Source organism: Aedes aegypti, chromosome 3 (genome assembly GCF_002204515.2).
Source record: "Aedes aegypti strain LVP_AGWG chromosome 3, AaegL5.0 Primary Assembly, whole genome shotgun sequence".
In the NCBI taxonomy this organism is placed as follows: domain Eukaryota; kingdom Metazoa; phylum Arthropoda; class Insecta; order Diptera; family Culicidae; genus Aedes; species Aedes aegypti.
In genome coordinates, this window is record NC_035109.1 from 189730765 (window position 1) to 189802853 (window position 72089).

Consider the following 72089-nt stretch of genomic DNA (forward strand, 5'->3'; position numbering starts at 1 on the left):
AAATTTCTTCAATTTAATGCATTTGGAAAGTGAAGTATAAGGAAAATAGCTATCGTAAGTAGTATCTCTCCAAATATAGCTAGTTTTGCTGAACAATTGTGTACTTAGCAGGTATATTACACCGGAGCAAAGTCTGTGCGTCGACGGAAAATTATTATTAAAACTAACCTGAAACTAAGCTGAATTTCGGCACAATTAGTACAGAGGTTGTCGGGAAAAGGTGAGCACACGCAAGGATTGCAAGGAAACTGTTCATGTAAGCACTGTTATACTTTACCGATGTACAAAACTATGACCTGATACTAAATTCTAATAAAATTTCAGTTTTAAGCTGCCCAAAACAGCTGCTTTAAAAAGGTATCGTTCATTACTTGCGAGGAGTTCGAACACCCCCATTTCAATAATTATTAGCACATTGTCTATTCTAATCGCAAGTTGCCTCATATTGCGAAAAATAGGCGGAGTTTATTTGTTGAAATATTTTGTGTTTTTCATATCATGCTTTATGAAATTTGAAGTTTTAGCATCTTGTATACGGGTTTAAACAGCTTTCAAATGCAGAAACTTTGCTTTCTTTGGATTCGTTTTCGTCCTTTGAAGAATACGGTTTTCGATAGAAAATTTTAAGCTCGAATGAATACTCCACATTGAAAAATGTCTTGAGCTCTTGAGTTCCACAATACAGCGAAAACTTACAACTCATCATAGCTTTAGGATTCTAAATTTTTTTATATTATCTTATTGAGATGAATGTGTTCACAGTAAATGACTGTGTAGTATTTAGAAATTTATATCTGTTTACTGATGTTATGCACAATATTCAAACGACCACGAAATAAGCGACCAAAATATATACAAAAAACACTCTTACTAGTAGCATCTGGTAAAAGCGGTTTGGAGGACAGTCGTGCGTGCGGTAACGACTTAACGTCTCAATTTCAGCGTCCGTTCGTGCCTACCGTGCTGAGGTCTCTCTCTTAGTATTGAACGTTGTTATCATCTGGCGGGTGCTCTAATTCATTCACATTTCAAAATCGCCCAAAACCGAGTTCGTCAGATTTCTGTTTACAATTAACACAGAAATGCAGAGCGATATTTGAATAAAAATCGCATTAACACACATAAGACGTTATTTCCGGTGAAGCATTTTTGATTAATAATTGCTCTCAATCAATTTTTATAGTAGTCATCTTCCCATAGATGAAATGAGAGAAAAACCTCTAACTCACCGTGCCGAAGTCAGCAGTGGAAACTTTAAGATTTCATCTAACATTAGCTACTCTCATCCGTAGATATATTAATTATAAAAGGTACCATGCAAGGGCCCTGGCATTGGTGTATACATTTTCAACATGACACGAACGGTGCAATATCAGCCCTGCCCCTTTAAAGAAATCTTCTCCCAGTTCCGATTTCGGATGATGATAGTCGAATTTGTACCAGGTGGTAGCCGATATGATGCTGTTTTTTCTTTCTTTCTGCTTCTTGTTTTCCCCCACAATCATCGTGACCTCTTTCGATTCTCCCTAGGATCGACCAAACGGTTGCTTCTGTTTCTGGTCGGTCTTCCACTGCTATATCATATAAGTGATTATTATCAAGCGCACGAAAAATAAGGAAGAGAAATTTAGTGCGAACCCTTTTTCCTATTACCAGACAAACACAAATAATTCCTCCTTTCGCACTTCTTGGTCCTGCGTCGCCTGATGCCGTTGGGATTTTTGTTGTGGCATTCGCAAGCCGATGAGGGGCAAGATTTTGCTCTCCTTCGAAGGAATCTTTAAACCGTGCAGCAAAACACTTCTCGAGATTTGAACTGGTTATTCGGAGAGACACAGCACCTTATGGCTTTGCCCTGTCTACTCGATAAGGCTTGTAGTTCCAGCACTTTTCAACGGATTCTGCGTAAATGTGAAGGTATACCAAAGCAATTGCAATTGCAGAATATAAATAAAAATGTATTAAGTAATTTGAAGAGTAAGTTTTTATTTCATTTTTATATTATCGATGGCACCAAGTCAAACTAAAAGCGTATTGTTTTGCTTGAATTGTCTTTTGAAATTTGACATTAATTTTTTCGTAGCTTCAAATTGACATGTAAACAAGGCGGTGGAAGAAACTAAGTTTTGAGCAAAGTAATTAATCCACAGATTTTTTTAAGCTATTATGAATTAGGTGGAGCTTTCCTATATATCAGAATGATTGACAGTCAGTAACAATTACTAAATTCACGAAATAGTTTATATTGCCCCGAAACTTTTTTACCAGCCATGTTTTCAACCCTGTTTCCTATCTCGTCCGTCTGACACTTTATTTCTATCACCATGATTGAATGTAGCACGTCGTACTTATATCAAACTTGAAAACAAGCCGAGGGTAACTAAAATATGTTGCCATTTTATGGTCTTAAAATAAGTATTCGCTTAGTGTGTCCATAATGTCTTTATTCTCCCTAATTACAATAAAACCAGGAGGTGGCCCATTCCGCATAAGGACTACCTGTTCTTGTATGAAACTTATATATGCGAAACGTTTTAAAGAATACATCTAATTCTCTATAAGCCAAATGTCCATATTGCCAAACGTCCTTATGCGTAATGTTCTACCCCCATATTTTCGCGACAACAATTTCACGCCATACTACTCTGTTTTCAGCAGCCTCCCTCCATTCTCGGCTGCGGCCCACACTCGCCAAATCTTGCAATACTCACTGTGCTCCACGCCTTCTTGTTCCTGGCGGATCTAAGCACCCAACGTTCAAAGATTCCAAGTTCTTGCAGGTCCTCCACGAGTATGGTCCACGTATCAGACGAATCTTTTTTGATCACAGGTTTATATTGAACCTATAGACCTGTGCATGAGTTCACGAATTTGACGTTTGAGCGGTGCCGAATTCATTAGTCTCCATGGTGACATAAATAACACGGCACCGCTCAAACTTCAAATAGTGAACCCGTGCATTGGTCCATAGTAGGCAAGACATCCATAGATGATACTAGGGTTTTCGGAGTCAAATTCGGGGGTCCTTCAATATGGACCAATGCACGAGTTCATCATTTGACGTTTGGGCGGTGCCGTGTTATTTACGTGACCATGGCAACTAGTGAATTTGGCACCGCTCAAACGTCAGATTAGTGAACTCGTGCATCGGTCCATAGGGGTGTGTGCCAATTGACCAGTCAATTAATCAAAATACTAATTTACTTTCAATCAACATGAAGATTTGTGGTTAAAAATAATGGACCTTGAGTTCATCCATTGTTGAAGTCTTTTTTTAACTTTTTATCTAGTAATCTGAATGTCAATTAATGAACAATGTCAATGAATATGCCGATACGACCACTTCAGGACTGATAGCGGCTAAGTCTCACGCCTGAAAAAATGAGACGAAAAAGAGATTGAACGCTTCAATAAGGATTCCTCAAGTAATCCGACCAGACATCGTTCAAGGCGTGTTTCTAAAAGTTTATGTGAGATTTAAAGGTCCGCCGTATTTACCAGACCAAAATTTTCCAGAAAATGCATGAAAAATTTTCCTGTGGAACTCTTGGAGCAACTACATGAATAATTGATGCGGCGTTTTGTGGTTCTTAACACTAACTGTACTTCAAAAATAATTATTAAAATCTTTGAAAGAACTCCAAATATCTTGAGAAATATATGAGGAAACCCTGATTGAATTAATTGTGACTTTTCTGAGAAAAAATCGAATAGTTTTTATTGAATAATCTTTGGAAAAACTTATGAAGCAATTCCTGGGATAATCTGTGAGATAATGCTGCGGATCACATTTTAACCTCAAGCATTTACTTAATTTTGGATTGCCGTTTTCAAAAATATTATATCACGTCTAGGCTGTTAAAATGCAGAATTTAACGATTTCAGCAACTTGTATGCAAGTTTACCAGCTTGCAGGGTAATTTATTTGCAAAAATTGCAACAGAATTCAAACTTAACGGATTAAATAAAACTTATGAATAATGCTTTCGATAATCAGAAGTTATTTTTAGATTATTTAGAAAAGTATTGTGTTATGCCTTGTAAGAGACACGAATAATTTTGTATGGATACTGCAAGCATGTTGAAAAGTCGATGTATTCCTAATTTTAATCATGAAATTTCAATTTAATTATATCTAAAATGAAAGCTGAAGTCTTATTTTGCAAGCTTGTAGGATTAGATCACTAAACAGTTTGCTAAATAATCGTTTAAAATTCATGTAAGCTTTAATAAAACCAGTGCTTTTTACAACTTTGGCGACCTGTAGCATAAAATTGTGACGTGCTGTAACATTTCTGAAGACGGCAACAGATTCAGCAACCCCAGGTTTCGTAGTTTTCGTGAATAAAGTTCTAAATGAATCTCTGGAAGAACTCCTTAAGAGGAAAATCTATGAACTTATGAATTAATCGCGTAGTTATCTCTGGAGGCACAAGAATTTACATTAAAATAAATTGCAATGCAAAAAAAAAGGGACTTTTGATACCGATCGATCGAAATATATTTTGATTTCTTTCAAGAATGTATAAAATATTGTGTTCAAATATTCATTTTAGCTTTTTGACTCGGTTCAGCATATGGCTCATAATAAAATGTTAGCTAACTAGTTTCTGGTTTCCTCAAACTCAAGTTATACAGGGTCCCTGGATATTGGATGATTAATAAAACAATGTATTTTTGAATCCAAAACCACGAAGTTCTGTAAAAAGATTTCTCATCATATATGAAAGAGGTTTTCGATACATATCTTGTAAACTAAGTAAAACTTAAATTCTTCTTGTATATGTTGCAAATACATAAATTGGCTATTTAATACTATTCCTGAAATAAATACATTCGATGAAGTATAAATTTACAGAAATCGAGCCATTTCCAGGTTGTGTCCGGTATTGGGAACCACCTTTTATGATTGATTAATTTGGTACCAGAATACATCATCAAAATTTTATTGCATTTATATTTATATCTTCAAATTTATATTCAAACATGATAATTTTTATCGTAAATGGGTAGCAAGATAACATTAAACCAATATTTTTTTTTAATTATGAATTTGGTGGCTTAAGTGTCCGGTAATGGAGCATCATCCCCTATCTTCTTCTTCTTGGCATTAATGTCCCCACTGGGACAGAGCTGGCGATTCAGCGTACTGTTCTAAGAGCACTTCCACAGTTATTAACTGAGAGCATTCTTTGCCCTAATTTCCAATGATTGACAATGATACTTTATGCCCAGAGAAGTTAAGGAAATTTACATTACAAATAGATCCTGGACCGATTGGGAATCGAACACAGACACCTTCAGCAAAGCTTTTCTTTATAGCCACGGACGCTAACCACTCGGCTATGGAAGGCCCCTATATGCTACCCTTATCAAAATACTGGATGATATAGTGGACACTACCCATAACCAATACAGGTTCCCTTCAAAACTTGATATGCCTTACCTCTGTACATTTTAGTTTGTTAAAAACTCATTTTTAATGTTATGAGAAATTTTAATCATGATTTCAGGGCTCCTTTAAACCCGGGGCTCAGTGTGGACCATAACCACCGCACCCCCTAGCTACGCTACTGCCTCGAAAATATCCCCGTCAGTCATTACGCTGGTTCCTAGATGAACCATTTGGCGCTCGGCCCACTTATCTTCATGTATACTGCTCACACTATTATAGGTCAACTGGGGCGCCGTTTACAAATTACTTAACGCTCTAGAGGCAGGGGGAGTATTGTCAAGTGTTACGGCACATACACAAGTTTTATTTTATTTTTCATACAAAAGCGTCATAAAGGGGGGAGCGGGGGTCGACAATTGTCAGTTTTAGCGTTACGTAATAAATGAAAGCTGCCCAAATATTAGTCACTCTATTCTACATTTGGTCGGCGTTAAGTCAGAGGGAACCAAGTACAAAACATGGGAAAATTTGATTATTCTCTAATTAGATGCAAAATTACATTACCTCCGTTTCACTTTGACCAGATTTGATGAATTCTGTAAACTGCAAGAGATGTGTGACAAATTTACTTTGAATGATCAAAAAAAATCGATAAAAGTGTGCAGTCAGAGTGGACCTAGTGCTTATTACTAGAATAGCGAAAATGATCAGCGCACTGAGGAATGCGAGGAAATGAAAAACATTTCAAGAATTTTGTCAGATTTTTCGACATCGAATGGTTCTTCTAGTTATCCATCAATAGAATTCTGAATATTACCCAATAGATTTATGAATATTACCCAATTCGATGCATATGATTTTGATTTTCGATCATTTACCATATTTGGATGGGTGGTCAAAAATTGCAACAATTTCTGTGCAGACAGAGCGGACCAAGTGTTGAAAACCAATAAACAGATTGATTATTGCATTTTTTGAGTCAATTTCAGTGTCCGATAGAAGCTTATGGTAGTTCTGTGGTGTATGTATGGAATGTGCTAGAACCCGCTTATTGGACCAGTATATTTTGGTCAGTACTCAAGATTTTCACTTGGTCCACTCTGACTGAACACATATTTGAAAATTTCTGGTCTTCAATGCCCTGACCCTGCAAAACCTTAATTTTCAAGCTATCGTAATGCCACTGATCTCGGTATTGATGAATGGAATATAACATAATTTACGATACTGGTATCGAAGGGCCTTGATGATCTACTTATCTTTGAGATATGCACCCAGTTTGACCATGCAAGCATTAAATGATTGTTATTTTCCTAGAAATTGTGCAGTCAGAGTGAACCAACTCACTGAACGGTGGTCTTTAGTTCAATCAGAGTGAACCAAGTGCACATAGTCCATCAAAAAATCGGTCTATCAGAGATTTGGATTATGATTTTTCATGATGTTCACTTCACATTATATTGTTTAGAAATAATACAAAGACGTGTAGAAATATTGAACCTAAAATTACAGAGCGTTAGACTTCAAACCCATTTTTCTCAAAATATGAAAAATGTCACTTGGTCCACTCTGACTTAACGCCGACCATTTAATGCAAATGCTAGTAACCTATAATAGTGAGATACCCATAATATTACATCCTAACTGGGATAGAACCTGCTTCCCAGCTTAGTGTTCATATGAGCATTAGAGTGATGCAAATATTGAAAGTTTTGCTCCCCTATGCTTAAACGGTGTCAATTAAGATTTGTTTATTTGTTTAGGGACCGTCCATAAATGACGTAGCATTTTGTCACTGATTTTTTACACCCCCTCCCCCCTCGTAGCATTTTGTCACAAATGCTGGTACTCCCTCCCCGAAAATACGTAGCATAGCAGGCAACCCCTCCTCCTCTTTATTTTTTTCTATTTTTTTTCCTTAGTGACTGAGTTGAAACAAAAAATAGGAATTCTGAAGTTCAATACAAAGTTTGATATTAATTACTGACTAAAACGTAAGGATAATTTAATCAAACAGTTTGATATACAGAAGCGTTTTGAATAGTTTAAAATAAACATTTTTCTGTTTAAGTTACATAATTTTGGTTTCCAGTTTCATATTTTGCTGATGTTATCATGAAAAACAATTTTTACATAGAAAATGTGTGATTGGATTGATTAAACTAGTTACTGTCTGTGCAATATATTTTATAACGTATTGAACAAAATTTCGTTATATTACAGGATTTATTTTCTATAATTATTCGTTTTTAGAAATAGATTTCATTGGAAATGATCAACGAAGTATATTAATTTGAAATGAATTATCGTCATTATTATCCAAATTAAAATCCATTTAGCAATCAGTGGCCAGATATATAAAAGATTACACTTGAAGTATTTGGAATGTATAGAAATTTTAGCGATTATTATACAAATTACTCATATCCATTAATATTTCAGTTGAACTTCATTATCGTTTTCATACTGAAATAATTTTACACAACCTATAATGAAACAGTTAAATAATAAAAATTCTTCAAATTACCGAGTTATTAAGAATATTGAATGATAGGGCAATTTCGATAACACTCGAATCTGTTGTTCTCATTAATATTCAGGCTGTTTCATCAAGAGATATCAATACTCAAATCAAATTGATGAGTTGATCGGGAGGAGATCTCCTGCAACATCGAATGCATAATTCACGGAATAAATATCTAGTTTTAATGCAAAAAGAGCATATTTTATTCTTTTGAAGAAATAAAGCCCCAACAAAAAATACGAATAAAACAAAAACGGCTGACTTTATGTCTTGTTCACAAAAGGTAAAACAATGTACTCCAAGTAGTTAAAGCATTGATTTTCAATTAATTTATCAAACTTTTATTTTGTTTATTTATAAATTTATTAATTAGGAAACGAATATAATATAATATTAACATAATTATTTAAAGCTTCAAAACATCTTGTTTGATTGCAGAAGATCTAAAATTTCATAGATATTTTTTTTATTCTTGTCATATGAGTGAATGCTCATTGTATAACCCAAGTTTATACGTAAAAAAATAGAAGTTTGAAAAAATAATTGCATGCCATTTTTTCCAGCGCCTCTCTTTTTACTGACTGGATTCAAAATGCTACGTCCACTTGTTAGGACCCCTCCCTCCCCCTCGTCACACTTCGTCACAAATTTGTGAAGCCCCCCTCCCCCTTAAAAAGCTACGTCATTTATGGACGACCCCTTATTTGGTTTCTAGCTTCATCTGCTATTGCTTAATGAAGCGTTTGATGAGGAAAAGCCGATTTGAGTAGACCAACAACACGCGACTTGCTCAAAAAGGCGTAAAAACCTCATTTCTTTTTTTAAGATAAAAATCATTATCCCAAAATTTGAAGTGATTTGGAAGAAATTTAGTTTGGCACACGCCCTTTGAAGTTTATATGGAAATTACTATGAAAAAGGTAAAGCTTTTGTGTTCAGTTCTCTAACTGCTCGAAATAATAATCTATGGAAAAGTGAACAAACTCTTCTCATGTGAAATCTTCTCAGCTACAACTTTGCCGAAGACTACATTTGGATGGGATGTAAGGATAATTTGTTATTATTGATAATAAAGTCTAAACCATGTTGAGCTGCTCATTCACTTACTTTCAGAGCAACACTGTTTTATTGCTAACATTGTATCCTGGATTATTTTGATCTATTCTTCCCACCAGGAGCACCACTGTTGCCTGCCGGGCAGTTGGTTGAGCATGCAAAATGCGTACCCAGTTTATGATTATGAATAGCAATTTATCCTGACGTCCAATCAAAATGTGGTCTTCGGCAAAGTTGTAGCTGAAAGGATTTCACATAAGAAGATTGTGTTCACTTTTCCATAAAACATTATGACGAAGAGATAGAGGGCTGAATACACAAGGATGGCATTTCCCATAGTAATCTCCATATAAACTTCAAATGGCCTGTGCACAGTCAAATTTCTTATTTATTTCAAGCTTTGGGAGGATGCTATTTACTATAATATAAGTCGTTTAAGTATAGGGGAGCAAACATTTCAAAATTTGCCACAGTAACAGCTTTGAACAACAGTGAACAACACAACTATAAATCCAGACATATGAATTGTAAGACAATCCCCAGAAACCCATTCCCCAGAATGACGATCCCCAGAACGCCATTCTCCAGAATAAGACATTCCCCAGAAATCCATTCCCCAAAATAGGACATTTTCCGTACGGAACATTCCCCTGAAAAAAAAAAAAGATTCTAGGACTGCTAAAATCTAGGTATAACTGGACACCGAGAGTATAGGAGAAGAGCACCAATTTTCGACCTAGCATCAGTTTTAGATCCATCCAAACGATTTTGGCCTACTTTGTTTAAAAATCCGAAAATGTGTACAATAATTCTAGGTCGAAAGTTAGATTATTTCCCCTATAACATCAATGAGCTGGACTTATTTTGAAATGATAATAATGTTCCTATTGGAATGGTCCTTTCCTATATGGAAATCTCAGGTTCGTCACACTCCAAATTGGTTTATTTGGATCCCCCAAAGCCACTCTGAAAATTAGAGGGGAATCCGTCAACTGCATCTCGTTTAACCCCTCCTTAGAGTTGCTGGATCCCGTTATTTTTTTTGTACTTCTTGGACCCCCTAAAGCCATACAAAATTGGAGGATGTAGCTTTAGATTTTTGTAGTCTGATCAACCACCCTAGTGTTCACAAGCTTTGATATTTTGTAGCCTTTACGCTTTGTAGCAAATCTTCATATTATTTTTATAAAAGTGGAGCAAACTTCTCTTATGTAGTTCGGTCTCATTTCATTATTCTTAATAAAACGAAAATAATAAACCTAGGAAGAACTGTCAATGTTCGAAAGAAGGGAGAATGGTGTGGTCTATTTAGAGTTGGAATTCAACAAAAAAAAATTTGTTAATAACTCAAATGTAGCATTACTTGTGAGCTTCGAAGGAAAAATAAAAAAATATATTCATCCCCTTTTACAGGAAATTGTGAGAGTTTACCCGGAATACGGTTCAATAATTGGCGCACACTATTTTCATCCATATTTTTGACAAATTCATCCCATTTAGTTAACAGATCGTCGATGTTTTGGCGATACATCCATTCGCTTTTTGCTTCCGCCTCATAATAGTCTAAAATCTCTAAATTAGGCTGAATTGTGTTTTTTCTGGATTTCTAAGGCACCATACTCTTTCCCGGGGAAAGTATTTTTTTTTTTTGGATTGTACGACATTTCCCAGAATGACGTTCCCCAGAATGGGACATTCCCCAGAATGGAACATTCCCCAGAAGAAAAAGTGCATAAGATTTTTGCACTGTTGAAATCCAGGTAAATGGTAAATAGTAAAAAGTGAGCACATTTAACTGAAAAATTAGAGAAAACCCAAATTATAGTTTTCATAGGTTTTTAGTTTTGTTTTTTTTTTTCAACGACAGCACTTTTGATTTGTTGCAGTTTTAGAAATCTTCAAATCAAAAAGTCAATAAATTTATCAAATACAGCGCCACCTATGGTCGGAAATGTAATTCGAACCGTTCGGACGATTTTTATATATTTTGACGATTTTCTCCTTACAAACTTCAAGTTCGTTTAGCCCCTCCATAGAGTTGATGGATTCTGTTCTAATGTTTACAGTATTTTATTGTAGTCTGATCAATATGGGCAACCCTAGTGCACACAGACTACAATATTTTGTAGCCATTAAGTTTTTCTGTAAAAAAAATCAAATACAAGGATAATTTTTCAGTGTTATTATATTCCATTAATCTACATAATTACGAATACAATAAACCTAGGAAGAACAGCATATGTTCAAAAGAAGGGAGAATATGCTATGAGAGCAGAAAAATAAATTTCATCAATTTATTTTGTACATATAAGGAATACTACACAATACAAATCATCCTTAGAAAATACAATTAGAATGAACAGCCAATTTTTAAAGAAGGAAGAATAACTATGAAAACAACAAAAAATCAAACAGTTTGGGTCAAGTTGAATCATTAAACATAGTATGGCATATGTAAGAGCAGCTTGTCTTAGACGGTTGTGCTACTTTTCCTCGAATGGTGGTTCCCCAAATGTCGTTTTCCCGAATGCCAATCTCCAAAATGCCAGTGCCCCGAACAACCCGTTTCCCGAATAGCCTAGATCCTGAAAAGTTTTTAGCTCTTACATTTGTCACAACTTTTTATGTTCCAAGATGGTGAACGATGACCGGTATCTGATATGCACTCTTCTTCACTTGATTGGCGGTTATTTCGAGACTCACCATCATTAGCATTTTTGGCAAGATGTATTAGTCGAGAATGACGTTATAATCAATATTATCTTCTAGTTTTAATTGCTTATCATTTATCCTAGTGTTTGAACTGCATTACTTTTCGGGGAATCGGTGGCATTCGAGGAAATGATATTCAGGGAAACGACAGTAGCACAATCATGTTAAGCAGATGTAAAATTATTAAACAGCATTTTCCCCTTAACATTTTGGTTGGGTCGGCCACGTAGTCATTTATTTTGGATTTTCAAAACCACCTCCTCCCCCCTTCGTTATTTTTGTCCGTACAAACGTTTTGAAATAGATAGATGACCAAGTGGTTTATGGACGGCCTCTTAGATGTTTTGCCTGAGAAAAAGGAAGCAAACACTCGCCGTTTGAAAGGTTTTTTTTTAACGCAATTCCGATTTTATTCGCTTGTGATGCATAATAATGATTTTGATAAAACAATATTTTAGGTGAATTGACGTCCGTGTCCGGAATTTGAAGCTTTGAATCACAATCAATTCAGCAAGTACATTTTTAACGACAAAAATAACTAAACAACCAAATTTATTTTTTCTAATCTTTAAAAACGTATAAAAACGATTTTGAGGAATGTCCTATTCTGGGGAATGGTTTTCTGGGGAATGGGTTTCTGGCGAACGTCATTCTGGGGAATGTCGTTCTGGGGTTTGACTTTCTGGGAAATATCCTACAACCCAAATTTTTACAGGAGTTTATTGTAGTCTGACTAATGTGAGCCAACCTAGTGCACTCAGACTAGTATATTGTGTGGTCATTAAGTTTTGCTGTAAAAGGAAATTCTCAAAGACAAGATTACGGGTAATAATTACGAAGACAATAAACCTAGGAAGAACAGCATATGTCCAAAAGAAGGGAGAATATGCTATGAAAGCACAACAAAAAGAACAAAGTCTCTTAATTTATTTTGTTAATATGAAGAATGTTACACTAATATAAATCACCCTTTAAAAATACAATTAGAAAGAACAGCCAATTTTAAAAGAAGGAAAAAATATATGAAAACAAGAAAATCCAATAGCTTGGATCAGGTTTGATGACATGAACGGTTGTGCTACTTTTCCCCGAATTTCGTTTCCACGAACGCCAGTTTACATAACACCCTGTTTCCCCGAATAACCTAGTTCCCCGAAAAGTTTTTAGCTCTTAACTTTATGTGTTTCAAGGTGGTGAACGAACCGGTCAGAATATGCACCCTACTTTACTTGATTTGCGGTTCTTTCGAGTTTCACCATCATCGGCATTTTTAACCAAATCTTCTTACACATTTAGTCGAGGATAACCTTATAATCTATATTAACTTCTTCTCTTAATTGCTTATCATTCTTTCTAGTTCAGCACCCAGTCCCTGAAGACTATTCTTGCAAATGTTTGAACTGCATCATTTTTCGGGGAAACGAGTTATTCGGGGAAATGTCTTTTAGGGAAATGGATCATTTGGTAAGCTGGCATTCGGAGAAATGACAGTAGCACAATCATGTTAACCCGTATAGGCCTGAGTGAAAGCAAACATACTAAAACCCTCACCACTCAGCGAATACTAAACGGATTCAAATAATATTTTGTTAGTATACTGGCTCACATATCTAGTTTCTAAAAGTGGCCAGAGGATTTCGCAAAAGTCCCTGTGGCCGAAGTTATTCCGGTGGGTCACTGGGTCAGGTCGGGTAAAAAAGAGCGATTTTTTGGGACATGACAAGTTAACTTTATTTATTTGTAATGGCAATAATTTTAATTTGCATAAAACTTTAAGATCTGATAATCTACATCCCAAATAAAGAGTTTTTCACCGTTTATTGAGTACCAGATGTGGCTACTCGAACTTAATGCGCGGAAGAATCGGATATAGATTTGTTGGATATTAAACTGTTTCAATTCTCTTGAAGTAGAGATCAAATGTAGCAGTTCACTGAAAATCATTCCCATAATCTTGACACAGATGTTTAGACATAAATTTACCACTTTATCGAAAATTTGAGGCGCCCGGGGACACGAAAATAATCATTTGAAGGATTAAACAAATGCAACACATAAGGTTATCCAATGAAACCATTTCTCAAAAGTTTTAAACTGATGCGTTTTACTTAAAACTCCTTGGTATAGTGGCCCCATTATAGACGATTCCGGAAATTATCTGTGACTTGAAATTTGCCTGCCTACAGGGGCCCAAAACCACGACACCCTTTTCACCCGACCTGACCCAGTGACCCACCGGAATAACTCCGGCCATAGCTATGCATAGGGACATTTCCGAAATCCTCTGGCCACTTTTAAAAACTAGATATGTGAGCAAGTATACTGACAAAATATTATTTGAATCCATTTAGTATTCGCTGAGTGGTGAAGGTTTAAGCATTTTTGCTTTCACTCAGGCCTATACGGGTTAAGCAGATGTAGAATTGTCCCATAAGATTTTGGTTGGTGAACCACGTACACATTTATTTTGGATTTTCAAACCCCAATCTGTCGTCTTTTGTTTATACAAACGTTCTGAAATTTGTATAGGTCGTGTTCTTTGGCCAAACCATGCACCTCCATAGATGACCAAGTGGTTTATGGATAACCCCTTAGGTGGTTTGCCTGAGAAAAGAGAAGCAAACACTCGCCATTGAAAATGTTTTTTTTTACTCCAATCCGATTTTATTCGCTTGAGATCCATAATAGTAATTTTGACCAAACCATATTTTGGGTGAATTGACGTATGTGTCCGGAATTCGATGTTTCTGCGAAATCGAATCAATTCAGTGGTGTCCGGCCATTTGGGTGAATGCCGTTTGGCCGAACGAGTCATTTGGTCGAATGCCGTTTGGCCGAATTACAAACAAAACAATCAAATTGTTTTAAGTCATATGTAATTTCTTGATTTTGATAATGTGACAGAACGTGATGTTTGTCGCTATATTAGTACGCCAAGAGAATAATTAAAACGATCCGTTAATTACGGACAAAGTTGTGAACTCGCGTCAAGACTCTAAGCTGATGGTTAGTTCATTTCTGGATTACCAACAGTGTGCTAGGTTTGCTACAGAATGATTTTCATCAAATTTTTTTTCTTCATAGGCCTTCAAAGGCTAATCTTTCGATTTTTTACTGATTCCATAACTATTGGCAATAATAAATCTTAATTTTTTTTATTGGAAATCTTACCTTCTTTAAATCATTGGCAGTCCTTTGAAGTTATACTGATATCATAATTATTTGCATTACACTTGCTTAAATTTGTATAAGTGATTTTTCCTTCTTTTGATCATAGGCTATTCTATCATATTTGAATATTTTTCATTGTTTATTGGAATTATGGCTTATTATACGTTCATAAAGAGTCTTATTAAAACATATTTTTAACACAAGGGTTAACTTAGGTAAGATGTCATTCTCCTCCAAGATTAACTCTGCACCGTTGCTTGCGTATATCAATAAATCGAACAACTCAGTGAAGTGAACGTCAAATAGGCTCACAGTTTCTCCGTCAAGAAAAGAAGAAACCAAAACTCTTGGTTTCTAGAACTATAAATTAAATCACTTAATACGATTCGAAGCATTGAAGCGAACCGATGCTACAGAAGGACGAATAAGTCTTAACCCGTTTTAGTTACTGTCAAAAGTTGACTACAAATGTAATGCGAAAGCCTCTGCTGGTAAATAATTGCTTTTATATAGGATGTTATTTTTTCAGCATTGACTATTTCTTAAACTAATACTAAAGAGCTGTATATAAATGATAATTTATCCTTCTTTAAGAATAAACTGTTCTTTGAAATTCATTACAAATACATGCTGTACTGTAGTCATCTATTGCTTTCATTTTCGGCCAAACGGCATTCGGCCAAATGGCGTTCGGCCAAATGACCCGGAACCAATACGTACCTACTGAATTTTACGACAAAAAACTAAATAATCAAATTTATTTTTTCCATTTTTTATAACGTTTAAAAACAATTCTGGGGAACGTCATTCTGGGGAATGTCGTTCTGGGGTTTGGCTTTCTGGGAAATGTCCTACAACCATTTTTTGTCCATACAAACATCTTTAAATTTGTATGGACCGTGGCCTTGGCTAGACCACCCGGCCTCCCTCCATAGATGACCAAATGGTTTATGGATGGCCCCTTAGATGATTTGTCTCGTTTCATAAATGCCATATAAGGCTTCCACAATAAATTCTACTTGTACTTCAAAGACAGATATAAAATACAAACGTGATTCTCAAAGCATTTCAAGAAGAAGAACAGTCTACAGCAAATACTTGCAGGCTGAATATTGTGTAATACTTTGGAAAAATATCTAGCATATATTCCATGGTACAAGTTGACAAAAAAATGAATTTCCAAGGTTGACTTGATTGAAGACAATTATCAGTATAAAACTCATTTCAAGATAATTGTACGTATATCACCAGTGTGTAATAAGTATAAAACGAATGAAGAAAGAATTATAGAACAAAATAAAAACTGAAAAGAACTATGAAACGCAAAGCTGACAAAGGATTACAAGACAGCATTCAAGGAATCGCATAAATCTAGACCATAAATGAGATGAGGGACGCAAACACTCAAATTTTAAACGGTATTTTTGGACTCAACTCCGTTTGTTTGTTGCTTGGGATCCTTGAATTGATGAACTAATATTTGTATGGTGAATTAAGGCCGGGATTCAAAACGTCTGGTAAATAATTTTCAACGGAAATTAAACAGAAAAATTGAACGAAACCAAATTTATTTATATATTCGTATCTTGAAGATAAATATAGACGATTCTGGGGAATTCTCCATTCTGGGGAATTAAAAAAAATGTTTTCGAATATAAACGGAAAAAATCGTAATATTTTAGAATTAACCAATAATGATCATCATAGCTATGTTTTGCCTTCCTCAATCAACAGCACATCGCAAACTGTTTTCGTGGGATCCACATGTGTTTGTTGCTTCAATACTCAATATCGTAATTATTTACTTAGGACCACATGGTTCCGTTATAAATGTAATATTATTCATATTTTGATGAAGTGCTTCAAGGTCTGTCTAACCACGAGATTCATATGGTCGTCTATTTAGTCATTTTCGTCATTTGGCCAACCGAAAAGGGGAAAACAATCCAAACACCGACCAATCGAGCCTCATTGTGGCTCCTGAGGGGGGAAGCAAAGTATACATCAAAGTGCGTGCCTAGCCAAGCTTAATTGGTCAAGATCGATACAATCATACCCCGAAGTGCTATCAGCCCATGTTGCATGATTATAATCCCGGCTCCAAACGGCACTACTTATGCTCTTTATTAAATATATCATCCACGAGAGACAAACTTATTTGCCATTCCTGGGCTGCTCTGCACGACTCTTATTCGTATATTTATGCTGCTAGGGACAACCAGAGAGGAAAAGACACTCTGCGGTGGAATGGAGTGTACATTTTTATGCCCTACAAAAAATGTGAACAATGCTTCTAGAGAGAAAGAGGAGAAAAACAAACTTATTTTCCCACAGATTCACGCAGCGAAGCATCCCATCGAGGTTCACGGCAGCGAATACCGAAAGAAAGATTTGTTCTGCTTTTGAAAAGCAACGAACATGAAGACACTGAATAAAATGCAGGACGTCTATTTTCTGCAAACTACATTCTAATGTCAAGAGTTTAGAGGGAGAGGAGGTTGGTGGATTTAATGTTATTTGGATCAATATTCTTTAATTAGCTGATGTTGGTATTCATTTAAGGTGATTATGAAACGAAGCCAATCTTCGAATTTCCAAGTGCACAGATATAGTGAACCTGACAACCGTTCGGGTGATCGATTGGTTGCTTGCTTGCTGATGATAACCAATCGATTAAATTTTCAGCTCAGTGCGCTGTTTTGTTCTCTAGATTGGTGCCTTTAAAAAATCTAGGTTGGACATTGATCAGCATTTTAAATTGTTGTCGATATTTTTGACTGATAACATTAATAAACCATGTTGCATTATTGTTCGAACGTATTCAAAAAACAAACATTGAGGCTCTACACAGCTAGGTGTTTTTTTGTCTTTTTGAGCATCATTATTTTATCAGACGTGAAGAAATTATAAATTAGTAGATAATGAAACAATCCCGAGATTTTTTCATCTTTATATATTGCTGTTTGCATTTGAGATGCAAATCTTGTCTAAACGTCCTCCAAATGCGGTAACACAAAACAATCGAAGGACACCTAGCAACGATTATAGAAATCACCGCCACCTTAGCAAGAAAAATCTTTCTTTGACATCGCATTTCTTGTGAAAAGTCTTACCGCATTTGGTGTTCCCGCATTTGATATTTGCATTTCAAACGCACACATCAATATATTTGAAAGCAACATTGCTATCTGGAAGTAATTCCATTGATCCATTTAATTCCTAACAGTCTTTTCACTCTTCAGCAGATACGCGTATTCTGACCTCAACTATAATGCCGTCTACAGTGTCGTATAGTATTTTCGTTATTAAAAGGTACCGTTTTGATTCATATTACAGACACTTAAGACCTCAGTGAACATTGGCGTACGAACAGGGTAGCCAGGAGGAGCGCGGTGAAACCGTCTGGAGAATGCTCTGCTTGAGGTGTCCTGATGTTATCAGAGATTATCAGATTCTTTGTAAGAATTCACTAAAGAAATTAATATATTTACTACAACTAGTATGATGTCCGACAAAATTGAACAAAATAGGCAAAATTACTAAATGAATTCCCCAGCAGGAATTTTAGGGGAAAAATTTAGTTTAATTCATAACAGATATTTTCAAGGAAATTCAGCCTGGCTAAGTTTTCTTTCAGATGGGTAGTAGAAATGAAACCTGATGAGAAAAAGTCCACCAACAAATTTATAAAATATATGAATTTCTTACTTTCAACGTGAGCTCGTCCTGCTACGTGTATTCCCGGGTTCCACTAGAAAAGTACTTTATCTTTTATAGGTTCAAACCTTTCCTTCGCAGTTCCTACATAAACTTTTTTTTTTAATTTCTTTGTTAGTATTATTCTTATATCTAGGTGTTCTGTGTTATTAGACAACACTATCATCCTAATTTAGTAAAACAAATTTAAGATTTTATTAATATTTTGTTAACAACATATTACATTTTATTTGCCGTAGCAGTCAGATTTTTTACAGGTGAGTTGATTTCACCTGCTTATAAGAGAAAAAAAACACATCAATTTACTTAACCTAAACATATAACGCATTAATCGTGGTAATAAAAGATTATAACGATTTTTGCCTGAAATTATTAATTATTTTATTTGACATTTGTTCCAATGTTTCAACATTGGATATTCTATGTAACTCATTGGTACAATACCAGGGAGGACGCTACAGAATCATTTTCAAAATTTTAATTTGTATTCTCTGCAGAGCTTTTTTCCTGGTGTTACAACAGCTAGTCCATATTGGTACAGCATACAACATGGCTGGCCTGAAAATTTGTTTGAATATCAAAAGTTTGTTCTTAAGACAAAGTTTTGATTTTCTATTAATAAGGGGATAGAGACATTGTACATATTTATTACATTTGGCTTGAATGCCCTCGATGGGATTTTTGAAAGTTAAATTCTTATCCAGCATGAGCCCTAGATACTTAACTTGATCAGACCAATTTATTGGATCCCCTCTCATCGTGACAACATGTGTACTTGAGGGTTTGAATAGAAAGCTTTTGGTTTATGTGGGAATATTATTAGTTGAGTTGTGGAAGCAGGAGAAATCTTCCATTTTTGCAAGTATGAAGAAAAACTATCCAAATTTTCTGCAATCGACTACAGATGACATGCAGACTTCGTCCTCTGGCAGAGAAATCCATTCATTCCAGGGAATCCAAAACAAATTGATGATGAACAAATGGATGATATTTGAAATCATCAAATGGAATTATGTGTAACAAGTTCGCAGAGGGTCTTCCACGAGAAATGTTTTAACACAATTTGTTAAGTATTCTCTGGCTAAATCCTTAAAGAAGTTTTTTATTCTTTTTTGTTTAATTCTTCGAGAAATTTTCTGGTGAAATCAGAAAGCGAGCTTTAGGAAAAAATGTTGAATAATAACTGCTCATCCTGGTAATTATGGTCCGTGGGAGTCCCTTAAGAAACTCAGTGAAATCGGTAAAGGAATATTTGGAGAAAGCACTGGAAAAAATAATGAAGAAACCCCTTTAGGAATTCTTTACGTAATATCTCAAAAGTACATGGTTGAATATCTGAAAAGTTTGTGAAAGAACCCTTGCGGTAAGTTTTTTGAAAGGACTGTTGGAGATTTTTTAACTGGATCAGACAAAGATTAAATGCACTCATAATTCTTGGTTTGTGCTAACGTAAGAACTATCGTACATTTACAATACACGACGCGAGACTGGACACAACACTTATTGTTCTTACAATCATAAAAAGGAATTAAAATTTACCTTTTCCGTCGACCGGTTTCGGGCTCGATGTTGCCCATCTACAGGACGATGTCCAACTGATTACACGAATAAAACAACACAGCTTCGTACTTTCTCCAGTACTCGTCAGAAAGAGAAAGCATCAACGAATATTTCGTTTCGTCAAGTGGAAAAGTGGCGAAGTTATTGGAGCATCGCCATCATTCATCAATGGTTGTTCTGCAGTGGCGATGAACATTGATTCCCAAGCATTCAGGTGGGATACTTTTCTGATGCTCTTTTTAAGCTTCGCGTGTTCCCAGTCCATGGTGTGGTTAAGCTCTGTGGAGTGTGCTGCCACACTTGATTCGTGGACTTTTTCGTTGTCCACGGCGTTTTTATGTTCCCTCAAACGAACTTTAAATTTCCGACGGGTTTGTCCAATGTATACCGATGGACAACTTTTGCATTCCTCTGCTGGAATTTTATCCTTGAGGGCACATAAATATTCCTTCAACGTGTGACCGCTCTTATAAACTGCATGCAGTCCGTGTTGTTTGAGAACAGTTTGCATGGAGTTTGTGATTTTCGGATAGAACGGTATGCTTATCCGAACAGCTTTTTCTTTTTGTGGTTGGAGTGTGGTTGCGTTTTGGCGATGTTTTTTCCGTTCATGTTTCCTGAGGATTCTTTTTACAAATTCTGCACTGTAACCATTCAAGGTCGCGGCTTCGTGAATTTTCTTCTTCTCCGCCACGAATTCTTGGTTCTCCATAGGAATGTTGAAGAGTCGGTGTCATTCCTTGCTTAGCGCTTGTTTGAGTCGGTTGACAGGTTCCCGGTCTCATCGCACGGCACTTTTGCAACGTATTTTTCGGCTTTTTCTCCCACCGCCCGCGTGGGTTTTTGCTCAGTTAGTGCTTCTAAATAGTACCTTCAGTTAGTACAATTTGAGTGCTTAGGCGATCGCGCTTTGCGAAGGAAGCGAACTAGTTTAACTAGTATCGTTCCACCGCAAAAAAAGTCATCACCAAAAGCTATAACGGTGATTGATTTTTTCCCCCCGCACGGAGAGCAACATCGAAGCAGAACCGCCTTCTGCTACCTACGGTGCGTGGACGCTCTGCTGCTATACAACGAACGGATAAGTATCTCCACATCTATTGAATTGCTTTTGCATCTCCGAACAAACATTGTTGAGTTCAAGGTTGTTTTTCGCTTCGCTTCTGTCTCTCTCCCGGTGTTGTGATTCTTTCGACCAAATAGGGGAGTAGTGTACAAAATAGTCCACTGATCGGTTAAATTTTTTTTTTTTACAATTTTTTTTTCTCCACATTTTTTTTTTCTATTTTTGTTGATTCGGTTGCGGTCGGATTTTTTTTCCCGCATGGACGAATCGGATGGAGGCGATACGCCTCCTAAAGATCTCGTTGCTCGAACGCGGTTTTATCAACCGTCTTCGGCTGGGCCTTGGGTTGTCTATTTCCGGCGCAAAAATAAGATTTTGAATGTGCTCTCGATCTCTAGAGAGCTGACGCGTAAATATCCTGGGACCGTTATTCACCAAGTGAAGCAATCCAAGCTGCGTGTAACTGCACCTAGTTACAAAGCAGCGAATGAGATTGCTCAGCATGAGGCTTTTACTGTGGAGTATTTTATCTACATACCTGCCAGAGAGGTCGAGGTGGAAGGGAAAATCATCGACGCGAGTCTGACATGCGAAGACATTAAGACTGGCAAAGGCGTTTTTGAGAACCGGTCCATTCCTGATGTGGCTATACTGGATTGTAAACAATTACAATCAGTTTCCATGGAAGGAAATAAAAAAGTGTTTTCGCCGTCAGCCTCGTTTCGTGTAACTTTTCCTGGTTCCGTTCTCCCGAAATTTGTTTGCATTGATAGTGTTTTTTACCCAGTGCGCCTTTACGTGCCGAAGGTATTCAATTGTACCAACTGCAAACAGCTTGGTCATAGTGCTAGCTTTTGCGACAACAAGCCCCGTTGTGGCAAATGCAACCAAGCTCATTCAGAAGATGCTTGCACAAAGGAAGCTGAAAAATGCTGCTACTGTAGCAAGGATCTGCATGACTTGCAGAAATGCCCGGCATACAAAAGGCGCATTCGAAATGAGAGTCGCTCAATTGTGAAGCGCTCCAAGAAGACGTATGCGGAAATGGTGAAAGCTTTGAATCCGCCTGCAAAAGAGTCTTCATCAGCCATCCCAGTTGGTAACTCTTTTCAAGAGTTGTCTTCCGATGAAGCGAACGACGACGAAACCGATGGGGGAGATTCTTCGGAGGTACACGCACCCGGTAAAAGAAAGTCTCCATCTTCTCCGGGACTGCGCCGTAAGGTATTGAAATCTTCCCTCAGAAGTTTGCCTAATTCCAAAGGAGGTGGGGCAAATTTGAAAATCCCGAAGAAACAGGTCTTTGATGCTTCCGTTCCGTGTTGCAGCAAAGATCTGCCGCCCCCGCCTCCACCGACTAAATACACTTCGAAAAGAAGCTCTAGACAAGAAAGCAAAAGAAATGCTGCTGAAGTTCCTCGCTTTTCCTCGAAAACCCCCAGGGCCAAGCGAGGACTGATAACTTTTACGGCCCTTGTGGATCGCATATGTAATGCTCTCGGAGTTTCAGACTCATTCAGAGGCATACTCGATCTTTTTCTCCCCGCAATAGAAGAATATCTCAGGGAATTGACTATCTCGTGGCCCCTCCTTGCTTCGATCATATCTTTCGATGGCTAATTCATCAAGTGAGGTACAAGATATGATCACTGTGCTACAGTGGAACTGTCATAGTCTAAAACCTAAATTAGACACATTTAAGTTTTTGCTTCACAATTCCGATTGTGATATATTTGCACTTTGTGAAACATGGCTTTCTTCTGAAGATGATCTTAACTTCTACGATTTTAACATTATACGCCAGGATCGAGATGATAATTACGGGGGTGTGCTTTTAGGGATCAAAAAGTGCCATTCATTCTACAGAATCCCCATCCCGACTCATTCAGGCATAGAAATCGTTGCTTGCCAAATAAACGTAAAGGGTAAAGACCTTTGCGTAGCTTCTGTTTATATTCCTCCAAGAGTTTCAATAAACCGCCGTCATCTTTGGAATGCAGTCTCCATGCTTTCATCTCCAGTTTTAATACTGGGTGATATGAACTCACATGGTACTGGATGGGGCGAATCTTATGACGATTATACAGCGGCTATTTTCTATGACTTATGCGACGATTTCAACTTGAACATTTTGAACACAGGTGAAGTGACACGTATTTCATCAGACGGCAAAGAAAGCCGTCTTGACCTGTCTTTGGGATCAAGTTCACTATCATTCGATTGCATGTGGAAGGTGATCGATGACCCCCATGGTAGTGATCACTTGCCCATAATAACTTCTATCAGAAATAATTTTGAAAGGTCAGAACAGTCAATTCAGGTTCCTTTTGACCTCACTAGGAATATCGATTGGCAAAAATTTGCATCAGCGGTAACTTTTGGTATCGAATCATTCAACACTCTCCCACCGTTGGATGAGTATCGATTCCTAACAGAATTGATTTATAAAAGTGCATTAGAATCCCAAAAGCAACGAGTTCCAAGTGCATCCTTCAAAAGACGACAAGCCACACCTGGTTGGGATGATGAATGCACTCAGTTGTATCGAGAAAAATCTAATGCCTTTGAAGCTTTTCGTAGATATGGTACCTCAGAACTTTATTTAGAGTACTCGAAGCTCGAAAAAAGACTGAAGAATCTTATTAAAGCGAAGAAGCGTAGCTATTGGCGACGTTTCATCGATGGCCTCTCACGAGAAACTTCAATGACGACGCTTTGGAGAGTGGCTCGCAACATGCGAAACCGCTCATCCTCAAATGAGAGTGACGAATACTCCAATCGTTGGATATTCAACTTCGCAAAAAAGGTCTGTCCAGACTCAGTTTCAGCTCATCCGCCTTTTTGGGAAACTCCAAGAGCCGATTCTTTGGACAGACCATTCACTATGCTGGAATTTTCTATGGCTCTTCTTTCATCAAACAACTCCTCTCCGGGACGCGATATGATTAAGTTCAATCTTCTTAAAAATCTCCCCGATATTGCTAAAAGACGGTTGCTTGACCTGTTCAACTCATTCATGGAGCACAACATTGTTCCACCTGAATGGAGACAGGTCAAAGTAATAGCTATTCAAAAGCCTGGGAAACCAGCGTCTGATCATAATTCGTACCGCCCGATCGCTATGTTATCATGTTTAAGGAAATTGTTAGAAAAAATGATCCTATCCCGACTCGATCACTGGGTCGAATCAAACAACATGCTTTCCAGTACACAATTTGGCTTTCGCAAGGGCAAAGGGACAAACGATTGTCTAGCGTTGCTTTCATCAGATATTCAACTAGCCTTTGCTGACAAGGAGCAATTGGCTTCGGTTTTCTTGGACATTAAGGGCGCTTTTGATTCAGTTTCCATAGAAATATTGTCAGAAAGCCTGCACAATAGTGGACTACCTGGAATGTTGAATAATTTCTTGTACAATTTGTTGTCAGAAAAACACATGAGCTTCACTCTCGGTCATCTGACAACTTCCAGAATTAGCTATATGGGTCTTCCCCAAGGCTCATGTCTAAGTCCCTTGCTTTATAATTTTTATGTTAAAGATATTGACAACTGTTTGGAAGAACCATGCACGCTTAGACAACTTGCAGATGATGCTGTGGTCTCTATGAAGGGCCCACGAGCAGAAATTCTGCAAAGACCATTGCAAAATTCCCTTGATAATCTATCCACTTGGGCTAAAAACTTAGGGATTGAGTTTGCTCCGCAAAAAACTCAACAAGTTGTATTTTCTAGGAAGCGGAATCCTGCCCAACTAAAGCTTAAGCTGTTGGGAACAGACATCGACCAATCTTTGACTTCAAAATACCTTGGGGTCTGGTTTGATTCAAAATGCACTTGGCGAACTCATATTAGGCATTTAACGGAAAAATGTCAACAAAGGATCAATTTTCTACGAACAATTACCGGAACATGGTGGGGTGCTCACCCGGAAGACCTCATAAAACTCTATAAAACAACTATTTTATCTGTTCTAGAGTATGGCACTTTCTGTTTTCTCTCAGCAGCAAACTGCCACCTGATTAAATTGGAACGAATTCAATATCGTTGTTTGCGTATCGCCTTAGGGTGTATGCACTCAACACATAATGCGAGCCTAGAGGTTCTGGCAGGGGTTTTACCGCTACAGAACCGATTCTGGGAGCTCTCGCTAAGAATACTTATTAAGTGTGGAGTGAGCAACACACTCGTTACCGAAAATTTCGAAGAATTGCTCAAACTGAATGCTCAGTCAAAATTCATGAGAGTTTATCTCTACTACATGTCATCTGACATTAGCCTTCCATGTTATAACCCCCCACGTGTACGCTTCACCAATGACAGTTCCTCTGTTGAATATGATCTGTCCATGAAACAAGCTATTCATGGAATTCCAGATCAACTTCGATGTATTACTATCCCACGTATTTTTAACGCAAAGTACCAGAATGTCGATTCGTACAGGAGATATTTTACTGACGGGTCCCGTATAAATGGATCCACTGGCTTCGGTGTCTTCAATGAAAACTCTTCCGCCTTCCGAAAACTTCAGGAACCTTGCACGGTTTATGTTGCTGAGCTGGCAGCAATCAACTTCGCTTTGGGGATGATCTCAAACATGCCCGCAGACCACTTCTTCATCTTCTCGGATAGCCTCAGTTCTATTGAGGCACTCCGATCGATGAAACCTGTAAAGCATGCATCTTACTTTCTTACAAAAATAAGAGAGCAGATGTGTGCACTGGTCGAAAGATCATATAAGATTACCTTTGTATGGGTCCCCTCACATTGCTTAATTTATGGCAATGAGAAGGCGGACTCTCGCAAAGGTGGGCGCTGAGGAAGGTGAGATTTATGATAGACGAATTTCACACGATGAATTTTTTCATTTAGTACGTCAAAGTTCTCTTCACGGTTGGCAAAGCGATTGGCTAAATGGCCAACTGGGACGGTGGTTACATTCCATAATTCCTAGAGTTTCCTTGCGAGCCTGGTGGAAAGGTTTGGACGTAAGTCGAGATTTCATTCGCGTGATGTCAAGACTTATGTCCAACCATTACTCGCTAGATGCACATCTACACAGGATTAACCTCGCGCTGAGCAATATTTGTAATAGGTGTGGTTCCGGTTATGATGACATCGATCACGTAGTTTGGCAGTGCCCGGATATGGACGCCTCCAGAGCGCAACTTTTGGATACCCTTGCGGCCCGAGGTAGACAACCCTATGTTCCAGTTAGAGATGTGTTGGGCACCCGCGATTTCATTTATATGGTCGCAATTTACGATTTCCTTCGCTTGTCTGGTATAAAAATTTAATTCTTTTGTGTTCTCTTCTCCAGTTTTTTTTTTCTCTGTGTTGTCCCTTTTGTGTTGGATTGAGGATCCTGGCCATCCGGCAGACGAATACCGGCAAGAAATTGGTACCAACACCATGTCACGATAATAGAGCTACCACGCTATACCTCCCGGATGAGCTGCAGAGAACCCTTATCCCAATCCTTACCATATCCTTCCCTTTCAAAATTGTGACCATTAACCTCGAGTTGCCACGAGTACCCTGGCTCCATCCCATACTAACTTTGGTAATGAAAAAGTAAATAAATTGTAAATAGTACAAAAATGAACTTCGGCTCCGTAAAGCGTTACACGCATTTGAGCCCCAAATAAACGAACTAGTTAAAAAAAAAGAAGAGTCGGTGAGCCATTGAATGGAAAGCAGCTTGCTGTTGTGCGCCGAAGTGGTTGGAGTCAGATGTTATATAACGGTCGGTTGACGTGGGTTTACGAAAGATACCAAATTTCAGAGTGTTGTCCTCCTTCCTTGCAATCATCAAATCCAGGAAGGGGAGTTTTCCGTCCGACTCTTTCTCTACTGTAAATTTGATGGTGCTGTGCCGAGAGTTCAACATCTCAAGCGTTTGTGACAAATACCGCTCTTCTACTATTGCAAAAATATCGTCAACATAACGTCTTCAAATGCGTGGAAATAGTTTTTCTTTTTGGAGTTCCATTTCGAAATCGCTCATAAACACATCAGCCAGAAGAGGGGAAAGTTTGCTACCCATACTAAGTCCAAATGTAAAAAAAGATTAAATGTTTTCCGAAAATTGAAATTGACAAATATCACTGATTTGTAGCGATATGAGACAAATAAAATCAATACAAATATATGAAAATGAAATTCATAAAAATCGTAATTATTGCGACCGAAATTACTTCTGCAGACCAAAAAGTGTTTTCACAAATGATGTTTATTACATAATCAATGAGATCTGAAACTATGATCTTTTTCGAGCTTATATATAGCAATATAGTAGATCTTCAATGAACAAGGTATTATTAAACATCAACATTCTTGTGAAGATACTTTATAGAAAAAAGAGTAAAACTTCGTTGAAAATTTTGCTCACTTTTATTAGTGAGCTACTAGGACTTGTGGCGGTATTCTGAGTCGAAAGCTACACAACCTATTAAAGGGAATAATGGATCGACAAAGATCTCCATTTTCATTCTGGTGAAGTCAGAATGAATACATACTGTCCGTGGTACGAACTAACATCTAACATGATGGGAGTACTCTGGAAACCATTATCCTAAATTTGACGATTATTAAAAAAAATCATCAAAATTTGTCCGTATCCCAAAAATAGTAGACTTCAGAATTTAACATCTTCAAGAGATACTTTTTTGACATTATAAAATAGACAACTTTGCCCAAGGAACCATAAGCTAAACTTTCATTTGAGCTAAATCGCTCCAATATCATTTATGCGAATTGCATTAAAAAATATATCGGCCTTATTTCTAGGACCATTGATGCTGACACCAGAAGTCTATCTCGTCATTCCAACGACCTAGAGGTATTTTTCGCGTTTTCCAATTCTACCGTAGTGTTGATCGATGGGATTCTAAACCCAAGACCCTCAGCATAGCCTTTCTAAATAACGCGGATACCCAGCCCCTTAATTAGATAACAAAAGTGAAATTAGTTTTTTTAACCAAGGTTTTAAGGTTTGTTTGTTGGAAATTTATCAACAATATTTAAAAAAAGCTTCTCTGGAATATACCGTGCTGCATCAATATCCGGACGCTTAAGCAAAGGCAATTGATTAAACTTCAATTTCAGTATGTATCATTTGGATTTGAATGAAGTCACCTTATGCCACCAACAGTTTTAAGCTAAATTATTGCAGTAACAAACAATTCAATGGTAAAAATAACGATTTTGCTACGAAAAACATTGAAATAAAAAGTCTTGTCGTGTCCTTAAATCCGGACACCTGAAGCAAGCTCTATTTTCAAATCCGGACACTTTGGAATCAAAATCTGGACATTCATGCTGTGATACGAAATTATCGTGAAAAAATGATTCAAGAATACCCTCATTGAATTGGTTACAACATCAATAACATTTTCGTATTAATATGTGGTCTATACTGCTTGAAAGAATGAAAAATATGCACATTAACACATAGTTTACCTCGACTGCAGCCAAAATCCAGAATCAACTCCTCGCGGTTCAAACTACAGCAAAAATTGTTCCGTAACAAAGGTATTCTGAGCACTTAAAACACTTCTTTATGATAATATTACCATATTTCTTAAATCTCACTTACAAATATTCTTTTATATTAAAAATAACAGTGCTTTACTATGGCGTCTGGATTTAATGACACTAGCACAGTTTCCCGGACAGCCTCTTTTCCTGCTTTAAAATGCATGTTAACACTATAATCCGCTACATCCGTGTTTTCGAATTGTTAAACTACCGTTTTGAATACAATAACTCCGAAACACTTCGTAAATAATATAATTTTGCAAACATTATCGCCAGTTGAAGCTTGTTGTTTTTTATTTTTTTATAATTATCTGGCAATGGTAACTAGATTGTAACTGATAGTAATATGTTAGGAACTCTTGTAACTAGAAGTAATCAAAATTAAACATAATAATATTATATTTTTCGTTTATTCAATGAATTTCACCGAAGTGTCCGGATATTGGTACTGTCCGGATTTCGATTCACCACGGTATACAGTCAATTCTCCCTTACACTATACTCCGTACCTCGATATTGAGTTAGATTGCAACTTTGTTTTCAAGGCTACCTTGATGGGGTCACATTCAGTGTTGTGAAAAACTCAATTTCTCATAACTCACGCTTGATATTTTTCATTCGTGAGTTGTCAATCACGCAACTCAGCAGTCAAAAAATCATGGATGAGCTGGCTCACCTTTTTGAGTCATTGTCTCATATTTCCAAAGTTTAATCACACACGGCAATAATTTCTTGGTAGTCTGGAAAAATTCCTTTCTAACGTAAACAACAACATTCGGGTTTCACGAGTTTTTGACGGGTTTTGCGACTGAATCATTTTTTTACGGTTTGAGTTGATTGAGTGATTTTGCATCAAAATCTCAAGCGTGAGATTTGCGAAGCAGATCTCTAATGAGTTAGCTCTCACGGGAGAGCGTATTGATTGAGATTTGAGTGTGAGTCTATCAACACTGTTCACATTTGCCCTGGTTTTGTGTTCTATTACTCGATACCTCCCCAATTTGATAGCCTTTTCAATTTCGGGTCTATAGTTGACTGTATATAATTTTGTTTGGGCAAATGCACTGCCCTATTATTGTAGCAGTGCATCTCACAGGTAGATGTCCTTAGAGTTAGATCCATCGATGTATGTATACATATTGTGTATTTCTTTCACTACTGGACTGCGATGTGCGGCTTCATAAGTGCGGAAATGCGAATAAAAGTGCGGGATTGCATCGAATCATGTTGTGAAGACACCACTTATTCTTTGGATTCTGAAGAATAAACCCGCTGAAGGCACCGGCTTGATTTGATGCAAACGCGTACTTTTATTAGCGTTTTCGCACTTGTAAAAACTTCAGCGATAGTACAGTGGTGAAAGAAATGCACAATAAAGCGCCGAAGTTTCCATACTTCCGCCAAGGCAGGAAGGTTAATTTTAACACCTTTCGTTATTAGGCTGATACAAATATTAATTTTCTTTTATGTTTTCGAGGCAAAAAAGGCGTTGAAACAACTACCCTATGCTAAACCTAAGTGAATGTCAAGCAAGAAGTGTATTTATTGTCACCTCTTGTAAAAAGAAATTAAAAAAAAAATGGGGAATTAACTTTTTTTTGCATTTTAGTTTTTGTTCCTTGTTTATTTTTATACCCCCCCCCCCCCCCTTTAACTTTCTAGTGGCCTTGGACATAAAAGAAAATTAATATTTGCATCAGCCTTAATTCAAACACAACGTAGGAAGACAGATTTATCCCTTTCGCGATCATCTAGGCTGCCCTCACTTATTTAATTGTTGTTGCACTGGAAAGTCGAGAGAATTTGTATCCCGAACAGATCTTCATCCATCGGGATTCAACCCAACGATCTCTAAATAGCTACCAGTTGTTTTTAGGCCCTCCAAATAAGTATAGCATGTTTGTATAAGCAAGCAGAAGTTTGAAATGTGTGCAGATTTGGGCTATCAAAGACATTTTTGGAGATTCACATACGATACTTGAGATCTACTTACTTTCCAATTATGAACATAAGACACCGTCCGTTATTTTTTTTTGTTTATAGGGGCTTTACCCACCGTCCGTTAATTGAATAACGCTCAAGGAGGCAATTTCTCACCTGCCCTGCTTCTAGGTAACGCCTTTCTATAGGAATTTTGCATTTTTAATGGCAGGGTCTAAATTTAACTCAAACTATAGCTCCAAAATTGCATGTCAGTTTCAGAATATTATCAAGAAGAGGGTGGGACACGATTTTCAATATTTTTTTGGTACTTTTGTTCAGAAAAGCTCAAAACTCCAATGCAAAGATTACAAAAAAAATATATTATCAGACTTTTGTGCATAGGATAAAAATACTGTTAAATTGGGTAACTTTGTAGTTTTTGAATGAAAATTGGATTATTTCTGCATTTTGTTTGAATATTTTTTTATTTATACTTTTCCAACAAGTAGGGGAAGGGGTGGTAATATGAACAGGGGTCTTAAAATGAACACCGTGCCTTTTATCGAGAAAAAAACAAATTTCGATGGATTTTTATCACGCACGGACGATTTAGAGCATTAATTCAAGTGAAAATATCAACGAAAACTAAGATTATAGAAAACCACAGAGATTTTTCAGTGAGGTGAATATCGTTATGATATGATGTCAAATCTGATACCTTTAGAATTCTTTTTGAATGGATTACAATCAATTATGGATATATGCAATAAAAATTTTCAGAAATATTTGTTTTGCTCACGTTTTTTGCACGATGTTCATTTTACCACCAACAGCCGTTCATTTTACCCACATAGTGCAGGTAAAATGAACATTTGCTCCGTTTTTTGCTAGCGATAAAAATATGTGAAAATTTAGCTTTTTTAGTCTGGATTCGTGTCGCTGCTATAGATAACATCCCTATTTTTGATGATGTGCGATAAAATTTTACAAATTCCTAATTTTTCTATCAGAAACAATATGGTATCCTTAAGGTGTTCATCCTACTGGTATTTTAGTAATATATTACAGTTGAAAGATTGCTTAACGATTAGTTTTAACACATATTTCATATAGTTGAAGTCGATATAATCATAATTTGGAAGTGTGCATGTATGTTGTACCATATTTAAACTAATTGTGCACTAACTATAAATTTGGTCGCTGTTCACCAGTTTCGGACAGCTGATATCTTTGTAACTCTTGCACCAGTATGTCGAAATACATTTATTTTTCAAGGATTACGTCGATCATAATATCAAACATGCCATAATAAGAAGAAGAATGAACATTTAGAACGTAAAATGTGTTATTTTTCATCATAGAAGAAGGAGGGTTTTGATGGACATCTTCCAAACTAAGTGAAACTTAAATTGCGAGTCTAGTACATGACACTGAAATCGGCCTTAAGAAAAGTACTAAATTGAATTGACAATGAAACACGATCAAAATGCAATGGCAAAATATGTGTTTATATTTTCAAATTTATTTTTGTAAGCTACAAATACGATAATATTATTCGTGAATAAGTAATAATATCACATAAAACCAATATTTTTTAAATTATGAAGTTAGCGGCTGAAGTACTGGGGGATCTTCCCCTAAGGTATATTTTGAACAAAATCGAGTGAATTACGTTAAGAATACAGGGTGCTTCATACCTCTAGGCGCTTAACGTTGTATTTAAGGCGACACGGGAGACCATGTTATTTTCCCTATCTTTTGTCTCACTCTAACAATTATCATCAAAACTTTGTGGAAGCAAATCTCGAGTTTTAGTGAACCGATGAAGCTGAAAATTTATTGGGTTATGCACTACATATATAGAATCATAGTGATACATTTTTCGCATCGATATATGGAGTGGTTCTTGGGATTTGCTTCTTGAAATGGATGGGGTGATTATGATGACGTCCTGTGCGGCCTCAAGTCTGACTAAATTACAAATTTGAGGCCGAATTCATGGTCTTCTATAACCAGGCTGTCGAGGATAAACGACGAACATCTTCAAAGTTTATCGGTGTCCATCGTAGTACAGATTATTTGTAAGCGTTGCAAGAATGCTAAAATCTCATTTAAGAATTAATAATATTCGCATGTTAATATTCAGATGTTCTCGATTCAAACGAAAATAGTTCTGTCACGAAGCGTCATACTACCAACATTTTCATTCGTTTTACTTAACTGATTAACAGAAATTATGTTATTTCGTTTACTATGTGTTGGGTATCGCAGTTTCATTGTTACCCGCATTATTAATGATATACAGTTTTACGGTAATGTCATAAAGAGATAAATAACGGTAGAATATGTAACTGAGCTATTAGTGAAAGTATTCATAAAAAAAATACTCAAAGCAATATTTTAGTCATATCTGAGATAGAATTTTACAACAGTCATCGATCAATCTGATGACAATGATGGTACGTTAATTTAAATGTTTGTTTGTTTATAACACGAACAACACTGTGTTGTTTTGCCTGCATATCATCATTTTTTTTTTAATGAAAAAGTAACTCAAGATTATTTAAAAACTTATATTTCAGCTTCTCGATGATGTAGAATGCCCGTTGAAGAATTTGCAGTTTGTTCTTGAATGGACATATGTAACCAATACGAAGTTCCAAATAAACGGCAATTACAATTCGTATGTTTCATGAGTTTTAGTTTGTTGTGAAGCTCGAAAAAAGCAGTCATTTGAATCGTAGTGTGCCGTGCTTCATAGTGGACGCGAAAAATTTCATTCCCGTCAATTTTTTTTTCTTACCGTTTTGATTCATATTACGGACACTTAAGGCCTCAGTGAAGGAAAACTAATCAAGAAGCACATACAATGAATCAGTTTGTATGGTTCCTCCCCGTTATCGAGTCGAGAAAACGCTTAGCTTTCGAATGGTGGGTGGAGATTTTGATTCCGAAACGTGAATAATTTTAAATAAATAGAAATGTGTGGACTTTTCATGATTCTTATTCCGGACGCTTTCTTACGTTTGCCTTTAATTCCGGACACTTTGATTCAAATTCCGGACAGCTCATGAAAATCAATAATCGAGAAGTAAAATCATCAAATAAAATCACTTAACCAATAAACAGAAGTATAATGCAGTTGGGCATTGTTAATTTTCATAGATGTCGATGAAAAATACATATTAAAACAAGCCACGAAAGTGCGAAGTTTTGAATGGTAAAAATTGAAACATTTCGTGTGAAATGTTTCCCATACAAAGAAGAGTGTCCGGAATTAAAAGCTGTCCGTAATATTAATCAAAACGGTAGTTTCTCCAACCAGCAAACAAATTAAGCAAATTCATTTAAGTGATAGTGATTAGTGGTGTGAAATGAAAAACGCGTGAGATTGTGCCTCCCTTGTGTGCGGAAGGGCAAAGCCGGGATCATGTAAGTTTTTTTTTTGCGTTGTGCGATTATGGAAAAGTATCGCGAAGTGCGTAGAGTAAAGTGGGGCAAAAATTCGAGTGGGGCAAGAGTTTCTTTTAAAGATTTCTAGCTCAATTCAAAACAAAACTTATAAATGTCATGGTGGTTCGAGTGCTTTTCAAGCAAGAGACTTTTACTCCAAATATCATAAAAATCGATTGAAATTTGGAAAAGTTATGGCTATTTGTTGGTTTTCGACGTGATTATAGTAATTTTTGGTCAAAATTTCGTTGCATGGAACCAAATGAAAATACAACCTTTTTCAATATTTTATGTAAGGGCGTTTCTAGGCCTATCATAAGGGTGCTTTGAGGTGTGCAGTCAATTCTCCATAACTCGATATTGAAGGGACCATCGAGTTAGGGGGATATCGAGTTATAGAACACAAAACTAGTGCAAATGCGATCCAAGGGACCATCAAGGTAGCCATGATAATCAACTTTTACTAAGGTTCTGTAACTCGATATCGAGATACGGAATATCGAGTAGAGGAGAGTTAACTGTATTAGTTTTTGCATAAATGTTTGGAAACAATTTTTGGCCCATAGTAGGGCAAAAGTTCGAATCAGCGGGACAAAAGTTCGACCTATGTATAAACTCACGGAAAAATTGCCAAATTGCCTAAAATCCACAAATTATCTTCAAATTTAGCAAAATTTGAGTTGTTACAATTTTTGAGTATATTACAATTAACCCTGTTTTGAACAATTTTTTTAATGAAAATTTAGTGTGTATTTTTCATCAAACATAAGTTTATGGCTTGTATAAAGTATGCCTGTCATAGAAGTATTGATATTTTGTGTTTTAGCCAGCGAACTTTTGCCCCACACTAGATTCGAACTATTGCCCCACCGGTGGAGATAAAGTTTGTTTAAAACAATCAATTTTGAAACTGTTATTACTTAAAATGGGTAAACATTTTGACAAAAGTTTGTGCAGCAAAATGATAGCCAATATGTTGAAGGTTCACTGTATGGTATTTGTTTTGTTTCAACTGCTATTTTTTTTCCTGGAAACTTTGAATAAATCACTAAGATTGAACTTTTGCCCCACCTTACTCTAGTAGTGTTTGTCATTCGATTATGTTGCCTGCTCCAACGGGGGTGGCAGACCGAGTCCATGATCAATGTGTAAATCCGATGACCCTGGAGGGATCGGTTCTGCTTTTTACGGAGCAGAATGTCACTGCCGTCGAATGCGCCATCTCTTTTTTTTTCACGGGAAACAATATTGTTCATACTGTGAATAAAGCATTGTTTCTCTCTTTTGATTGCCGGCATTCAATAGATGAAATTGAAAACAACATCAAATGCTCTGGGTCTATCGCCAGCTTTTCAGGTGAATCCTGACCTGATACTTTTCCCAACCCCCAACTCCGTACCACTTATGAGGGCGTCTCTTAGTCGGTGGCCTCTCATTAAATTAGTGCTAACTCAAAATTTCTTTCTCCTATCCCAAGTTACGGTAAAGATGGACGTGGCAGGAAATAGCAATAATCATGGTTTTGGTATTCTTGTTTCCTATTAGATTCAGGTCAATTCCTGAGCCTTGTTTCTGAAAGCATTCTAGAAGAGATTATCAAAAAACATGAATATAGCTAGTATTCAATCTTTGAAGACAATTTACACCGTCTTCAGCCAAAGACTGCTCAGACAGACTGAACAATAACGAACATTAGGCAACGGACAACAACACAGAACACTCAATAGTTCAGTGATGAATTTTTCGTTTGACGAAAAGTTTCCACCGACTGGAGCGGGAATCGAACCCGCGGTAACTACGCTAACGCTAAATTCGAAAAAGCAGCCTATTTGTGTTGATTGATAGAAACATATGTAGTTGATACTGGAGAACGAGAAACTTTTACCATTAACTTACCTTTTATTGAAAAATCGAGTGAACCGCATGTAGTCAGCTCCTGCAAACGTCACTTTTCAGAATTTTCAACCATTTTAAGGGAGTGTCGGACCATTTCGAGTGAAACATTAGTGTTACATTTTCATCCAGATTTATTTCGTTTCCATATAATTTAAACTTTGTTTTCTCAATAAACTTCACATACGTCTTTTAGGTAGTATCCAAATACTCTAATCTCATTCGGTTTCTCGTCTCATCGTTTGAGAACTAAAAATCTATTTGTACATGGGAAAAATTAAATACTTTTCAATGAAGGAGTTTGTTTCTGAAGAAGATTACATAACGTGTACTTATTGGCTAGTTTTGTGATGTTGTTTGGAACATAAAAAATGGCAACGTAATTCGATGATGAGCCATCCCATAGGATAACTCCGGTTGAGGTGAAACCTTCTGTCGACAGAAGGGGTTAATATACTTTACACATAGAGTTTTGGTAACAAAGGTAACAGAAACGATACAGTTGGGGCGCTAATAAATCCAAAATGGTTTGAGCAAATGATCTCGTATCATGATGTTCATTTTCATTTTCAATAATTTTACTTTTAAGATAATCTTTATACACTGGTACTCTGATTCACACGTCTATGCGTCACGAGTATTTTTTTTCTCATAGATATTGGTTTATAGTTTTCTATCAAATACACATCCAATTATTACAACGACCTTGATGTGATATACTGCTTCTAATTCGTCAGTTGAGAATTTCGTGTTCACTTATACTTTAAACTCAAGATGGATATGTTCTATTCATGGAAATCAATTGATATTGGCTAGGTTTTGTTTCACAAAAGTAGATATGTTATTCTCATATGCAATACTTAATTAAATCTATGAGATATTTCAAAATAATTGTTCTTTTGTGATATGGTGATGTTTAGCTGGAAGCAACGAATTTGTGATGGTAGTCGTTCAGTGGTAACATTAAACTACGGTTGAAACTGTGTAACTCAGAATAAAGTTTGGCACAAGTGATTCTCTCGGTATATACAATTAAGGTAACAACTAAAAATAGTAAATCTTTTCTTCCGAGTTTACTACAATTTGGCACATAACCAGAACAAAATATATTTAAAAAAATTAAACAACGGTAACTAAAATTCAATTACTGAACAAATAAAAAGTTTCAGTAATTACAACTTAAACATTGTAAATTATAATGGACTTACAACCTGATTGGAAGATCATAAATTAAATGGCTCATAAAGATGAGATGGCAATAATAATCATCTAATACGGTACCAGATAAAGCACTCGAACGAAAGAAACACCTTCAGTGGAACTACTTGTCTGTTATTTCCGAAGATACGCGCCAGGATGTTTTATATCTGTTTCAGAGAGCGTGGGGGATTGGGCTCATTCACAAGATTTAGGAAGGAGGAACGACGAGACATAAATGGTGGGGAATCCACTCCTAGACGTTCGCGCGACCAATCAACAAAGACACCCGACGGAAGTGTGAACGGGAGTTTGGTTTGTTGGTTGGGAATCCCGAGCAAAAAAATGAGTATTGTTCTTTCTTTTTCATATTTTTGAAAGAATTATCACACGGTGACGATCATCGGTGTATTAAAAATTTTAAAAGAACAAAGTTCATAATTTCGCTAGAAATATTGTGATGTCCATTTTTATTAGAGATAGTGTCAAGATTTGAACACGTTCATACGTTCACAAAATACAGTCAAATTTCCTGCTCGGGATACATCCAGAACAAACCAAGAGACGGTGGTCTAATGAATTCAGTCGAACCTGAAACTCGACAAAGTGCGTGAGCTCAAACGCTAGACAGAATGGATATTATTGGGTGAGGGACGGTTGAAGCTATCGGGAATTGAAACCAAACGCGGGAAACTTGTAATCCTCAATAATAGGTAATTAATTAATCTAACACAACCATTTGATAATACAGTTTCGGTACGAAGGATTGTTTGTTTCCGTTCCAGTTTTGTTGGCGCAGACATTTCACTATAAGTATATGCGCCTACATGTGTGAATTGTTTGTGATTTTTTTCCGATAGACACGAGTTGAACGTTTACGCTAATGTTTTTTTTTTTTTGTTCTTTTGCATTTTTTCCAACAACAAGTATGATTCTTTCGTATAGAGTACTGTTTGCAATTTTTGTTTTTACACTCATTTTGTTTCCTGTTTTACCAGGTTTTATTTGTACATTTGTTCTGTTGTCTTTATTGAAAGTTTGGTTTGTAATGACCCTATTATAACATTTTTTCATCCATTGTGATATAATTTCCATTCCTGTGATGACGATAGTTACTGTTTCAAGAGAGGTACTTGTTTCGCTTTATCAAGCAGAGACGTAGCCACTGTTTTGTGATTTTAGTTTGATTTTCTATTAACGGTTAATATTGCTTTAAAATAATTTTCAAAATACTTTCTTAAATCTCCATTAGATTCACCACGCTCAGGTAATCCTCTTCTCGGTGTGTGATTTATTACGATAAATACACTCATTATATTTGCTTTAGTTTGCGTCATCAGTTTTGCGGTATAATTGTAAATATTGGTTTATATTAAAATGTATAACTTTGTTTGAATTGCTTCGCTTATTCTGCGACGGAAGAAGAAGTGTGGTCTACCGTCGCACAATAAGAATTGTAATAACTATTGAGGTAGGTTTCTGTGTTGACTTATGCATACGCTTTTTGCTATTTCCAATACTCAATTAAACTAGTGATTGGCTATTTGTCAGATTGTTATTCTTCTTTTCTCATTAAATGTTACATTGAGGTAGTAGTGTACTGCACCTGGTTTTGGCAAGAGGAATCATGTAGGTAACTTTGTTTCTTATAAAAGGAAACGTTGGATTTTGTACAAATAAAAATCTAAGAATCACCCAAACGAAAAAATAAAATCAAATTTGAAAACATTGAGATTTGCAAAAACATTACCAATTGAGCTGACGCTTCCTTTTCGGTGGCGATCCGTTGTCCGCCTACTTCGATCACGGCTCAGGAGTCAGACAACGGATGAGAAACCATTGTCATTCGTCTCCCACCATGAGTGCCTTCGGATGAATCTGATTGGTCAGCTTTCCGTTGAGTGGTCTCTTCATGACTGCAACCGATTTCTTTCTGTGAGTTTCGCAATGTTTCAGCATGTGATCCTTGCGAATGAATCCTTTGCCACACTGATCACATGCATACGGCTTGGAACCACTATGGAGACACATGTGGCGCCGGAGATCTGTTTTGTGGTTGAACTGCTTGGGACATAGCTCGCACTTGAACGGCTTTTCTCCACCGTGTTTTGCCAGATGTTCTTCATGGGACTGATCGCACGGGAATCGTTTTCCACAGCGATGGCATTTGAAGGGTTTATCGCCCGAATGGAAAGTTTTGTTATGTTGCGTCAGATAGCAAGATTTGTTGAAGACTTTGTCACACTCTTCACAACGATGAATTTCGTTGCTTCGAGTTTCCGACGGCAAAGTGGTTCCCGTTGATGTGACCCTTGGAGAGCATGGTCCTGGCGAAAGCGAAGGTGCCGTTGCTGCTAGTTGTGGAGTTGGTGTACGGAGTTCATTGTAGAGCGAATCGGTTGGCTGATATTGCTCCGGTACATTTGGTGAAAAGGGGGGCGCCGTATCACCCTGATACACCTCGGCGCCCCCCGAATACCGGGGAAACCCCAACCCAGCGGAATCTACGGATGTGCTATCATATCCATTGATTGTAAAGTATTGATCGCTCGATATCATTTCCGTGACCTCTGAGGGCGTTGTGTGATTACCAATAATATGGTGATAGTTCGGTGCCTCCGGCAGGATGGTTTGGAATGATGGGATGCTGATGTTGATAGTTAAAGGGTTGGTGGTGTGGAATTGCTCCGTTGTACTGATGGTGTGCTGATTGTGCAGCGGCGATGGAATGCTGGTGGTGGTGATGGTGGTAGTAGGGGTTTGATCCGTTTGCTCCTGCTGTTGCAACAGTTCCATGTTGCTGTTCGAGAAGATCTGCAGGCCCCTCGGTGGGGAGGCTTGGACGGAGGGACCTGCTACCCCGTTTGGGGGAACCGTTGACGAAGTGTTTTGAAGATTGGCATTGTACTGGTGGAACCCCTGTACTCCTGTTGTAAACCCCGGTGCACTACTGTACTGCGAACCGTAGTCGGGACTTCTAGGAGGATCAGGAGGCGGTACTGGCTGTTGTATAGGTTGCTGTATTTGAGCAGCAGAGCCTCGCCTTCCTTTGTTTCCGTAGTTGGGATCACGGCCCGGGTGATGATGAATACTGATGGGCAACGTAGCGGGATCTGGTTGTCCACTTGATTTAACCGCATTTTTGTGCAGTGTCGTGTTGTAGTGTCGCTTCAAATGACCAGAACTGGTGAACCACTTGTTACAGGCAGTGCAGTTGTAAGTCTTCGGTCTTCTAGCTTCGTTAGATTTCCATGCCGTTCCTTTTGATGGTAATGCATTGTTGGGTAGCGACGAAGTAGGAGGTTCGAAATTTCTGTATTGCGAACTATTTTCCTGGGGAGTCGTTGTACTGGGAAAGTCTGACGGGCTAGTTGCCAACTGATTATTCTCACTAACTTCTTCGGAGAACGACTTCACCGGTTGATTAGATTGTGGAACAGCCGACGGCAAAGTCGGTGGAATGTTATATTCGTTTTTAACTGGCGCAGGAGCGACAATAGCAGTATATTCTGGTTTAACATGCATAGCGGCATGCTGAGGATAATCGCCCTTAATTGATGGCGTTGTAGAGTATTCCGATTTGATTTGAGGGTGGTAATAGGGTGCTTTCAAATCATGTGTTGGATGCGGTGGAATGAAGTTGTGTGGGTCATGTGCCCACATCATCGGATGACGTTGCATTGACTGTAGAGGGTGTAATGAGTTCATCGGTGGAAGCACGGGCTCCGGTGGATAAACCATCTTTTGTGAGTCAAGATCGAGAATGTCCGAACCCGGCGGCTCTTCTTTTATGAAAGGTGGCGGATTGTTTCCATAAGGATAGCCACTTTGCATGTCTGGTTCTTCGCTTCGATTCATACTGTTACCCTCGGATGAATGTTGTGCAGGGGGTTGCTGCTGAGACTGATGTACCGATGCGTCATGCTCACTCAGAACTTCGTCTGAATCACACACCAAACCACACTTTTCACATTGAATTGGAGATGGAGAAGGAGTGGGAGGAATATGCGATCCGCTTGTTTGAGGAGACGTTGTGGTTGTTGTTGAAGCTACCGTTGTTGCAGTTTGTGAGGTCGGGTTTTGGGTACTGCTGGAGGAACTGACCACTTGTGGGCTCAATCCAGCGCTATTTAGGGGTGATGTACCGTTTGTAACACTGTTACTTGAGCTCAAGGATGATGGGTTATGGTTTCCGTTGCTGAGATTATTGTTATTGTAAGGGTGGTATCTGACTGAAGGCACTGCTTTGTACTCTGATTGTGATTGACTATGGAGATGCGGTGGAGGCAGTGGATTACCGTAATCAATGCTTGTCGGATGATAATAGGGATCGTAGCCGTGGATATAGGTTGGGTAGTGCATCTCTGGTGGAGCGATAATTGCTGCTGGTTGTTGATATGGCGACGCACCGCCAGTAAAACTTTGAGGCGTACCTGGTTCTGGGAGAGTTGGTGGCTGCGGAGTCGACGGTTGGTTATCACTTGAATCTGCTGCAGCTGCGATTGTTTGATGCGGTGATGATGACTTTGTATGCGACTTCAACGACGGTTGATTGTTATTTTCAGTGTCCGATGTTGGCGTAGACGACGTTGTTGAACTGGGCAAGCTTCCCGTAGATGTGGGACCCCAACGATTCATGCTTTCATGGTGGTAGTGCATATGCACTTGAAGCGACGACGAACTATCGAAATAGAGCCCACAGTGCGAACAACTATGGTGCCCACTTAAGCTTTGCTGCGTATGGGGAACCCCATGGAGAGTTCCCCCATTACTGGCCATAACTCAAACACCACACGCGTTGCACTTTCATTAATTCGTCCAGTTTTTTGATCTTCCAATGTTCCAATGAAACTGATGTTAACACATAATCACATACCCAACACTGACACAACGTTTTTCAGGGTTTCGTTTTTCCCACCAGTTGAACTTTATTTTGCATTCGCTCCGATTCGATTGACTTTCGTCGGATGTTCGTACACGGTAGAGTTCCACAAATCACATTAATTAACTCAATATTAACAAAGAGAAAACAAAATTTATTTATACAAAATAAAGACAAACTCAAAAGAAACTAAAACAACAGTTCATTTCCGCCGAAATTTACATAGAATAACAATAAATTTTAATTATCACTGTGGACTACACCACACTCTCCACTATCACACGGCTTCGATTTGCTGAATGCAGTGTCCAAACGATTTTCTCTCTTTTGTCCGGTGTCAGCACTCTTCTCCAAACTATTTAACTGTAGTTTGGGTGCTGTGCTAGAGAAACGGAAAGGAAACTAATTCACGTTCGCTTCGGCCGAGGACGCGTTGTCAAATGAAACCTAAATATAGCTTAGAGACAAATAGAACCCAACGGCACAACAACTGGACGTCGCCAAACAGTTTAAGCGAAAATATGTTTAATCTTCTCCATCTCTACACACACTCGCATCCACTTACTCTTTCTATCATGCACACACTCATTTGCCTCCCCCTCCGACTAGAGCGCATCGTATCGTCTTAACACGTTGCTGGTCGGCCTGGGGCCTTTACATAGAAGAGTGGCCAGTGCGTCTTATGTACAGAACCAGTGGCGACACCAACGAAAGAGTAAGAGAAGGATACCCACCGATATGCACACCAACACACCAATCCCACTGTGCACATCGGACCGGCTGGCTGGCTAACTGCTTAGCTTTGGCATGGGTTATTTGGTAAAAGCCCAACTGAATCTGAGAGTCCAGCACAGCATCAATTGTAGTACATAGCATAAACTAACATGCCATCGACTTAGAACATGATCTGGATGGAAGTGTGCGTGAGAAGGTAGGTGACAAAGATTTTCCCTCATCCTACCTCAACCCGGCGACTGACGATGCTCTTCAAGGAGTAGCAACAGCAGATCGTTATTCCGTACCATTCGCACACTCGTGTTGCTGAAGATCTTCCTGGCAGCGAATTTAATGCCCTCGCCAGCAGGTAGGGTTGCAGTACCAGATTCGGGTTTGATGCGCTTCGTACTAGTACATCTAAGGAAACTAAAAACTAGATGTAAGTTGAGTATTTTGTAACGATTTTTCTGAAATTGGCCACCCTGCGGTACCAATGAAACCGAAATACAGATATAAAATTTAATAAGGAATAACTTCAGAGCAACTAATCTGATATAAACCATCTCTGTTTATCGTAATTTCTACCCAAGGAACGTTTATGAGACAAAACATTTTGAAATTTGAGAGAATGTAGGAAATTTACATACAATGTACATTCAAGTTCTTGTTATGGTTACGGGTAACATTTTTCAAGAACATTTTTAGTTCGAACCAGAACTACCTGATTATTACTTCATTAATGTATGTTTCAAGCTGCCACATTTGATTACCAGAAAATAATAAAATAAACGCAGTCTTAATTCATGGGTAGCTCTTAGGGGGCGTCCACAAATTACGTAACGCTCTAGGAGGAGGGGGGAGTAGGCTCAAGCGTTATGGCTCATACCAAAATTTAAAATTTTTCATATAAAAAGTGTTATGGACGGGGGGGAGGGGGTCGAAAATTTCCAAATTTCGCGTTACGTAATAAATAGACGTTGCCTTATGTATTTATAACCTGTGTTCATGATTCCATAAGATCATGAAGCATCTGCATGATTCCATCACTTAAATTGCTATTGATTTAAAAAATAGAAAACAAAAACGAACAGTATGAAAAAGTCCGGAATAGGGAACATTGCAATCATTGTCACCAGCACCCAAATATTATACACTTGTCAATATTCCGGAAATATTATATTGATGGCGTTGTATTCCAGCTACCCGCAGGATATTTCTCATTGAAAAGTGCAAAACCATGTGTTTGGAGTAAAGTTAAGGGATCAATCATGAATTTCAGAATTTTCAAAAGCAGATTTTTCGTTTAAATCATGAAAATTCCCATGAAAATGTGTTCACTGTATTCTATTGTCCAACCAAAAATCAGTAAAAGAAATTTTTGATTTTGAACAGAAAAACTGCTGTTGAAGTTTCGGTGATGACGATGATAATGCATGCAGCGTAGATGAGGAAGCACTCAAACAGATACGTCATGAGCTAAGAGCTAAATATTCCCCGCCATAGAACAGCATATACAGAAGTTAAATGGATTTTTTTTAATGAAAATGGATAATTATATTATTATTTCAAAGTCAAAATGTCAAAATTTGCATAACTCTAATGTGCAATAATTGAGATTTGGCAAAAGTTCATGAATGTGTGAAAATGTTGATCAAACCAATCAAAGTACAAACATCGATGAGAAATCTAATTGCTCATTATATTTACAGGTTTTGAGCGTAATTATTTGGGATAATGACACATTTGACAGCCAAAGATCTTACGTTGCGGCCATAACCTTGCAAAAATAGGCTATTCACCTTTATGCTGAATAATAACCAATTTCATAGAGAAGGTGTACCGGTATTCGCCATACCCAAGTAACACAGCTTGCTATATAAAAGTTTAAAATTCACGTTCTAAACATATTCGTTTGTATGTTTCTTTTATTATTAGCTTAATAGAGCAATTCTCACTGTAACCAGGCCGCCATTGAAACTCATCGTTAGATTTCCAATTTTATATCACTGATCGCTAGTATACGCTAAAACGAAAGGGTGGTCCTTACGATTAACTGAAATTGGTTAACCCCTCGTACGCCAGCTAGCTTAACAGTTTGCGAAAAAGCCCTTTTACGATAAACTTAGCGGCATCGTACAGAGGAAGGATATAGCTTTCATCTGAGACTAAAAAATGTTGGTGGTCATTTTGAATTTGTACATGTTAAATTTCGAGGCGTAATCTGTGTTAGAGCAGATTACGCATACTGTTATTCTTTTTATTCCTGGCGTTTGGTTCCTACTGGAACAGAGCCTGTTACTCAGCTTAATAATTCTTCGAATTCAGGAATAATGAATAAATGAATTCAATGAACGAAAACCATCTAAAACCATTGATAAAAATATACAAACATTGTTTGACCATATGCAATGACCATTCAATGAACGGAGTTTATAGATTACGTGTTGGGACATTAGTGAGTCTTGTGGTGATGTCTGTAGTTTTAATGCAACACTTTGTCAAAAGTGCATTTATTTATAGAAAAAATCTTAAGTTTTTATTTAGCTCAAAAATGCTTTAATTTTCTGTGCCATAAAGTATCGTTTTAACTGCCACCCAACATACACGTGAAGAAATAGGGAAATTGAACTGCTGAGAGGTAGGCTCGGTCCCAGCGTGGACCAATTGTCAATACTCAGGAATATAATTTAGAGACTCGAAAATCTGGCGGCTATCTTGGAATTCAACGCCATCTTGGTTTAAAACGGTTGAATGTTTTTTTTACCATTGGTCATCATGTTGAAGCATCCATTGAACAAAACAATCAGATTCTTTCATTTTTATCTTTTCCCAGTTGTTCAATTGATTGCGATACGGTACCTATTTAAATTTAAGCCAATTCAACAATTGCGAATAAGGTGAAAAACTCATTCTTCTACTTAAAATCAAGATGGCGTCAAAATCCAAGATGGCCGCCAGATTTTTCACTTAAGTTAATGCTCTTATTCGTTGTTCAACTCGAAGAAAACAACAACGATTGAAAACTTGTTTCTTTGTTGTACAAAATATGATGTTTTCACGCCATATAACACGATTGCACTCGTTATATACGTCAGCATGTAGAACATGATTTAGAACAGTGATTTCCAAAGTGAGCGAATTCGCCTCCCTGGGGGCGATTTTCAAGCTCAAGGGGGCGAAAATTTGTAAAACAGAATTTGGGGGGGGGGGGTCCGAAAAATCCAGAAAGGGGGCGCTGACTCGAAAGCATTTGAATTTTGTTTTTTATAATTTGAAGGTTACTAAATTCCAAACTTTACTAATTCCAGGACTATTTTACCTTATACCGTTATACAGTGAGGATTCGCTCGTTGGAGCTCCACTACATGGAATGACTCGATGGTTAAATGTTTGCTGGTTGGAAAAAAATTGAACTATAAAGCACTCGAATGTCAAGAGTAGATATCAAACTGACTTTGACGTCTGAGCAATCTCCTTATTTAGAACAGATTATTAACAGATTACACTGCTGTAATAAAATCGATTTTATTTTCCACATATTTTTTTATAATATGTTATTCTGAGATTACCAATTGAAATATTCGGAGAAAACCTTTTACAATTTGCTGTAGATCGATGAATATGCGTACACGGTTTTAGAAGTATGAGACTTTTCAGTAAAACTACCATAAACAGTAAAATTTGTACCTAAGACTGTGGTTTAAACGCACGATTTAGCTCTCGTTTGTACAAATATAGTTTCTTTAGTAAACTAAACTAGTTTTGAAAACGGTTTTTACTTTTCTCTTTTGCTGGGAGTGAAAGGATGGATTATCAGCAAATTTGGCCATAAATGGGTAAATCACTAAAGCTACCTTATGTCAGAGAATGGTGCTATATAATTGATTTTTTTAAAGCTATACCATTAGTAGGATAGTAAAGGATACAAACATACAATTTGTCAATATAAATAAGGATTTTTGTTTTTCGAAATATAATATTAAACTTTGACGAACAGCTTTTCTTAGGAGTTTTTGGAAAAACTATTTAGCTCTTCAACCGAAAGCATTTTCTAAGATCTTATATTTTCATAGCATTGCAGAATAATAGTTGAACGATGCACAGAAAACCGATTATGATTTTATCAATAAATAAAAAATATATAGCATAAACAAAGTGTCCACTTTATAAAATGAACAGTCCTTACATTTATAAAGTTGAAACTGGGCTGAACTTGGTGTACAGCGCTCAAATACATTATTGGAATCACATATTAGGTTGGCGATTCCAGATTAATATTGGCCTCAAGGGGGCGAAAGTTTTAAAAGTTTGGGAAGCACTGTAGAGCATGATTTAGAAAAGCGTTCATTTCATAGAGTAAACACCATTGCTCACCTAGATTTTCTAGCCTATCTTACTCAGTTTTTTCTCTGCTTTCTGATGGTGACCTCAGAATTCTAAACGAGTGATGCGCTAATAGTGAAAAAATGGCTTTTCTAACAAAACTGGCCAAAACTTTTATAGTCTCAGGTGAAAGCTATATCCTTCTTCTCTACGAAGCCACAAAGTTTGCTATGTGTCCCAAGGGAAATATGAGACATATCACGTGAAAAAATACCCAAGATTTATCAAAAAATGGGCTTTTTTGCACACTGTTCAATTCGAGAAAACCGAAAGGACCACCCTTTACTTTTAGCGTATACTAGCGATCAGTGACATAAAATTGGAATTCTAACGATGGTTCAGCGAGAATTGCTCAAATCAAACACTTGTATAGCTAAAAAGCGCATATTACTATGAAAAAATTCAACCTTTCATTTTCAAACAACTTTTATTGTAACTATTCGTTAGTATCAGCGTATCTGACACACGAATGAGGAAATGGAAACATTGATAAAAAAGCTCTCATTTGAAAACTGTGGAAGTACTCATAAGAACACTAAGCTGAGAAGCAGGCTCTGTTCCAGTGGGGACGTAATGCCAAATTGAAAACGAAGAAGGCACGAATATCCCCTTCTTCAGGTTCCAACTCTTCATAAAATTGTTGCAACGCTTCAAAAATTATGCCATACACTCAGAAATAATGAAATTCATAAAATAACTATTTTTTATGCACTTTACAACTAAACTTAACTTGCACAAGCATATTTTAAAATATTATGCATTTTCATATGCAAACCATTTATTATAACCATAATGTCTAAATTGCACCAACCATTAGAAATGTATGCTTTTCAGACTACTAAATGTTTATTATCATGTGGTATCTTGTATGGTGTTAACGAAGTTGCTACATGAAGTATTTCAACAAGTATTACAATCGATTTCAAGTTGTATAAGGTTTGTATTAATTATACTGATGGAAATGATAGTACTGCATTAAACATTATCATTTTTCTGTACAGAAAATAAGGAACTCACCGTCGTGATCATTATCGGCCAAATTCCAGATCCAAGACGTTACCTTCATTCTAAATTGTCAGCTACAGATATGTTTAAGGACTGTTCATTTTATAAAGTGGACACTTTGTTTATGTTATATCTTTTTTATTTATTGATAAAATCGTAATCGGTTTTCTGTGTATCGTTGACCTATTATTCTAAAATGCTATGAAAATATAAAATTTTTGAAAATGCTTTTGGTTGAAGAGCTAAATAGTTTTTCCAAAAACTCTTGAAAAAAGCTGTCCGTCAAAGTTTAACATTATTTTTCGCAAAACAAAAATCCTTATTTTTATGAACAAATTGTATGTTTGTATCCTTTACTATTCTACTAAAGGTAAAGCTTTAAAAATGGTGGAATATTCTATGACATTCGGTTAACTTTAGTGATTTACCCATTTATGGCCAAATTTGCTGATACACCATCCTTTCACTCCCAGCAAAAGAGAAAAGTAAAAAGCGTGTTCAAAACTAGTTTGGATTACTAAAGAAACTATATTAGTATAAACGAAAGCTAAATCGTGAGATTAAACTACAGTCTTAAGCATAAATTTTACTGTTAATGGTAGTTTTACTAAAATGTCTCATAATTTTAAAATCATGTACGCATATTATTGATCTACAGCAAATTGTAAACAGTTTTCTCCGAATTTTTCAATTGGTAATCTCAGAATAACATATTATGAAAAAATTATGTGGAAAATAAAATCGATTTTATTACAGCAGTGTTGCCAATTCTGATGATTGTCAATGTACTTTGATAGGTCTTCTAAGAATAACACAATTATGTTTCTGTTGTGCTTTGAATGTGACGTGGGGACTTACTAAGTAACTCTATGAAGGCGTAAGTTATTTTTCATATTAATACTATATTAGGACTTCCGTCAGGACATACTTTTACACAAAAAATTCTACTCATATCAATTCCCATCAAATTTAAAAAAAGTTCTTTAAAAATATACGGGAAATTGATTTTATTATATCTGTAAAATTGTTGCTCCAAAAATAACTTGATTTTTTCCATCAGGCTTCTGATTGATGATGCTTTCGAAGAACAAGCCTTTTTTGAAAATAGAAAATATAAATTATCGAATTTTTCAGCCAATTTCTTACAATCATTGATTTTGATAACCTCAAAAAATCGACCGATCTAATCGTTGTTCCATATTCGTGTGAAATTTAATTATTTTGGAGAATTTTTATTATCACAACATTGTACAATACTAGTCGAACGATGTGAAAAAAACCGATTGAAATTTCATTGATTAATAAGAAAGATACAGCATGCACAAGGTGTCCACTTTATAAAATGAACAGTCCTTATGTTATGAATGAATAAATTCTTATATAATTGCCCCTGGACTAACAAATTCAATAAAAAATAAATAAAATATAAATACATTTATGAACTATATTGAATTGAATAGCTAGATTTATTTACGTTATTTTATGCATGAACCCAGGAAAACCTGGTTTTTGCATGAAAAATAGTCATTAATGACTTTATTCGTTTCTGAGTATAGTGCTCAATGATACTTTTCGGTGAAACATTTCAAATGATTACTGACAGACAGACAAATCTGGGATTTCATGAATTTGAAATTGGGAACTATTTTGGAAGAAAATATTTGGTAACGGTTATGCGTAATGATGATGGTTATCATGCCTATCAACTATTTTTTCGATCAAAGCTTATTCACGAATAGTTTGAAGTTAGATGCCTTTCCTGAAACAAAATTAAATGAGAAAACTTCTGCTGATCAACTGTGGACTTGAGGAAGCAGGTAATCCATTGGTAGATAATCGCCTAACTATTCTACCATGTCAGTAAATAGTACCATTGCCATAACTGGTGTGTCTACCCCAAACACGATCTCAATAACCAAACCGGCTATCCTCTTTTCCGTGTGTGAGTGTTAAGAAGAGCAGTGGAATATTGAAAATCATAACAAAGCATAAAAATCGTCTTATGGTGAGTTGCTAGTGGCTCTCCCCAATCAGTCACTGCTCTGGCATGCTCTCAACCACGTGTTCGGTAGGTACAAAATTTTGCGCGCCTTGTTTCGAACCGGAGAGCGTTTCTCTTCGTTGGTTCAAAGCGTTTGGCGCGTCTCTCGGAATGCATTTTCGGCTGCTCTTACTCTTCACAGTTTCGGAGAGCTTTGCAATGTGTGAAAAGGGGACAACCGGAGTTCCGACACACGGCGTGATTCTGCTATCTTCGTACCTCTAAGATCTCTCGCTTGAGGATCGTTTGGGGGAGGCTGTGAGAGAGCCAGTTGTTGTTTTCAGAACCAACAACTAGTCATAAGGGGTGGGGGTTGACTGAGCGCTGAGAATGAATAAGGAAAGATTCCGTCAGAGATCAGAAAGGACAATGGAAACTATAACCTACTGGACCGTTCTGAACTACAACCAACACTAACGCATTAATTAGTTGCGTGGCGCTTTCCATTGACGCTTGCAGTTGGAAGTCTTTTTTCCTCTATTTACCTCTGCATGCAGCTGTCCGAGGAAAGGAAGGATAGCGTTGAGGTAAGCTAGGATGGCATACAATGTCTCGACCGTCCCACGAGAAGGGATGCTGTAGGTCAGATTTTATGTAATTATTAAAATGACAGGTTCCGTTGCCCCTTCACTTGTTATCTTAAAGCTTTCTATTGCCTTTTTATATTATTTGTGAAGTATTTTTCTATTCGAAGTTCATTGTTGAATATTCGATATTAGCTAATTAATTCAATTTTTTTTTTTTCAATTGCATACGTCAGTAGACTGGCCCACCTTAGTATGGGAGAAAAATAAAGTTGTATAATTCCACGGGGCACCCACCAGAATTATTCTTTAGGGTTAGAGGAAGACTTCCTGAAAGTTTCAGCTCATTTGGTCGTTCCATGAGCTGGCGCAATTGAATTGAAGTTAATATGGGATTTTCAGCTCCAACACATAGGAAACAGCACATCATCTCCTGTTTGAGTCAGGAAAATTGTTGATCGCGTTCAATTGAACCCAGAATGTCAAAAACACTACTTGATACTATAGCAAACAATGTTGTAGAAGGTTGTATGATGATTAAAATTGATAAAGTTGGTGTTTTAACTATCTGAAGTAGATTTGCAATATTGCATAGTATTCCTTCAAATTAGCTGGGTGGTAGCCACTAAGCGCATCATAGCCACCTATGACGCTGGGCGAGCTGCGGCACAAAGTGCATGCACATGTGTGATTGTACGGGAGTGCTGATCTAAGCCTAACTTTCAACAACTGAAAGCTTAATGAAAATGAGCTTAAATCCAGATACAACCTTCGGCAACTATGTTCATTAGCGTATCAACTAGTGAATTTGTCATTCTGGGCTCAATTGAACGCGATTGACTAGTGTACGAGACGAAACAGTGACATAGGGTCAATTTTCAATATATTTGAGACGAATGGGTGGTAAATGACTGGACAATGCGTACCATTGGTACTTCGCGTACCTGCAGGTATAAAATAGACCCCATTTGTGGTCCTTAGCCTCTTGTCCAGTAACTCCTATCCCTACCTCCCCGTGGTGCCGCCTGGGATACGAGTAACCGTAGGGAAGATCGGGTAACCAACCCTGGTGGAACCTTGGTCGTATGCTGACAGGGAAGGGGGGCTCCTCTCTTCTGAGGGTGTAGCTTATCAGAGCGTCTGTTCTCCATGTTAGGGGCGGCTCAAAACAGCGTCTGTTCTCCATGTTAGGAGCGGCTGATCATCGTCCTAGTGCCAGCGTGGGACTCTAAACAGTGCTGTGCACGATGATCCTCCGGCGAGACAGGGGGTTGGTGCAGGCCTTACAAGCCAGCCGTAAAAATCATCAGTACAGGAAGCATACAATGTAAATTCGGACCAGAACAATCGGCATAGACCCAGGCATCGAAAACGGACTAACGATTGGAAACTCGGATCATGGAACTGTAAGTCTCTCAATTTCTTGGGAAGTACCCGCATTCTTTCCGAATTATTGAGGGTCCGCAAGTTCGACATCGTAGCGCTGCAGGAGGTTTGCTGGAAAGGGTCGACGGTACATACGTATAGGGATGGTTATACCATCTACCAGAGCTGCGGCAATAGACATGAGCTGGGCACAGCTTTTATCGTGATGGGCGAAATGCAGAGGCGCGTGATTGGGTGGTGGCCAATCGACAACAGAATGTGCAAGTTGAGGATCAAAGGCCGTTTCTTCAATATCAGCATAATCAACGTGCACAGCCCTCACCTAGCAAGTGACGATGACGATAAGGACGCTTTCTACGCGCAGCTGGAACGTGAATACGACGGCTGCCCAAGCCATGATGTCAAAATCGTTATCGGAGATCTCAATGCTCAGGTTGGCCAGGAGGAGGAATTTAGACCGATTATAGGGAAGTTCAGCGCTCACCAGCTTACGAACGAAAACGGCCTTAGACTGATTGATTTCGCCGCCTCCAAAAACATGGCCATACGTAGTACCTACTTCCAGCACAGCCTCCCGTATCGGTACACCTGGAGATCACCCCAACTGACTGAATCGCAAATCGACCACGTTTTGATTGATGGAAGGCACTTCTCGGACATTATCGACGTCAGAACCTATCGCGGCGCAAACATCGATTCGGACCACTACCTTGTGACGGTTAAAGTGCGCCAACGACTTTCCGTTGTGAACAACATTCGGTACCGACGCCCGCCCCGGTACAATCTGGAGCGACTCAAGCAACCCGAAGTCGCAACTGAATACGCGCAAAGCCTTGAGGCAGCGTTGCCGGAAGAGGGAGAGCTCACCGAAGCCCCTCTTGAGGACTGCTGGAGTAGTCTCAAAGCAGCCATAAACAACGCAGCGGAAGGTGCCATTGGGTTCGTGGAAGCAAATCGACGGAACGGTTGGTTCGACGAGGAGTGTCAGACGGTTTTGGACGAGAAGAATGCAGCGCGGGCGATGATGCTGCAGCAAGGCACCCGTCAAAACGTGGAACGATACAAACAGAAGCGAAGACAGCAAACCCATCTATTCCGGGATAAAAAGCGCCGCCTGGAAGAGTTGGAGTGCGAAGAGATGGAGCAGTTGTATCGTTCTCAAGAAACACGTAAGTTCTACAAGAAACTAAATGCATCCCGCAAAGGCTTTGTGCCGCGAGCCGAAATGTGCCGGGATAAGGATGGTGGTATCTTGACGGACGAACGTGAGGTGATTGAAAGGTGGAAGCAGCACTACGATGAACACCTAAACGGCGCAGAGGAGGAAGATCAAGACAGCAGGAGGAATGGCTTCATCAGTACGGCGGATGAGGGAGACGTGCCAACTCCCACAATAGGTGAAGTTAAGGATGCTATCAAACAGCTCAAGAACAACAAAGCAGCTGGAAAGGATGGTATTGGAGCGGAACTTATTAAAATGGGCCCGGACAGGTTGGCCACTTGTCTGCACCGATTGATAGCCAGGATCTGGGATACAGAACAGCTACCGGAGGAGTGGAAGGAGGGAATAATATACCCAATATACAAAAAGGGTGACAAGTTAGAATGTGAGAACTATCGAGCGATCACCATTCTTAATGCAGCCTATAAAGTGCTTTCCCAGATCATCTTCCGCCGTCTATCGCCACTGGCAAGCAGATTTGTTGGAAGTTATCAAGCCGGATTTGTGGACGGGCGATCGACGACAGACCAAATCTTCATGTTGCGGCAGATCCTTCAAAAGTGTCGCGAATATCAAGTCCCTACGCATCACCTATTCATCGATTTCAAAGCGGCCTATGATACCATCGACCGCGAAGAGCTATGGAAGATTATGGACGAGAACGGTTTTCCCGGGAAACTGACTAGACTGATCAAAGCTACGATGGATAGTGTACAGTGCTGTGTGAAGATATCGGGTGCTTTATCGGACCCGTTTGAAACACGCAAAGGACTTCGACAAGGCGATGGTCTTTCCTGCCTCCTGTTCAATATTGCGCTAGAAGGTGTTATGAAACGGGCGGGCTTCAACATGCGGGGCACGATCTTCAATAAATCCAGCCAGTTCATTTGTTTCGCTGACGACGTGGACATTGTCGGAAGAACGTTCCAGGTGGTTGCTGAACAGTATACCAGGCTGAAACGTGAAGCAGATCGGGTTGGATTGAAGGTAAATACGTCGAAGACGAAATATCTGCTGGCTGGGGGAACCGAGCGCGATAGAGCTCGCATAGGCAGACGCGTGACGATCGACGGGGATGAGTTCGAGGTGGTGGACGAATTCGTCTATCTCGGATCATTGATAACGTCGGATAACAACTGCAGCAGAGAAATTCGAAGACGTATCATCGCCGGAAGTCGTGCTTACTATGGACTCCACAAGACCTTGCGGTCTGGTAAACTTCACTTCCGTACTAAGTGTACCATGTACAAGACGCTAATAAGACCGGTAGTACTCTACGGGCATGAGACGTGGACAATGCTTGAAGAGGACCTGCAAGCGCTAGGAGTATTTGAACGACGTGTGCTTAGGACGATCTTCGGCGGAGTATGTGAGAACGGCGTATGGAGGAGAAGAATGAACCACGAGCTTGCGCAACTCTACGGTGAACCCAGTATCACGAAAGTCGCCAAAGCTGGAAGGGTACGATGGGCGGGACACGTTGTGAGAATGCCGGACAACAATCCTGCAAAAATGGTGTTCAACTCAAATCCGGCCGGTACAAGACGAAGGGGAGCGCAACGAGCTAGGTGGTTTGACCAAGTGGAGCAGGATCTTGGAAGTGTGGGGCGATCGAGGAATTGGAGGTTAGCAGCCATGGACCGAGTTAGTTGGCGTAACATTGTGGCGCAGGTCATGTCTTGAAGGACGTAGCGCCAGCAAAAGTAAAGTAAAGTAAAGTAAGTAAGAGACGAATATTCCATACAAACTTTGAATTGAATGCGCCAGTTGGGGGAGCAACCAAATAAGTTGAAATTTTGAGAGAGCTTTTTTCTTACCCTAAGGCACATATCTAGGGGGTGCCCCGTTGAATTTTACAACTTTTTTGATTAAGGGCCAGTCTAATACGTCAGCTTCAAATGTTTTCGTCATTAAGAATCGGTTTTACCAGAAGAATGAATTTTTGTTGCTGAAAGATGTTAAAACGACAGTTTGACTTTCAATCAATTTTCTAAAAAAAAAGAATTACTAAATAGTAATAATTTCCAGACCGTGTTGGATTCTATGAATTTTTTTTTCAGCAACCTTTTTCTAAAATGTACCAATAGACAAAAATTGTTTACTTTTTCTTTATTAAAAATATAGTGGGAATTAAGGGATATTGCTTTGATAGCTTTTGAGTTTATAATTGACAACTACTTCTAACGTGTAAAATTCATCATTTTTTTTTTTCTAAATTGTTATACCTACAATGATTTAAACTTATATTACAGAAAAAAAGCTTTCTTCATGTATATATAACACGGAAAACAGCGTGAGATATGATAATTAAAAAAATATAGCCGCAGACTTCAATAACGATCGTTTTAACGATCAAAAATATTTTCGAAAACCATAAACCAACTCGATGCTTGTTAAAAACACAATGATCGTAAGTTCCTGCAGACTAAAAAGTTTTTGTGATGACGCAGTTCAAAAATGCTCTTCGATCTGTAGTTTTAGCATCCAGGAATTTCATTATAGGTAATAACAAGTAATGATTTCGATACCGTTATCTAGGGTAACACTATTCCATTTTTTATAACAGTACAACTAGCTCAGATAAGTTTATTTGCGAAATGATTCATTTTAGTTTGATTTCTTCGTGCTGTTTGGAATTTGAATCAAGGTATTCGGAATATGAGACAGAGTGAACAACGTGTTCGGCATTTGATATCAAAATATACTTTTATAAACAGTACTGAATAACCCAACAGCTAACAGTTATACTTTGCGAAGAAATAAAATTTTTCACAAATATCAGAAAAATTTAGTCTATCCGATGCATTTGAAGTCGGATTATGTGTTCGGAATATGAGTCAAAACGGTAGAACTTTTCTCGTTGTGTCATTTGTGCCGAACTCACCAAAACTTTATTGTGCAATGACAAATTTAATTTCAGTTGAATCTAGTTGGAATTCTTTTGTTTTTCAAAGATTTCTTAACTACCTTTGCAATACATAATATTGCAATAACTGCTTATACAATATTAACATATTTTTTTCCTCTACCACCGAGTGATGAAATCTTATTGTTTGTGGCCAGAACCGATCCAAATTTTTGCACAAGGTTAAAGGTGAGTGCACAAACGAGTAGCGGAAGTTTTAGATGCATGCGATGTGACATGGATGCGTTTCGAGTCACCGCATTTTTTCGGTTTAAAGAACATTTGAATGTTGCTAAACACGCCTTGCTTAATTTTGTGGAATGGGTTTCATGTGACATTACCATAACTCTTTCCACAATTTCAGTTTAGACGGTTCCGGACTGTTTGTATTAAAAATCACACAAATACCAACACCGGTTAAGATCCCAAAGGATATATCCGCTGATATATAATTTGTTGTTTGATAGTAGTTGCCGAGTCAAACATGTTTCGGTTGAGATTATTTCGAATTCACTAAAACAATGGCATCCATATTGAATTAGCTTGAACATTTCCAGCAGAACAAAAAATATTGATAGAAATAATAAATACTAAATATTGATTTGTTCATGGTTTCAATGCATGGCTGATGGTGCGTATATATTATGAGGATAAAGTGTCATTATTCACTTTAACATAAAAAACGCATATGTTTTTGGATAAAAGATCAATCGGTAGAACCTTAAAAATAATATTACTTTTAAGATTGGAAAGGTTTGCATCAAACCAGTAATCCATGACACTGTACTTAATTTTAATTCATCATTTTTTCATATTTTTTGCATCTTGATTGAAAGCTGGAGTAACTTCTCTCTAGCATATCAACTTGTTTTGATGATGTTCTCCAAAAATGTTTATAAACTAAAATTTATCATACAAGACATCTTCTTTCCTGCTTTTTTTTTAAAGACGCAGGCACATTAATGCTGCCAGTGGACGATTTGTTCTTTGAAGGAAGCATCACACTAGACAACGGACTAGCATACAATGCCCAGTGGCACAGACTAAACACTCACCTGACGAAAAATTTTCCGGATTGATGCGGGAATCAAACTCACACTCCTTGACTTGATATGACTAAATGCTTGGTAACACTAACCGCACGATATTGTAAAAATAACTGGACAAGTTTTCCTAACAAATATTATTAACTTCAATGGTTGTATGAAATTTGCCAGAATGAATTCGCCAGAATGATTTTTGCCAGAAAACTATTCCCCAAAATGAACCATTCGCAATTCCCCAGAATTGACTATTTGCTGGAAAACCATTCCCCAGAATGTAATTAATTTTCTATCTTGATATCTATTAATGAGCCAATTTATGGAAAATATAAGGCTTCCGAATGTTCGATACTTGTCATTTTGGTAGTTTTCATATTATTTGTACCCTATTTTGTTACCATCCTCCACATAAAATTTAATGCACTTTTCACAACGTAAGATGAGCTTATTTTGCTATATACAGTCAGTGACATAAGTTAGTAACCAAATGCTGTTTTTCCATACAAAATGCCCAAGTTTGGGGTGCTGTATCTCAGCTTCTGGTAGTCCGAATTGGCTGAAATTTGGATGACGAACTACAAATAACTTGAAATTTTGCCTGTAAGGGAATTATTACATTGCAGTCATTTAACATAGAGTTTCAGAGGGTTGTTCAAAGACAAAAGTTAGTAACCAAGAGACTTTTTAATTTAATTCGAAAACGGTAAGTTGTGGAAAGTTGGTCTGTTCGACAAAGTTGTTCAATTTCAGAAGTCACACAAATTTGCAGAACACACCAAATTTCCACAACTTACCGTTTTAAAATTAAATTAAAAAGTCTCTCGGTTACTAACTTTTGTCTTTGAACAACCCTCTGAAACTCTATGTAAAATGACTGCAATGTAATAATTCCCTCACAGGCAAAATTTCAAGTTATTTGTAGTTCTTCATCCAAATTTAAGCCAATTCGGACTAACAGAAGCTGAGATACAGCACCCCAAACTTGGACATTTTGTATGGAAAACAGCATTTGGTTACTAACTTATGTCACTGACTGTAGCTGACCTAAAAAAAAAGTCTAGCACGAATTAGTTCAGTCGATATTTGACTTAAAAGTGTATATTTGCGAAATATCTCAAAACAAATTAGGAGAACATCCTTTCATTGAAAGAAGGGAAAATTATGTTTGAAATATGATCAGTTTAGCGCCAATCATTACACAGCGTAACAAAAATAACATTTTTGCGTGTCTCAAGGATCAAATTATGTGTCTCTAGTAGATTTGGAGTTACTGAATCTTATGCCATTCTCAGAAATTTTCCAGCACGTCACAATTTTTTGCTACAGGTCGCCAAAGTTGTATAAAACACTGGTTTTATTGATGTTTACAAGAAATTTAAAGTCCAATTTATCTAACTTTTTTGTAATCAAATCCAACAAACATGCAAAATAGAACCTAAGCTTTCATTTCAGACATAATTTGATTAAAATTGCACGATTCAATTTCGATTAAACCGATTTTTTCAACATGCTTGCAGTCTCCATAGAAAATTCTTTGTTTCTCTTATATGGCAAAATACAATAATATTCTAAACCATCAAAAAATAACTTTTCCGCATCGAAAGCATAATAAACTTTGATGAAAAGTATTGTTTAACACATAAATTTTGAATGCTGTGGCAAATTAAGCAAATGATTTGCCGTACAAGTTGGCAAACTTGCATGCAAGTTGCCTGAAATAGTCAATTTTTGCATTTTCAACAATCAATATCTCAAAAACTAGACGTGCTATGATATTTCTCAAAACGGCAATGGATTCAGCAAGCCTTAATTAAGTGAATAGCGGTATTTTGGTGCTGGAGACAAAAACGTGTTCCGCAGTGTTATTTTTAACTGAATAACTCTAATAATGTTATTTTTGTCATATATTTATTTACATTGTTCAGTCCTTGATAAGAACTTAAAATTTTCTTACTCTTAAAACATTTTGAACCACGTTACTTGTTGGTTTAGATAGCTTTACACCATTTGCTACAGGCTGCCGAAAATCCAAATACCGTAAATTCTGGTGAAATTGATCACCGTGTCATGCGATTTTGTTTCTTACAAATGGTGCACCAAAATTTATGCAACCTTAAGTAAATGCACGTTGTTTGTCATAAATATTGTCGAATTGTGTGCAGTGAAGTTTTTGTGCCAAAGAATTTTAATTTCTGTGAAAATAATGAAAATACTCATGTTTGATGTGGTGTTGGTAGACATCCATAAAATTCTAGTTTTGAACAAGTATGCGGAAATGGTGTCAGCCTGAAAATTTGTGAGGATGCTTCAAATATATCCCCAAAAAAGATTTTACCATAAAAATTCATATCAATTTCCTTGTTTTGATGAAATATTTGAATTTCTGTTGAATGTTTATAAAATCCTTTAGAAATGGCCTACATTAAGGCGTTATCCGTGGTTTTTTCGAAATTAAATTATTGATTATTTTCGAAAATATTGCCTTGTTAAGAATTTGTCAAGCATATTCGAACACAGGAGGCCCAAATAAGGTATATAGAGTTGATATCCAAACTAAAAAAAACACATTGACAAGTAATAAATTTCACCCCGAAATGGGATCCCCCAAATTTTTAGTTAGTAGATGATTTTTAGTACTAACATCACATTTGTTAGAAAATGTAAGTTCACGAGCCAATAAGGTTCTTCGTCGTCCTTGTTTTGATGAATTTAGTTGTATGGTACTAATAACACTTAAGAATGGAGTCACGTAAAAACGTGAAAAATGATCGATTTCACCCGAAATTACGGTAATCTACAATATTTGATTGCAGTTTCAGCTAGTAACCGGAGATATTGAGAAAACCCTTGGAGGACTACCACATGGTCATGATCCATGGTAGAAACCAAAAAACTATCAGATATTTTTTCTCATATTCAGTTACTTACTATACGATGTTTTTCGAATTAATCGGGCCATTGAAGATACCACATTAGGTAAACTTCATAATTACATTCCATAATGGACTCACCTTCAACAACAACTTTTTTATTTGGAGAAAGGCATCGACTATCCATTTCCCGTTTTTTGTATTTTTTTTATTTCACTTTCATCTTCTTAGGCTGAAATTTTCATCACTTATTTGGATTGAATATCATAATAATGGTTTTCTGGCAAATGATCAATTACACAGCGTAACAAAAATTACATTTTTGCGTATCTCAAGGATCAAATTATGTGTCTCTAGTAGATTTTAGATCGATGAATCTGATGCCGTTATCAGAATTGTTCCAGCACGTCACAATTTTTAGCTACAGGTCGGCCAAGATGTATAAAACACTGGTTTCATTGATGTTTACATGAAATTTAAAGTATGATTTATCAAACTTTTTTGTGATATAATGTACCAAACATTCTAAACAGGATTTGAACTTCCAATTTGGATACAATTTAGTTGAACTTTCACGAAAAAAAATAGTTTAAATCGATTTTTTTTTCGACATGCTTGCAGTCTTCATATAAAATCCTTCGTTTCTCTTATATTGCAAAGTACAATACTCTTATGAACAACCAAAAGATAAGATTTCACCATCGAAAATATTATGTACTTTGTTGAAATTTATTGTTTTATGCATAAAGTTTGAGTTCTGCGACAAATTAGGCAAATAAATTGCCGTACAAGATGACAAACTTGCATTCAAGTTGGCTGAAACAGTCAAATTTTGCATTTTCAACAGTCAATACGAAATCTAGACGTTCCATGATATTTCTGAAAACGACAATAGACTCAGTAACCCTAAATTTAGTAAATAGCGGTATTTTGGTGCTTGAGACAAAAACATGTTCAGCAGTGTTATGGCAAGTTGATTCTGGAAAACGACTTTCTGGCAAATGTCAGACAACCGGCAGGTACGTAGATACTCTATGTGCTGGGAAGTCGAGAAAATTTCCATTACGAAAAAAACCTCAACCAGTGGGATTCGATCCCACGACCCTAAGCTTGGTCTTGCTGAATTTTGGGGTATACTGTTTAAATAGTTATTGGATCATATTTCGATAATAATTCTCCCTTCTTTTAATTAAAGGCGGATATTTTAGATGTTTCGTTTAATTCCTTCGCAAACTTCGAACGCAAACGTCGCAGGTCAGCTACATAGCCAAACAAAGACGGTAATTTCATATTAGTTTTGCTACACAGATAAACTGGTACAAATCTGTCAATTGTCAAGGAACGTGCTTCTGGATCATGCTTTCTGAAGGTTCACCATTAAATACAAAAAAAAAAAAGATTCTGGCGACCGGTTTTCTGGCAAATATCATACAATCACTTCAATACGGATTGGAGTAAAATTTTCTTTTCTATAACTGTGGTATTTTCTTATACAGGACGTTGTGCCTCACTATTTCCTTTTCTTATGCTTGAACTGCTTAATTTTACAATTTGTTCAGGAGAAATCTTCCAGTTTTGCAAGTATGATGATAACATATCCAAACTGTTTTTGCGATCTACTACAGATGACACGCAGACTTCATCCTTTGAGGCATGTGTCATCCGCAAACATCGATCCCTGATGTAATTCAGGTAAGTCAGATGAATATAATATTTGCCCCAGAATGCTGCATTGAGGAACACCGGCTCTTACAAAAAGTCTTTCAGACTTGGAGTTCTGGTGTACGATTTGACAGATAACTTTGTATTTAACCGTTAAAATTTTGTAAGGGGATTTACTATTGGAAAACTTACTTTTGCAAAGATAAATCATCAGAGGTCACCCATTGGCCCCTATAAAAATGCTGAAGATAGATCTCGATAGGTATTTTTACGATTGAATATTACCAAAGACCGCGAAACAATCCGAAACTTGTGAAAATTAACACGTAAAAGAATAACAATAATAACAAAATTTCCGAATAGTCAATGCTTGATAACTCGTTATACCAGCATCGGATTGCTTTGCGGTTTTCAACAATGTTGTCCATCGTAAAAATACCCATCATTGTTTGTAATCAAATTTTTTATAGAGGTCAACCGTGAGTATAACCGTGTCCCAGGCTTATTCCATGTCGGAATCAAATTAGCAAAAATTGAATTTTCTGTGATTTTGAACATCATTTTGTTCAAAATGACCTTTTCAAAAAGTTTACTGATTAAGGAAAGCAAGCTGATTGGACGATAGCTGGAAGCTTCTGCAGGATTTTTGTCCGGTTTTAAAAGTTGTACAACCTAGGCATTTTCCATTTGTCAGGGAAATATGCCAACTGAAAACATTTCTCAAATATATCAACTAAGTAAATTGCCGTTGGAATTGCCTTGAGGATTGCTCCACGTGGCTGTGAAGTCTCGAATGACATACAAATTATTGTGAGTTTGTTTCCGTAAGTGAGTTTGATGCAGACAGAATTTCTGTCCAGTACATTGAAAAGGTAAATAGGAAGCTATGAAAGTATATTTACCAAGCAGTTTTTCAACAAAAACACCCATGGTTTCAAAATCTTTTATTTCAAGTGACATAAAAAGTTAATGCTTCTTTCGCCAGTACATGATGATAGCAACTTCACTACATTTTCCGTCCAGACGATTATTTCAATAACGTTACAATTTGCTTTTGGGTTTGGATTCATATTTATTATCTATTCAAAAAAAGAGTATTCCAACTAGAAATAATAATACATGTAATGGGTGTTATTAGAGAAACGTAATCTAATTTCATTCCTGGATCCCGGGATTTCTCAGGTTTTCAATAAGACCTGTATTTTTTGTTGAAAATGAAAGTTAAAAAATCAATTTTACGATGTTTTACATTTAATTATAAAGAGATTGTGACATTCTAAGATCAAATATTATTTCATACCATTAAATTATGTATAAGTTTTTTTTTTATTCTGATACAGTAATCGAACAAAATTCATAGCTTACATTTACTTATCACAGGTTTTTTTTCATATATGTTATGAATATATTCTATGAAAGTATGGTAAACATTTACGCCATGAGCTTAAAACAATTTGCTTCATAATAAATCTTCGAGCTGTTTAGTAGAATTACTTAATTTGCTTCAGATATTTCAAAAGTCGTCGAAACTTTGGAGAACAAGAGAAACGGTTAAAAATCAATGAAGATATTGTACTAGATCTTGCTTAATGTTAATTACGTAAAATTATCCACTGAAAGTTGGGAGTGTTTTCAGTTTGATTATCTCAGCTTAGGGTTATAAACATGGCTAATGCTCAAAAGGAAACCAAGAAATAACGGTGGCAACTGGACAAAATGAAATAGTTGTACTTATTTAGTAATTTAGTCTTTTCATAACATTTTCATTCTCTTTTCTCTTTACTTTTCTTTTCGATCGAATTTTTTACATCGAATTTATCGAATAAGGATTAAATGTATATTCATGCAGCAAACTGGATACCCATATATTTTGCCTTATGAAAATGGAACGATTATTGCAAGGTGTATAGTACAAAAGTATTTATCGTTTTAGCATCACCCTTATGAGGGTGATGCTAAAACGATAAATACTTTATGTACAAAACACCTTGCAAGGCGTTGAAAGGCGCGTGATGTACGCACAGATCTATCGGTCACAAGGTTCTTAGATCGATCGCATGTTGCAGCGAAAACATATTTTTGTTTTCAAACCATGGTTACTTAAGGCAAATTTATAAAATGTAATCCGATTCCTTGTGGCGAATTCTCATAAGAAGTTTCTATATATTTCGATAGTCCATTTGCCTGCGTTTTAAGCGGTTTAAATGGAATTTTACGTTCATTTCGGGATTCCCGGGACGTCAGAACTTGTATCCCGGGAAACGGGAAATCCCGAAATTTGCCAAATCCCGGGATTTTTTTGTCCCGGTATGTCCCGGAATGGTCACTCTAATGCCAACGTATACATATTCAGCTAAATAATTGCATGCAAAACGCTCTATTTAAGAGATAGTGCCTTCAATAAATTGACAACTGTTTGATGGTAAGGGTTGCCTGAAATATGAATATGTATCAATAACCTTCCGAGCTGGTCTAGAGCACACTTTGTGAAACACAACATTGTATTTTATTGTATCATATCTTCAAACGACAGATTTGAACGATATGCATATAACCTATTGCATTTCCATTTGAATGACTTTATGATTTGTGCGCATGCGAATCGGCACAACAAACGCCAGGGTGTTGAGATGGGACTTCTGACATAATTAGTGGGACTCACTGACCACCAAGTTGAACGAAAAAAAAAAATATTTTTTTTTCACTCATAGTGCTCGGTTCCCACATTCGAAGCCAAAAATTGTCAATATTCATGTGTCGTGTTTACGATCATGCTCCTGGTCTACGAATCTTTGTCCAGTCTCTCGCACCGCGACCGTTTTCACCTCAGCTCGTGCCTTATTGGTCCCATTGCAGCCTTTGACAGCAACAACGCTCTAAATCTCCACTGCCCCGTGTGTACCATCCTAGGAGCCCAAAATGAATCCATAAAAATTTATGAACATAATAATTTGTTTCATAATTTAATGTCGACGTAAATTAATATTTTTTTCTACGCTGTCTGGCTAGAGCTCTAACACGAATTTCATTCGAAAACTTTCGGATATGTTCGCAGGGCACATTTCTCTATTTCGTCGTCTCGCTTGTTTTATTTTTTTTTTTCTGTTGCCCTCATCTCGACGTGAAAGATTTTTGAGCGAAGATATATATGCTCGTCGGTAATCTTTTGATATCGTGTTTGCTTTTTTATATTGTTCTAATTTTCGTTGCGATTTTGTGCCGATCCACTATAGTCTGTTGCCTCGTGGGTTTTACTGAAAAATAGACTGCAAGCGTTCATAGGAAACATAATGACATTAATTATAAGCTAGTCAAATTTATGCTCTTCTATATCATTCAAACTCTACTGACTGTTATTACATGTGCAGTCAATCTTCCGAGATGGCCCCGAAAACGGGACAAGCTGCAAAAAGATCATATGTTATAGTTTGATGGAACGTTTCCTTCTTCTTTTGCGGAGACACATACAGACTGTCTGCGAAGAAGCGGCTCTATTTCAAGGTCTTTTCCTTAAGTTTCGTAGATTTCGCTTCTCTAGGGCAACACCAATACATAAACTTATCATAACTATTCTGATGCTGGGTGTAAATGGGCAAAACTGACAACGTAGCATCCTTGCAGTTCCTAAACAGGACTATGTGACGGACAAAACTGAACATAAAGAAGAACCCAAAGAGAAAAAGGATTCCTTTCGGGCGAGTTTTTGTTACAGCTTGGCAACATAGACCGAAATCACCAAAGCAGCATCCCGAGTAAGGAATAGGCTACGCATAGCGTATCGAGAACAGACTGCGTAGAATGGAGGAAATAGCATAATGACTGTTAAAATCCTTCACACGGCTGCTGCAGCATAGTTCTAGAGACTCGCTCACGTACAGCCAAATAAAATAGAAGCAAAAATCGCTTCAAGTGTTTGTCTGCAGCGAGCTAGAAAAGAATTATTTAGCGAAAACCAACATGTGGTGTTTAGGAATTCTGGAGAGCAACATACCGTGATCACGTTCTCCGTTTGCGGTGTGGGACTGACTAAAATTATGGGTATTGTTCCAAAGCATATTTGCAACCAAGCCGTTCTTACATTGTAAAGCAGGAAGCTCCATGTTGCATAATGAACCCATGCAATTAAAACTATAAATAACTATGAATAACTGGTACATGGCAAATACCGGTACACCTTCTCTATCAGTTTCAAGAAATGATCCATAGCATAGTCCAGAAACTGTTTGTTTTCCACAATTATGGATCATTCCCAAACAAAGTAAATTACTCTCAATTTCATCATTGAACTTGAATTGTGCATGCAAAAGCACAAAGAAACTTACTACGTCAAGAGTTGTAAATTTAACTTTTCTACAAACACAAATAACACTGCGGAACACGTTTTTGTCTCAAGCATCAAAATACCGCTATTTACTTAATTAAGGGTTGCTAAATCCATTGCCGTTTTCAAAAGTATCTCAGCGCGTCTAGTTTTTGAGATATTGGCTGTTGAAAATGCAAAATTTGACTATTTCAGCCAACTTGCATGCAAGTTTGACAGCTTGGATAGCAATTTATTTGCTTAATTTGCCACAGAATAAAAACTTTATTTGTATAACAATACTAATCAGCAAAGTTCACAATACTATCGATGCTCAAAAGTTATTGTCTTTTGTGTTTTAGAAAAGTATTGTACTTTGCCATATTATAAAAACAAAGGGTTTTGTATGGAGACTGCAAGTATGTCGAAAAAAAAAAAGATTTATTCTAAATGTTATCGTGCAATTTCAATGAAATTATATCTAAAATGAAAGTTAAAGTTCTATTCTGCATGCTTGCTGGATTGGATCACTAAAAAGTTTGATTAATCATTCTTTAAATTTCATGTAAAAATTACTTAAACCAGTGTTTTATACAACTTTGGCGACCTGTAGCTAGAAATTGTAACGTGCAGGGATATTTCTGAAAACGGCATAAGATTCAGCGGCCCCAAATCTACTAGAGACACATAATTTGGTTCTTGAGACACGCAAAAATGTTATTTTTGTTACGCTGTGTAATCAAAACGCTGCGTATAGAGCGAGAACAGGTCAAATTTCGATAACTGATTTGATTTGAATACACTGATAGAGTTTTCAGACACTGTTAGAATTTTGAATTTTATGGAGTGCTAAGTAAATATGTGATTCAACATAGTTTATTAAACAGGATTCCAATTTGCTAACGGACGGTTCGTGCTTTCGTATTGAAATTGTGTGCTTTCTATTTTATTTTATTGAATTTAATATACTTAGATTAGGTCGAACAAATTGTTGCTATTCTCACAAAATTTACCATTTTGAAGTGTGATAAAAAAAACTCTCCCTTATTCGATATTTCGTATCTCGATATCGAGTAAGAGAACCATAGTAGAAGTTGATTTTCTTGGCTACCACTATGGTCCCTTGGATCGCATTTGCACTGGTTTTGTGTTCTATAACTCGATGGCCCCTTCAATATCGAGTTAGGGGAAGTTTACTGTAATAAAACTTGATCACAATTAAGGGCTTGAAAACCCAAAGAGGTACAGTTGATAGTTTAATCGATTAAGAGTTAAATGACATTGAAAAAAAGCTCTTGCAAAAGTTCTTTCAATATTGATTTATTCATAATTATGTTTTTGTCTTCTGTGCCCTCCAAAAAGAATTCAGCTTCTTACCCTTTAAAATATTAGACGCATCAAAATACTCGTTATGATTTGATGCAGGATTAAGGACTCAAAAATACTAGTACCTGCTAAAATCAAAGGAGGTGCATTTTAACAAACTCAAATTAGTGGACCTTTCATAACCCAGGAAACAGTTTGCGAAAAAGAAAACTTTTTGATACGTCTTAGAAGAAGAGGAAGAAAGATAATATCCGTGATAAGTTTTCAACAGAAGCCTCAAAACTCAACATAAGGAGTGCGCCCTTAAAGCCCTTCGACTACTTAAAACCAAAAAAGCCACCAAATTGGTTCCATTGCAAATGACAGTCATTTTCATCCCTCGACTCATGGGAAGACTGGCGGCTATATTAAATGTGGCTGTTAATACTTCTAACCCGTATGTACCCAGCAAGAAAAAGTTCGAATGTTGATATTAAGCTTGGCTCCATCCCATTACCCCGAATGCCACTACTTCGAACGCCACTACCCCCAATGGGTCACTACCCCGAAAGCCATTACCCCAAAGAGTATGGAATACAGTGCAGTATCTTGTTTTGCGGGCAAAAAATGCTGACCATACTGTTATAAAAAATTGACCTTTCATGTCATGGATGCGTCTCTAATGTAAACTTAATGGTGCCTAAAATTCGTCGGTATAATTTTTATCACATATTTTCCCTTCTTTCATATGTCAGCAATTTTTCCGAAATATCTTGTTGCAACTATCTTCCTCTTCTTTTTTCTAAATTGATTCACAAATTTCATAACGCCAAAACTGGTCAACTTCGACAACCACTCACCCACCCTATTGTAACACTTTTTATATGGAAATTCCACACATTTTTAACGAGCTATAATCTTTTCAGGACAACCACCCCTTTTTTCGTTATGACATTTGTGAATGGACTTTCAATAAAAAAATATAGTTTTATTGACTGAAAGCATTCCTTGTCAATTTATCATTTTTGTACAGGTCTCTGTGCCCAAGGAAATTGTCTATGCAATCAATGTCCTCCACCACCGGAGGAATTCCAACCCATAACTCTCATTATAGTCTTGCTGAACAGCTTCGCGTTCAACGGTATTTGGACTTCTAGGATTTGTTTATATTTCATTTTGGGTTTTTACCGTTGATTCCACTTTCATATGAATCTAGGTTGCACCAAAGTATCCCGTTGTTAAAGTGATTGTTTTCGTCATAGCTGCAAGCATTTTACCAGAAATATGCCCTTCTTTAGTAAATAGGCTGTTCTTTCAAGTGTGGATAAGCTAGTCACTAATATTTTCATATGGAACAGCTCAATTTTTTGAAAGCTATCCAAGGCATTCAGTGAAGTTAATGTAGCTATATATTTAATCCAAAATTTACCCTTCTGTTATCTTCTTGTATTAAAACAGCCAGGTTTCTTATGGAGCTGCTCACCATTTTTCTGCCATCATCAATTCTTCATTGTCTTAAATCAAACATAACTAATTTTTGTGATTATCTTATCGAAATTCAGTTGAATGATCCCTCAAAAAAAAAAAATGAAAGTTTTTACTGTCGGTCAAGGGCTACCGTTTTCCCGACATGTATAAGTACATTACCGTTGCTATTCCACAGCGGAACGATGTCTATCAGATTTGTATTTAACTAATATTTGCGGACAAAAAGCAATTGCTTTCAAAAAAGCACATGAGCTTCATTCTTGGTCAACTAACAAATTCCAGAATCAGCTATACACTCCCGTGCATAAGTTTGGGTTCATTCCCTGAAAAGCATATACAAGTGTTCAGTGCATACCTCTGTGATTACACGTCCAATTGAAACTCTCTAAGCCGCATTCGAAAGGCAAAGAGTTATTCTTACTGCGTATGTATTTTTCCAAAAACATTCTTTAAATTTTGTATACTAAATTTTTACTTAAAGTCGTGACATTTTTCAAAGAACACACTGAAAAAACATAGCTAATTTCCTCAGTAATCTTATATTCTTTGAAGAGCACTCACAAACTTTTGCGGAAAAATCTGAAAACTATTCAAAATCAATGAAACAGTCATTCAAGTCATCGTGCAAAAGTTTGGATTCACCCCTCAATATGGTGTATCGTGCAAAAGTTTGGGTTTACCTGAACTTACTTAAAACACGAAAAATCTGTGAAATCTCAAACCAATCATGTAAACGCCATAATTTGCGCTCGAAAAAGCTTTAAGCTATTAAAATCAGTTGAAAAATAGCAGAGATATTGACAAAAATTATGAGCGTGCAGCTCAGGTAAACCCATACTTTTGCACGATTTGCATCATTCTGAGGGGTGAACCCAAACTTTTGCAGGATGACTTTACTGACGATTTCATTGATTTGGAATATTTTTCAGATTTTTCCGCCAATGTTTCGTGGGGTCTCTTTAAAGAATATAAGATTACCCCAGTAAACACACGATCGTATATGATGGGATAAAAGAGTACAAATGTGGAGGCGATAAACGTACATGTTGCATGCATCCTAATGGTGCATGTACTTATATCGCCTCAACATTTGAACATTTATGCGCTATCATATACGACTTTGTGTTTACTGGGACGATTCTAATGACACTTTGTTTTAAAATTTTGGTCGATCCTATGCTGAGGAAATTAGATATGATTTTCCAGTGTGTTTTTATGAAAAATGTCACAACCTTAAGTAGAACTTTAGTATACAAAATTTAAAAAATGTTGTTGGAAAAGCACGTATGAAGTAAGAATACTCTTTGCCTTTCGAATGCGGCTTAAAGAGTTTTAATTGGACGTGTAATTACAGAGATATGGACAGAACACTGTTGTATGTTTTTGAGGGGGTGAACCCAAACTTATGCACAGGAGTGTATAGGCCTTACCCAAGGCTCATATTCCAGATGTTGACCACCGTTTGGAAGAACTATGCACACATAGACATTTTGTGGATGATTGTCAATTGAAAAATACATTACAAGCGGATAGCCACTTGAACTAGTAATTTAGAGCTCGAGGTGAATATGATTGTATTAAAATTATGTAGATTTGGGTTTAGATTAGAGTTAAATCTAAGCTCTTAGTAAAAATTTGGCAATATTCAAACACAACAAAGAAAATATTAACACATTTAGTACGAAAGGAGAAAAGTATAGTTGAATCTGGAAATAAAGTATTTCCGATGTAATTCTATCGTAAGATAAGATGTGTAATATGTCTTCGATAGAATAGTAGTACCAGTACCCAGTAATAATTTTTTTTATAAAAATAAATGTATGAATTACCGAGTAGCTTTGTTTTTTCAAGGTAATTTACTTTTTTAAAAATCAGATAAAATCGTATGGAATTCACTACTTACTATATAATAACATAAGCTCATGTCATAATATCTCTGTTATCAATAGTATAGAATTGGTATTTCAGTTTTAAAATTAATAATGTAAAAAATAATTCATTGAATTGTGTTTTACTTTATTCACTTCTCGGGGGGCCTCTTGGGACCCAGATAGCCGTAGCGGTAAACGAGCAGCTATTCAGCAAGACTAAGCTGAGGGTCATGGGATCGAATCCCACCGGTCGAGGATCTTTTCGGTTGGAAATTTTCTCGACTTCCCAGGGCATCGAGTATCTTCGTACCTGCTACACGATATACGCATGCAAAAATGGTCATTGGCACAGTAAGCTCTCAGTTAATAACTGTGGAAGTGCTCATTAGAACACTAAGCTGAGAAGCAGGCTCTGTACCAGTGGGGACGTAATGCCAGAGAGAAGAAGAAGGGGCCTGGAATATTTGCCCCCTTGGCACCCCTAAATCCGGACATGGGAACAATCTCCTCAGACATTCATGGAGGATTCACTGTAGAAATTCTTTGAGGAAACGCTAGAAGAGTTCATGAACAAAATTTAAAAAAATGCATGCAGCATTGTAGGAGTTCTTGTACGGATGCACAAAAAAAATCCTTTCTGAATCACTGAAGTAGTTCAAGGAAAATCTTAGAGAATTCTGGCAGGAAATATATGTGGTAAACATAGAGATGATTACCTTGTAAGAACTTCTAGAGAAATCATCGCAGAAATCCTTGAATTCAGGAACAGTAAAGAAATGTATATAATTATTTCTGACAAAATACACAGGGTAATTACTGAAAGAATTCTAGGAGTTACTACTGAACGATTTTTTCTGATAAACTCAAGAAATAATCTATGGCAGGATTCCTTTAGAAATAACTTGGAGGAATACTTGAAGAACTTTTAGAGAAATTTCGAGAGGAAATCTCACACGGCCCTATGACGGAATCAATGTGTAGTTATTTATAAATCCTCCTATTCTATTGTGGTATTTTTTTTGGCAATTCTGAGATATATATGCGATATTTTTCTCATGCATTTGATAGATGAATGTGGTCATTGAAGAAATTTATGCTGTGAAGAACCATATTGGAGAAATGCTTGAAAGAAATCCTACAAGAATTCATTGTAAGATTTTTAGACAAACTTCTCGAGAAATTTATCGAAAGATTTTCTGAATAAATTACCGAAATTAAAATTGTAGGCCTTCCTTAATTTTGTCACTATGAAATTTATAGAGAAATTTATTTAAAAAATCTG

General features: G+C 37.1%; 1 protein-coding gene across 1 annotated transcript; it reads right to left on the bottom strand.

The window, feature by feature from the left end:
• Window positions 1-36122: 36122 nt before the first annotated feature.
• Window positions 36123-42554, bottom strand: LOC5570991 (transcription factor Sp4). The gene has a single exon (XM_021851151.1). It carries the CDS (start codon window positions 41980-41982, stop codon window positions 39046-39048), a length of 2937 nt encoding a protein of 978 aa, XP_021706843.1. The 5' UTR covers window positions 41983-42554; the 3' UTR covers window positions 36123-39045.
• Between the last annotated feature and the right edge of the window lie 29535 nt (window positions 42555-72089).

Bases quoted from the DNA above. Each gene is read 5' to 3' on its own strand.
- LOC5570991 (XM_021851151.1), bottom strand. From the start codon at position 41,982: ATGGCCAGTAATGGGGGAACTCTCCATGGGGTTCCCCATACGCAGCAA.